Source organism: Cheilinus undulatus, linkage group 22, assembly GCF_018320785.1.
Source record: "Cheilinus undulatus linkage group 22, ASM1832078v1, whole genome shotgun sequence".
NCBI lineage: Eukaryota > Metazoa > Chordata > Actinopteri > Labriformes > Labridae > Cheilinus > Cheilinus undulatus.
Window position 1 is genome coordinate 23,606,021 of NC_054886.1, and position 72,089 is coordinate 23,678,109.

At 39.7% G+C, this 72,089-nt stretch overlaps 1 protein-coding gene across 1 annotated transcript; it reads left to right on the top strand.

Annotated features, from left to right (window-relative positions):
* Positions 1–8,064: 8,064 nt before the first annotated feature.
* On the top strand, positions 8,065–58,001 carry tesk1b (testis associated actin remodelling kinase 1b). The gene is made up of 11 exons (XM_041779676.1): positions 8,065–8,284; positions 8,930–9,570; positions 37,228–37,349; positions 39,542–39,590; positions 40,223–40,369; positions 42,459–42,541; positions 49,831–49,921; positions 52,505–52,588; positions 55,078–55,164; positions 55,915–56,011; positions 56,107–58,001. Exons 2-11 carry the CDS (start codon positions 9,370–9,372, stop codon positions 57,228–57,230), a joined length of 2,085 nt encoding a protein of 694 aa, XP_041635610.1. The 5' UTR covers positions 8,065–8,284; positions 8,930–9,369; the 3' UTR covers positions 57,231–58,001.
* Positions 58,002–72,089: the final 14,088 nt, after the last annotated feature.

Sequence of the window (72,089 nt, forward strand, 5' to 3'; positions counted from 1 at the left end):
TTGTCATATCTGTAATCAGTAAGAATCATTTGAATCTCAACACATGACGCTGCATCAGTAAATATGCTACATGTAAATTTATTAAAAGCATAGCCTCGTTTAACACTATTGAAATACACTTATGCTTTAATAAGATTAAGTGCAGTTTGAAGTTTCTGTTTTCATGTTGAACTGTTTAGGCCTCTTTTCCAATAATAAAACATATACGGTTGTCTTTAAATGTGTGTTAAAGTTCATATTTATTAATGTGACCCCCTCTCCACGCCTCTATCTGTCCACTTAGCATCAGTCTTTTATCCTGTGTGGGAGATGGGGGGAGGTTGTTGAGTGTGGTGGGACATGTGGCCTCTAAACTCCCCCCTCCCTACCTCACCTTTCTGCTCCTCCTTTGGGGACAGACATGCAGGCACATGAAACAGCTGCTGTGCTCCAAAAAACCAATTACAGAGGCCCAGACCCCCTGCCTGGCTGCCTTTAAGGTCCCGGGCAGGGGGAGCATGTGATCATTAGCACCCACATGAGTCCTAACGAGGGGCCACAACCAGTGAAGGAGGTTCAAGATATAGATTTACACAGACCACGGCTGGATGTGTGTGGAAGCTGAATTTTAATGCCAGAGAGGCTTGTATTGATGTTTTATTTACATGGTGCTCCGTATTAATGATGAGATGTGAGGGTTCAGGTGTGAGGTACAGTCAATGTTATTTATGTTTCAGGGGTCTCATATCGGTTAGTTTCATAGATTCTTTTTAGAATGAAAAAGAAAAAAAATCAGATAAAGAAGTAAAGACAGCAGAAAAATAATGAAGTTAACTAGGTACCTTGTTTTAATTACCTTCCAAAAAAGTTGGGACATTGTGTAAATGTGAATAAAAACAGAAAACGGTGATTTTAACATATTTAATTAACCAATATTGGATTGAATACAACATAGAGACGAATTATTTAATGTTTTTTTTTAATATGCAAACTCTGAATTTGCTGTCTGCAACATATTTCAAAGAAGTTGGGACAAAAACATGTTTATCTCTCTGCTACAATACATTCTCTCCTGTTAGCATGTGGCAGCTTAAAACCCTAATTGCTGAATTACCCTGTCCCATTCTTACTTGATGTATACTTTAGTTGTTCACTTATGCAGGTTTTTTTCTTTTTTTTTTTTTTTTTTTGAAATGGTGTCTCTAAATGGTGTCTTCACATGTGTGCAAGTAACCCATGTCATGGGCACTAATACATCCTGACACCACCATAACAATGTGAATGGGCCTTTTCCTCTTTAGCCAACAGAATTTGATGGCCATTATTTAAAAATAGCAACTGGAAATGAGGGCTTGTCAGACCACAGCACACTTTTCCACTTTAGGTCTCCATAGGCATGGAGGCTTTGTCACTGTAAGACTTGTGTCTGAGGACCTGAGGTCCCAGGGCAGGGTGTATGGGTTAAGGAGGACAGAGAAGTACTGAGGGGCAAGGGTATGGATACTGTACTTAAAGTGAACTTATTTTGAAGCTAGTGAAGGTGGATGAGAGTAAGGGTGATGTGCCCGGGCATCATATGGGTGTAAACCCTGGTAGTAGAGTTCTGGACTTACTGTAGCCTGTCCAGGGCTTTGCTGGGTTGAGACTGCATTACAGTAGTCCTGACTGGAGGGAATAAGTGCGTGGGTTAGGGCTTTGGCCACAGAGTCTGAGAGAGATAGTCTATGAATGGAAATATTTTGTGGTGGAAAAAGTTGGATTTGCTCATTTGATATGGGATTGGAAAGCCAGAGTGGAGTCTAGGATGATGCTCAGGTAACAGACCTCTGATGGGCTGATGTTTGTAACCTGTCTGGCCGAGGGAAAACCTGGAAATTCTTCTGGAGGAGCTGGGAAACCTTGCTGTGGAGAGAGTCTGGGTCGACTGGCTTCTGCTGCTGCCACCACGATCCGTTTCCTAAATAAGTGGAAGGAATGAGTTTGTGAGTTTATCAGATGTGAGTTTCAACATCTGATGTGTTGTTTATGTTCCATAGTGAATAAAATATGGGTTTATGAGATTTGAAAATTGTTTTGTTCTGTTTGTATTTACATTTTACACAGTGCCCCAACTTTTTTGGAATTTGAGCTGTGTGTAGAGATTGGCTAGTTCTAGAATCCGACTTATTTTTTCTCTCTCAAAATCCTGTGATAGTATTTGTAAAGCAAAAATGAACAACTTAAAGGCAAACGCAAACAATCAAAGATGTCCACATTCCTTAGGGATTCTATCTTCAGCCCTTGTTTTGCCTTCTAGTTAAGAGGATTTCATTTATCTTCCTGTTTGTTCTTCACACAGATAGCTCAGTCATTTGTACGATAGGTTGATAAGAAGAACAGAACGTCATCATTAGGAAAACCTTGCCCCACCACTAACCCTGAGATCAGAAAGGTCAGCGGGGTCAACATAATCTGCTGTCACACACATAAACACACACACATGCATGAATGCTCACGCATAATCCCCACACACATGCTCACTGAAGCCAAACGTAGACTCCAAACAAACATAACAGCAGTCAGCGTGATAAATAAGTGATCGGCTGCACTAAATAATAAATAGTCTGTATTATTATCAGCAACAATGGTGTGACTTTTTCCTTTTCAGGACAGAAATAATAAATCATAAATAATTCAGGGATCGTCTGCAGATCTGTTCAGACATAAAGCAAAGCGAGGAGAAACGCACACCTCCAGCAGCAGAATGTGTTAACGGTGTGTTAGTATGCAGCGGGGAAGTGTGAGATTGCTGTATGACACACTTTTTATGGCACCCAGCACCTTCGGGTGTCCCACGCATAATGTTCACTATCAGGTGTGAAAAGCTTTAATATCCATGTCCATGCGCCAGAACCAGACTTTAAATCTCTCCATAGAAACCATACATTTATCCTTCATTTATCTCCTGTCACTGGAGCTGCTGTGGCCTATTTTATTCTGGTCCAATGACTGTGTCCTATTAATGAGATATTCTACATTACATTGCATTTTCTTTCAGGCTTCATTGTGTCTGGCATGCTATTGAAAACATCATTGTATCCTGATAAAATAGTCAAATAAGAGCCTTTATTAGTACTGCAGCACTCAAAGTTTATACTCATACAAGAATTACAGGCACTTTTTAATAATTTATCCATTTTCACTGAAGATTTTGGCCTGATTCCAGAAAACACATCTGATGTTGTTCTTTAAATGCTTTAATAATGGCTGCTGTAATGTGTCCCATTGGGATAATTTGTGATGTTTTTACCGGAAAGTGTCTACTTAGCAGGTTTGAAGACAGTCAGGTGGGGAGTTAGGGGAACTTATTATGATTTAGTGTCTGCTTTTAGCCTTTATTCTGACTATACTTAGATATAAACCATTATGTTTGCCCTTCCAGGGTGTTTTCACATTATAAATACCCTATAAAGTGAAATCCAAAATTTGTGTCCTAACACAGTAGATATGTTGGAATAAGGTTGCTGTAAACATGTGAAAACATTGAGATATGTGTGACTGAATTTTGGATTTAGACCAGTGATCATCAACTGGCAGCCCAGGGGTCACATTAGGCCCCCCGTATTTTCATATGCACCCCCAGAACACAATCAAATTCAGAAAATGAGCACAGGAAAAAATATATTGTATTATTGTAATTGGGTGTCTTTTTTAATAAACTCCCCACAAAAATTAAAGTAACTCCAACTCCAAAAACAGTTCATATTGAAACAGTTTCATCAGGAAATACGCTGCATGTTAAACACATATTTATCAGTCCATTTGTAATAAAAATTACTGTTTTCTTTGCAACTTTTGGCTTCAGGCATTTTGGTGAGGCAATTTTTCTATTTGTTTTTCACACATTGCTGTGAGCGTCACACCCAGTGATGGACAACATGACAGCCGCTGTAATATTCAGCTAAAATATCTCAATTGCCCCCTTTGTGGCAACAACTAATCTAACTCTTTGAGCCTAAAAATTATGCACATTTGAAAGAAACTTCAATACTTTAAAAATATATGTTAATTACACCATTATTTTTTTTTTTTGGTTTTAAGTTTGGCCCCCACGTGCCTGTCCAGGAAAAAGCTGGCCCTTGTTCAAATGTGGTTGATGACCCCTGATTGAGACTGTTCCAGAGTTTTTCACCTCTTTTCTGGCTGGGTTTAATTCGGGCAGGGCAAATATAGGGGCCCATCACATCACCAGCTGCTCTGGGGAATTACCCCACCCTCCTGATACTACAATGATATAAAATTCATCTCAGTGCAGTCTGTTGTTAGACAGTGTCACTGCATTCATGGAAAATTAGCCAGCTACATGCTGTGTTTTTGTTCATTGTGAGGGAAATTTTCCAAATCTTTCAGCCAAGGTGGCTTATGGGTCAATAAACATAACATAACAGAGAGATTTGTGCCAGAAAACAGTAAATTTAACCCCCATCTTCTGTCTCTGCTCTGGCATACAGCCAGGCAGCTGTGCTCTGGCCAGATTTCACCATAAGGTCAGGGGGCAGGCTAATTGCTGGAGTGCGTGTCTGTTTTTCACTAGAACCAGATGCAGCAGGAACAAACATCTTTCCTTCTGCAGGTGTGTTTTAATCTCATTATTCACTTGTCTTTAGTCCTGGATGATTAAAAGAAGTAGGATTTGGCTTTGTCTCTCTCAAAGCAGCAACAGTTCAATTCCTCACCTCTGTTAGCATTGCGATACAAAAGTGCAGCGAAGTATCCAATGATAGACGCATTTATTTTCCTGCTAAGTCTGTCACGATAAAAGCATCCAATGCTAATCATCATTGAAGACTTTTATTTTGCTAAACAGCAGCAGGAGATGGAGTGTTTTCAGCAGTCTCATAAAAGGGACATAACTTGGAAAATGAGATGGGCGTGGCTACAGCTAATTCAACTGACACACCCACACCATCATACAGCAGCTATTACTGCCTCAATTTTCATGATTTTGAAGCTTGATTTGATCAAATTAGAGATGATTTTCATGCTTGAAATTTGGCGTGGTGGTTCATAACACAGCGGCATACAACAAACATAAAATGCAAATTTTTTTCATCACTTTACAGGGTCTTTAACTGTTTTCCACTGGTCTGTTTTTACACTAGTAACATCGTTCCATGCCTGAGCACACTGTGCATGTGTGCGCAGTCTTATACAGAAGGAGGTGGTATTCATGTATTTTGTTGGAAAATCTGCTAAGAAGAATAAAGAAGATGAGACAGCTATGGCAGCCACTCAAGTTGATATTTAAATATATCCCTTGCAGACAGTAAAGTCCATCCTGCAGGCTGCTATGGATGTTTCTTAGTCATTTTCAAGATGGCAACAATGACCCTCTCCCTACTTATACAACTACCATGCAGCTCAGAAAAGAATTGGACCTGTGCTGCCTTTAACAAGGTCCTCCTCACCCAGGACCTTGTTAAAGGCAGCACAGGTCCTGGGTGATGAGGACCCAGTCATCAGGCCAGGTTGCATTCACATCTCACCTGGACTGTGCCCAAGTTCATATGAATCAGGCCCAAGACCACATCTGCAAGTGTTCTCAGGCCTGATGCTTGAGTTCAGTACACTTATATTCACACTGACCACATGGAACCAGATTTGAGGGTCAAGTGTATCCCAGTCCAGGCCTGGATCCCTACTGTTAAAGCCCAAAACACTGCCACTGTCTGACACAGTTCCAAACAACTGCCCCTATTTTTCCATTCTAGGAGGAAATAGGAAACTGGCTTTCAGAGGCTGGCCTGAGTGGTGTTTTTTTTTTTTTTTTTTTTTTTTTTTAAATAAAGGACTGGTCTAGGAAGAAAGAAGCATGGGTTATGATATGCAGTGATTAATATTGTATAGATATACATATACTGAAATTGTATCATCTTAAATGACTTCATTAGTTGATTCTTTTTGCCCCCCTTTGTTCCAAGGTTCTATAACCCCCCCAGTAGGCCCATAGCAACCTCCCAGGGGGTCAGAGCACCATATTTTTTAAAACACTGAGGTAATACACTGATTCCTATAGTTTTGCCTTGATAAACCAACTCAGATATCTTTATATGCAGATGACATTCATTAATAGCTCCAAAAGGTCAAACTTTCAAACATATAAGAAAAAAATCAACAGATTTTCATTCAAAGAAGTCTGTGTTGTCCTTTTAATAGGCTTTTAATCAGCTTTTGACTGCTAAGATTTATTCTGTTATCCCTTTAGAACATCTAGACCCCCGGCCGAGCTTGGATTACCCAATGGAAACTCCAGAAACCGCCCCCAAAGCCTCTGGATGACTTCAGGCCATTTTACTCAGATAATCTAAGTATTTGTAGCCATAAAGAACAAAGTCAGTGGGGATTGATTCTCAATTGAGCTTTTTAAGGGTTTCTACTAAATTAATCATTACATTTCAGCGATTGTGTGGTTCACATTTCCAGTTGTGTTTGAAGAAGCTTATTGATCAGTCTACTGGCAGGAAGCTGCTGAGAAACTTGTAGATCAGCGGTCATCAAGAACATTCGCACAAGGGCCAGATTTAGTCCTGACAGACCCTCTGGGTGCCGGACTTTCAAATACACAAAAATCAAATAAATATTTTGGGTTTAATCAAAATATAACTGTAGTATTTGTATTTTTTTTTTCCAAAATGCAGGACATTTTTAGGAATCACCAGTGAGATCTATGCCTATATACTATAATGCTGCAGGCCACAAGGAGCCTGACAGCAAAACTGCCTGGACCCCTGAAAATCCAAGAGACTGGGCCCTCTACAATTGTGATTTGGCACTAGTATTAATTCATTTTTGACACCTTTAACCCCTTTTTGCCTCTTTAACCAAAATTTTTCAAGATTTTAACCCCTTTTGAAACCAATTTTCTTGCATGTTTTACCCCTTTGTGCCACTTTTATCAATTTTTGCCACTTTTGAACTTTTTTGTTGCATTTTTTTAGCTATCTCTGCAACTTTAAAACCAATTTTTGCCACTTTTAACATATTTTTGCTGCTTTTTGCCTCTATAACACATTTTTGCCATTTTTAACCCACATAAACCACTTTTCCTGCATGTTTATCCCTTTTGTGCTACTCTTTTATCCATTTTGCCACTTTTCTTCTATTTTTTTGCCTCTTTTTAACCCCTTTTCATTACTTTTATGCACCATTTTTTGTCATTTGTAACCAATTGTTGATACTCTTTGCCCATTTTTTCTCTTTTACCAATTTTTGCCACATTTTAACCTCTTTTCACCACTTTTTTTGCCACTTTTTTGTCCCTTTTTGCCACTCCAAAACCCATTTTGCCACTTATCACCTGTTTTGCTACTCTCTAACCCCATTTTACTACTTTATCTGGTCATTTTTGCAACTTCTGCCAACCTTAACCCTTTTTTAAAATATCTACTAATTAATGACATTAAATTTCAGCAAAAACAGATCAATGTTGGCCCCCGGACCGCCAGTTGATGATTAGTGTTGCAGATAAAATGTTACACAGACAAACTTTGCCACTTCAGTGGAAATTAGAGGTCCTAAGATACCTGGTGTGTATGTTGTAAGCCAAAATCCATGGCTACAGAGAGCTACATGTAGCAAATAGTAATCCATTGAATAATGGTACAGCCCATGATATGATTGGTTCAAAACATTCAGTGCTTCTCTTGTTGTTAAGAAAATCTGAGCTAGAATAGTAAAATCTAAATCACTGATGTGTCAGCCCAAAATGTTGTTGCTTGAAATGATCCAACTAGAATATATAATAACAAAAATTACAATATATTATTAAAATGTCTTTTTTAAGTGCTTAATGTACTTCTTTTTTTTACTTCGTAAAACTTCTCTCTTCTTGACTTCAGTCCAAACTTTTATTTCTCAGTGTACAGTCTACCTCCACAGAGGTCACGTGATTTCTTATTCCAGATTCTGTAGCATATCCAGACAAATAGGTGAGAACTGGGCCAGCTCAAGCGCCCCCACAGGTGCATTTTTCTTGCATTGATCACGTGTGGACCCGCCCCGCCTCATCGCCTCCAATAAAGCACAGCAAAAGTCACCGCTCCTCTTCCTTCATGCTCAGCGAGGAAGACGCAGAGTACGTAAAGCGAAACCGCATGAGCTCGGCTGTGTGTCTCCCTGAGTGTGGTTGGCACACAGATGATTAATTAGTCAAATAAAAGCTCGCGGTAACAGGACGCCGCGGCTGATCCGGGGGAGGGGGGGGGCTCGCGGCTCAGCAGAGGACTCCGGCGCATGTGGAGGTTGTGGGGATTTTAGGGAAGGCCAGGTAAGTGAGGCACGCGCCCCCTCGGTGCGTCAGCGTTTTTCACTTTGGATAATTACCGATTTATTCTGCGTGTGTAAGCGCGCGCTAGCGTGTCTGTATTGAGAGTCGAGTCCGTGACAGACGAGCCCACAAACTCCGCTCAGTTTGGCATCCATAATTCACGAGCCGCAGTCCGGCTGTGTGGAGATCCGCGACACGCAGGTTCACGCGGTTCCTGCAGAGCATCAAGGGACTCGTGCATGCTGACTATGGATCTTCTAATGTGCTCGAGCCTATTGCATGCATGCATTATTATACCTGGGTGATTGGATCAGTTTGAAGCGCGTGTGTGTGTGCAAAGTGCAGGCAGAGACTATAAAAGGCGATAAATGACTGCATCGGCTGTTCTCACGATAAGGAGTCATGAAAGTCTATTTAACCTAAAGGGGCATGATTGTGCCTTCACCTCGTCTTAACGCAGTTAAAACATGAATGAAGCATTTTTGAAAGGCTGTGCGTCATCAGGAGAATGTTTGCAGCCTTAAATCAGCTGTCTAACCTGTCAGATTCCGCCAATAATCAACACTGAGGCGTTGAGTTAGATCTGTCACTCTCTTCTTCATGATTTAGTGAATTAACGCCCCTCTCTTCACTCTCCCTCTTCAGTTTTAACAGGCCGCAGCGTCACCGAGGCGGCTCGTGCGCACTGCAAACCCGGGATTCAATTGGTGGAAGCAGGAGGGGAGCCCCGGCCTCTTTCCACTGCAGGAGGAGGAAACAGACAGAGGAGAGCAGCAGGAGCCTGCGCAGTGTTACACGGCATGAGAGACTTCACCCAAACTGCGCACTGACTCTGCAGGATGCAGCGCTGCTGCAGCTGCGTAGTTTGGTAGACACAGACGTGCACGAGCTGGTTCCGGACTACAGGAATTAGGCCCCTAACCGGGCTCGGACTACAGCTGCGACATTTCCATTGAGAGTTTGACCACCCCCTCTACTAATCGCTGTGACCCTGCAGCGAATCATGGGAAATGTAAACACTTAGGTTAGGCTGGATTTGAAACTACGATACACCTCCTCCTTCTCCTCCTCCCGGGAAGTCCGAGATGGAGATGGGGATGGAGACGGAGAGGGTCGAGCCGGAGCAGGAGGGAGAACTAGAGCCGCCCATGCACAGCGTCCACGGTACCAACCGGATCAGACCGTCCTCTTACCGGGCCCTGAGGAGCGCCGTTTCCAGCCTGGCCCGGTTAGACGACTTCAACTGTGAGAAGATCGGAGCAGGCTTCTTCTCTGAAGTCTTCAAGGTGAGCTAGAGAGTGTGTGTGGTGTAAACAGAGTGATGAATGACAGGCATCCTTCAGGTTGTCATGGTTACCCCAAAGTTTGTGCCTTCATATTTTTGCCTGAAATGACACAATCTGTAATGTTAAATGGTAGCAAAAGTAGCTAAACTTAAAGAAACTACACTTATTTCAGGGAAAGGTGTGTAGGAAAGGAATTTACCCTTTAAATTAATGATGTTTAAAATGCACAAGAATAATTGCAAAATTAGAAATGTTGCACAAGTTTATGTGCAGCTTAGACTGTGTGCACCCTCTGTAAGGTGTTGGACTTCTTTTTTGTTGCTGTGGCATTAGAACAGATGTAGCTGGGGTTTTTTTTTTTTTTGTTGTTGTGTTGCACAAAAGCATTGGCAGCATTTTGGTACCAAAAGTTTGCATGTGCCTCCTGCATTATAGACAATACTAAGGAGTTGGCCTTCTGTAGTTTCATGATTAAAATGAAGGGAAAAAAACATTGCACTTGGTGTCTAGGATGGCTATTTTCTAAAATACTGTGCATTTTCTTGTTTTTAATTGCCAAAAAAATGCATTTCAACTCCTGTACACTGTCTAAACTAGACAAAACAATGTCATTGTTTAAGTTCTAAAGCAATTCAGTGTTTTTGTGCAATGCTAGTAAAAGCACAAAAGCAAGTAAAAGTCCAATAACATCATAGCAACATGCAATTCAAACTATTTGAGAGATTTCCTGCAAATTTTGGTAATCAAAAACAGCCTTTTTTTTCTGTGTGGCCACCCAGGTTTCAACTTGTTTTACTGTGTTATCAATCTTTTCACTTTAGTTAGTATTGCAAGGAAACATTGGCAACACATTTACACTGTAACATCACATTGGTTGTGAAATTTAGGCTGTGTGCAGGAGTTTGCCTGCAGTTTTTGGCACAGTTATGGATGTCTAACTTCAGTTGCCATGGTATGAAAACAGGCATCAATATAACTCAAAACTCACTGGCAGTATGTTTCTTAAATATCTATAATGATTGAATGCTGCTGATACCAAAGTAATGAAAATTGAAGTGGGAAAATCTTGTTTTTATGACCAAAAACTGCAGGTAAACTCCTGCACACTGCCTGAATTGCCTGAATAAAAATATCTGCTAATATTTAGTGCCATTCAACTTGGTGTGCAGGAGCATGCCTGCAATTTTTGGTGATTAAAGATAAGAGCATTTTCTAGTTAAGTTGTGCAAACTTCTGTTCTTGTCACCATGTTATTGAAACAGCTGTTAGCATCCTTTGATTCTTTTATTATTGCACAAAATATTGCCAATTTATTGAAGCATTCTGAAACATTGCCAGTGTTTTGCATTTTAAAAACTGCTGGTATTTGCTTGCAGCTCTACATACAATATTAGATGTCTGAAATGGGGCTATAACATTGCTTTATTTTTAAAGATGTTGCATAAAAAACTGGCAATATTCTATAAATGTTTTGTGCAATTTAGAGCATAGGAGTTTACCCACAATTCTTGGAAATCAGAAACAAATTGGGCGTAAAGGACTTGTGTTTTTGTTGCTGTGGGATCAAAACCAGTATTTGACTTTTGGCATTGCACAGAAGCATTATCAGTGTTGCATTAACAAAACATTGCCAACATTTTTGTGCAATATTAAATGCAGAGGACCAGAATTTGCCTGAAATTTTGGTACTCAAAAACAATGAATTCCTAAGTATTGCATGCCTGGGACTCCTATTTTTATAGCAGTGGTGTCAAAACTGGTGGCTTTCATTTGTTTTGCCAAAACAGTGCTGATATCTTTGAGCAATTCAGAGATTAACCAGTGGTTTGCCTGCAACTTTTTACATATTTGATGACTACTGCTTTTATTTAGCTCCTGTTGTATTGAAACCAATATTAATTTCATTTAATTATTAATAGTATTGCAAAAAAACACTGGCTACCTTGTTTTTGTTCAATTTAGAAAGCATGTGCTGAGGTTTGCCAATAACTCTTGGCAATAAAAAACAAAATGCTGCTTGGTATTGAGTGTCTAGAATTTCTATTTTTGTTGCTGTTGTATGGAAACTGGCATCACAGAAGTTTGATTTTTACAAGTATCATATCTAAAATTTTGCTACCATGACAACCTTGTTGTTGACTTCCTGTTAACTCACTTGATCTCTTACTCACTATGAAAGAAGTGGTTTGCATGGTAACCAGTACACCTCAAACCAAACACCAAGCTAAAAAAAGTATCTAAATAATTGCAAGAGGAAGTTGTCAAAGGTGGAAACCTACACCTTGCTGTCCCATCTTTTTTGCACGTGTTTGCACTGACCCATATGCTGTGTATGGTGGACATCCAGAGTGTTTGTGTGTTTTGGTGTGTAAGAGGATCCGGTCAGGACAGGTAGATCTGGCACACGTGTCTGTAAGACTACACTCCCTTTGTCACGCTGCTGTTCACTTCCATGGAGACTAATTCTGAGGATCGCCTCATCAATGACCCGCGCTGAGCTGTCACACACAGAACAGAGCGATGGTGTGAGAGATAAAACGACACAAAGAGCAGCTGGACAGAGCATCACTATCATGAGTGAAGCAGTATGAGAAAACAACCGTTTTTATTTTGAAATCATGCATATTTAATTAGTCTGGTTTGTGTTTGGGATGTGTCACAAGGACGAAAGATCGTAGCACGCTTCTTCTTGTTTGAATAATGGAGCACTCAGAAAGTACAAGTGATGACTTTCAAAACCAGAAGTGTCCCTTATTCATACTTTGAAATACACCAGAGACAAAAGCCTCAGATCCTCAAGTTTTTAGAGGTCTGAGTTGCAAACAACTGGATGTTTACATCTCTATGAGGCCTTTACAGATGATCATCATAAATACAACAGCAAGCATGAAATGAATGGGTCTTGGGTCTTGCTGCAGACCACTACTGTGAGATGCCACCTCCGTCAGAACAGTAGGGATGTAATTTGCTTGTACATTTTAGAAGGTTTTTTTTTCACCTTTTATTTATGGTCTTGCTGTTACTTTCATGAAATAACCCCATTGCAAATATTGAATTTCATTAATAAAACAGAAAAAGATCAGATGTCTAATCCAGGATTAGATTATGTATACGAATGCTGGCCTCATCAGCTTAAGCTACTATAACTTAGCTAGCTACATATTTAGCGTTAATACGTAAGCCTATGTAGTTATGTTAGCTTTAGCTAAAGCTAACCAAGCTAAAGTGAGTCATCCTTTGCATAACTACATCTGAAATGGGTGTAGATTTAGCAGATAGCATAATCTTATGTAGCTTTGTCAGCTTCAGCCATATGTAACCTACGCAGTTTATTTCATTGTGTTTCATTGATATCTTTAGATTTTGCTACTTTAACTATGCAGCTACTGTAGCTTTATTAGCTTTAGCCTTAGATACACTGTATTGGAGTGTTTTTATGGAGGATAAGACTTTTTTCTTTCAAGCAGTTGGCTTTATCAAACGTTTACTAATGGAAGTTTTTCAGATTTTAACTTTTGGTAACCCTTAGCTTAACACCTACATTAACTGTAAGTTCAATCCAATTTTATTGTGAAAGTTTTAGTGTTTTTTTTCTGTCCTGACAGTTGCTGCGTCTCACAGTAGTGGTCTGCAAGAGTGGATGTCTAAGTCGGGTCTGTGGCCAGACTATCTTGAAGCTAGCAATGAGTTAGCAAAGCCAAACATTTCAAATTCAGCTTTCAGCACCTTTTTAATTTTATCTTGTAACATTTTTATTGTACTGTACTACACTTTAAAAAGCATTTTATGCCCAAGACTTTGATGCCTATAGCTAGAGCCAAGCTGGCTGAATTGTGAAGTAAAGTCTGTGTGGCTAGCTAGCTAATAATAGCTACTAGCTTAGATCAAATTTGACTTGTAAGAAAAAATATTGGATTTAAATGGATGCTTGTGACAACACAGTCATAACAAATTTGCTCACTATCAAACTGTTATTCAGGTTATGGTATTTTTTTTCACTCTGATTGTAACCAAGAAGACGGTATACAAATTAGCTCCTAGCTAATATAAGCTGAAACAATACCTACTTCAGTAATTAACATACTGTTCGATATCAGGTGTTTCACTGATGTGATTCTTTAAACTTGTCCTTGGTGAAGAAATAGAGATACAGTTTAGGAGGCCTCAAAATCTCTAAAAACGGTTTAAAATTGTTCAAGACATAACCGACGTCTGATGCTAGTTACGTCAGCTAACGCTAGCTTTCCTTCCATGGCAAATCAACAAAGGGCTCTAAAAAGAAATAGCTTAAATGAGATGTGTTTAACATTCCTATTGGACTTAGTAGATCATTATCGGCTTTGTAAGTTAATGTGAATGCTAGTAGGCTAACATTATAAAACAGTAACATCATTATTATTACATTATGCTAACATTGCTAGCAATATAAAAGTAGGTTTTCTACTAATATAGATTATAGTTACTTAACATCACTAGAAAATCACACATTTTATGTAATGTTTCCTTACCTTCATAAGCATTCTAATTGATTGTTGATGGGTTAAATTGCTTGTGTGGTCAGTTGAATCAAAAGGAGATATTTATTATAATTAACTTTAGATTTATGAAACTCAAGGGGTCGATCGACTCCTCTTGGTTTGAATGTTATTAATTTAAAAAAGACATTATCAGTCTCTGAAAATGTCTCTGCTCAGAGGGGTTTATGGAAGGATTGTTGCTGTTTTCCATTTTAATAGTGGCATAAGTGTGTAGATGTCCCATCAAATTTCATTTTTAACTGAAGACAGTCACAACTAACCACTGCATTCTCCCAGAAATGCAGAACTAGGAAGACTTCCTACTTCCATTATCTTTCATTAAACTCCCAGATCCATACAAGGGTGATGAGCCAACCCTAAGGAATAAATAAGAGGAAACTTTATGACAGAAAGGATCTTGAATTGCTGCCCTCATTGTGTCATTATCTTAGGGGTGGTAAAGTAAATATGCTGTATAATCACACTCCACTTGTAAAGGTAACTGTTGGCAGTGTTACCTAATTTCATGGAACTGATTATATAAAGAAGTGCATGTGCACATTTAGATTTAAAAGGTTTTAGATTAAGCGACATGGATGCCTCTAATTATCTTGACGATCACTTCAGCCCCAAACAAAGCTGCCTGTGTTCTTCAGGCTTCGTTTTTCAAGTGTAGTCAACGGTGGACTTTATTTTCCAAAAGGTCCCTTTACAGTCTCTTTGAATATATGATCACAGGAAATCCTTCAGAAACTTTAACACTTACAAACTTCTAAAATATCTTACATTTGGGAACTTTGAGAAATTTCTCTTGACAACTTCAGAATTTTTAGAAGCACTTTATTTTAGTAATTAGGCCTAATAAGTTGTAATTTTACCAAGTTATAACAGGTAATATGGTAATATAAAAAGTATTTACCTAGTAATAGTGTATACATTTTAAAGTAGTTCCTCATGATATTGTGGCAATTCTCTAGTAATTAGGTGTATTTTTTTCAGTTAATTTCATAGGAATAAGATATTTAATTTCTATAGAAGTTGGTTGATACTTCCCATGTAAGTGCTTTATTTTAGCCCACTAAATTAAAGTGAGTCTTTCTTGGATAAGGAAGTTAGAGTTTGGGGTTTAGGGTAATGATCTTTGCTCCAATCTCCAGACGTCAGAATTGAATACTGTCATGACTGTTGTGTCAAAGTCAGTCATACTGCTATATTTAGGCCTTTTGGGAAAATGTAGCCCTATGGTCAAGTCAACCATATCACAGTGGTACCTTTTATTGTAATATGAGCATTGCAAAAGTCTGAATTTATCACAGTAAATAAAAAAATGTATATATTTCATGGAGAAATACATTTTTCCTGTTTGGTGGGGGCCAGTTGTAATGATCACCTAATTACCAGAGAACTGCCATAATATCATAAGGAATTATACTATGGAGACTAAATATATTATTGCTAGGTAAATACTTAATTTTATCGTATTTCTGAGTTATTTGCCAACTTACTACCAGCTTACTGCCATCCTATTCTTGAGAAATGACTAGATAATTACCACGTATTACTATAAAATTACATGGTAACTAGGGAACACTAAAATAAAGTGCTACTGATTTGTTTTTTTTTCCTTTTAGGGCTTTAGGGATGTTTTAGAAACCTTGGGAAATTTTTTCTGAAAACTTTCAGAGTTTCCTTGTTTATTCTCGTGAAGATAAAATAAGATTGCAGCTTCAAGCATTCTCCCAGACTTGTCTAAATTTGACCGCTATTTTTGTAAATCTACTGGGATCAGCTCCAAAATTGAATGGGTTCTTCCTTTGTTCATGCAACAAATTCCCAACAACTTTCATGTGATCAGAGACATTTGTCTTTCTAAAATCTTGCCAACAAACTAAAGTGAACAACATAACATCTTTGGAAGAAACGATCAGTGACATGGTCAATAAAAAATGAAGGTAAAATTTAAGTTAACGCAGCTAAACTGACCACTTAAGGTTAATGTGAACTAACAGTTGAACTAAAAATGTCACTTTTTTCCTATGAAGCAGAAAGAACAGCATGATGATCATGTAGATGAGCTAAATGATCTAATCTGCTCTCCTATAAAGGCACTGACTGTAAGACGACTTGCTGTATTTTGACCTCTGACACACGTGGTGTTTTATAGTTCCATGTGGCATGTGCCAAGTGTTTGACATTATTGATAGAGGAGCCTTTGCTCCAATCTCCAGGGGTCAAAACTGAATACTTGCATGACTGTTGTGTCAGAGAGTCAGTCATATCACCATGTTTAGGCCTTTTGGGAAAATGCAGCCCTATGATCAAGTCAACCATATCACAGGGGTACCTTTTATTGTAATATGAGCATTGCAAAAGTCTGAATTTATCACAGTAAAAGAAAAAATTACGTTTCATGAAGAAATACATTTTTCCTGTTTTGTGGAGGCCAGGTATCATGCTTTTACGGATATTCAGCCAGATGATGATCAAGCTATCCTTAAGGCTACTCTAGATGATTTTAACACATCTCAAAAAATAGGGAGGGCAACAAAAGTCTAGAAAAGTAAATGGTACTAATTCAAAACAGATGAGAAGCATTTGTAACCAATTAAGTTAATTCGCAAGACTGACTGGGTATAAAAGGAGAGTTTAAGAGAGGCAGTATCTCTCAGAAGTAAAGATGGGCAGAGGTTCACCAATCTGTAAAAATATGTGTCTGTAAATTCTGGCAGAATTTCAGAGAAATGTTCCTTTAATGTGAAGGTGCAAAGACTTTGAACATCCCACCATCTACTGTACATCATATCAAAAGATTTAGAGAATCTGCATCATTGTCTGTACACAGCTCGCTGTGCCATTCACAAATGTAAGTTAAAGCTCTGTCATGCAAAGAGGAAGCCATATAAGAACAAGATCCAGAAGTGCAACAGTCTTCTGTGGGCCAAAGCTAATTTAAAACAGACTGGCGCAACATGGAAAACTGTTCTGTGGTCAGATAAATCAATTCTGTTTGGTAACCATGGATGCCATGTCCTGCAGACTAAAGAGGAGAGAGAGACCATCCAGCTTGTTATCCTGACAGTTTGAAAGCCTTCATCTCTGATGGTATGGAGTTGCATTAATGTCTATGGCACTGGCAGCTTACACATCTGGAAAGGCACCATCAATGCTGAAAAGTAGATAGAGGTTTTAGAGCATCATGTGCTCCCGTCCAGACCACGTCTCTTTCAGGAGAAACCTTTCGTATTTCTGTAAGATGATGCTATACCACATACTCAATCCATCACAACAGCACGGCTTTACAATAGAAGAGTCTGGGTGCGGAGCTGGCCTTAATCATTTCCCATGATAAAGTACAAATTAGGCTTGTTTTCTACAAACTTTGTGAAGCTAAATTATTAAAGAAAGAAAGTCAGCTTTGTTTTCCTCAGGAAAGAGTTGAACGGGTTTAGATCTCAAGAAATTGACTGAAGTGACTTGATGGAAAAAGAGTAAAATAAAATGTTTAAATGTATTTTGGCTTTGCCCTTCCACACAACATGGACTCTGATGTACAGTTTTACACCTTTGTGACCCACTCATAACAGCTCAGTGACCAACTTTTGGGTCCCGACTAGTGGAGAACCACTGCTCTAGGGCCTTGGGTCTCACCTGTTGGACCCAAAAGTGGGTTGCGAAGCCACTTTCAGCAGGTCGTGGATGTGTCCCTGGAAAGTGATGTGATGTGCTCTTATTTGCATCACATCTTTTGTTCTATCTCAAGTCCAAACTGCCCATTTTAGTTGAAATATGATTGGGTCTTGGTTTACTGGTAAGGAGATGGTCATGGGTCCTGATGCTAGACCAGTTTAGAACCACTGCTCTGGCGTGTTGTCATAGCTACCCTCAGACTAACTGGAGCCAGTTACAACAAAACTTTATCTTAAGTGTAGACATGCAAGCAGAGGTATTTTGAGAAGCAGAGGAATGATCGATGAAAGGCATAAAAGCACAGTTGTAGTTTATATGCACTCTTTAATATTTTTTAATTCAGCGCACTTACAACCTAATCACACATTGTACTATTTTCCATTATCATGCAGGGTTAATTTGTCCCTAAATTACTGCATTTTTCCTGGTTTACTTTTCCTTAATTTTCACCTATATCACAGAATAGATATGTCAGTTTCTGCCAACATCCTGCAGTCCTAGTCCATCATATCACTCACTCAGTTCCTCTGTTGTGACTCTACTCTCCGTTCTTTGTCTCATATAGAAAGAAGAGCACTCATTCCTCTGAAGCCACTCCCTCCGCTGTGCCCTTTGAATGGCCAATGAGCATGCAAATGTCACTGTGTTTACTGCCACTTTGTCAAGTTGGCACTCAGGTTTGGATTGGTTTGCCCTTTGATGGTGCCATATAAATGCAAAATTGTTACCGTGGCTATCAGTCCTATTTAAAAAGTTTGCTGACATGACTGACTGAGTGATTGTTCCTGGATCCTGGATTAGTTCAGAGGAAAAGGCCTGAACGTTCTACAGGAACGCCGACTCCGATGTTTATGTATTGCATTCAGCAGTCAATGAAGTATACGTGGGGCGTTTACTTGCGTTGGAGCTCTGAAATTAATGTCTTGCACTTAGATACAAAGGCTCTGGCCTCCCGCCATATTTGTGTGTGTGGTGCTGCTGTTATTGAGCTTCTGCTCCCCATGCAGATCAATGGAGGCTCGCGGCAGGCAGACAGGCAGCCATTCACCTCTCCTGTGTGCAATTGTGCAACCTGAAAAAAATAAAAGAGCAAGACAAAAAGAGGGTGAAAGGAAGGGAGCACGCGTGTCAAGACAAATCCTTCAGGTGCTGTTTTTCATCCTCCTTTTAATTTGCTTCAAAGGGAGGCCCATGGTGTGTGCACTTGGCCTTGTGCAAGACTCCTGCTTTTTAATGTTTTTCTATTTGCCTTTACCTAAAGGCTCTAAAGCGATAAAACCACTCAATCACAAATAACAGTTAACTACAGGAAGCAATTATTTATTTATCCTGTGTTTTTCCCAGGGATGCCTGTTTGTTTAAAAGTAGATTAAGTTCTTGTTGGATTATCATTTTACTGGGTCATTTTTCCAGCTTTTTCATCTCTGATAATAGATCTGTAGGCTATGTTTGCAAACACAGATAACACTGCCTCTTAAAGGAGAAGGAAAACACAGAACTGTGCTCTTACATTTGGTTCTCAGTCAGCCTTTTCTGTCATTTACATGAGACATGAAAATACTGTAACAGCCTTTTCAAAAGTTATACAATATCCTTCATCACTTCAGTGCTGCACTTTCAAGTAGAAGTCAGCAACATAGGCATTTCAACAGCAGATAGCCTGTTGTTCTTTTTGAAAATAAGTTTTTAGTAGTTTAAAACAAAATATGAAGAGAAAGATAAGAAGTAGACACCACACACTGTTTCTGTGCTACTGAAGCTAAAGCCAGCTGAAAGTTAGCCAAGACAAGGGTATCAGATTCAACCGATTAGAACTATTAAAGGCTTAATAGTAGTGGTGTCCCAAATCACACACTATTTTTCACTTACTGCAATGATGGTTAAACAGCCTCTGTTTTGAGAGGGGTCTGGCTGCAGATCTCAGACACCCACTCTTTTGTAGACCACTACTGTTGAATGCTGTCTCCGCCAAAATGGAAATACTTGCCAAAACTGTCAAAGTAAAATTGGATTTAACTTCCAGTTAGCATTGAGGTAAGGGTTAGGATATTAAAGGTTAAGTCAAAAACTGGATTATTAAGCGTTTAATAAATCTGAGTAAACGGTCTGCTTACAAGGAAAAAGCTGTCCTTCCATTTAACCATGTAATGCAGCTAACATGATAAAGGCTTAAGCTAACAAAGGTATGTTATCTACGTTGGCTACATTAGCTCTTTAAGCTATGTAGGAAACTTGCTGAAGAGTATACGCCTTTAATTTTACGAATCACAAAACCCCACATTTTTTCACGTAACATAGCTCTGCTAATGTAGCAAAGGCTAAAGCTAACAAAGCTACATTAGTTACATAAGCTGCATAGGTGACATTGCTGAAGTCTGTACACCTTTTACAGTTTTGTAAATCTCTCTCTCTTTTTTTAACAATATTATTTTTGGGCTTTTTCATGCCTTTATTTGATAGAGAAAGGACAGTGGATAGATGCGAAAACAGGGAGGAGAGTGGGGAGAGACATGCAGTGAAGGGCCACGGGCTGGATTCGAACCCGGGCCGCCCGCGTACATGGGTGGCGCCTTGAACCACTTGACCATCTGCGCTCCCCCTTTTTAAAATATATTTTATTTTCATTTTCCAAGCAACAAAAATTACATAAACGATGACAAAAATATACAGTTATCATAAAGACAATCCAAACAAGAAGAGAAACAAAAAAAAACACACACACACACACACAAAGAAAACCAGAACCATTTACCATTACACTAAAGTAAATAATTATACAACACAGAAGTACAACAGACCCACGTGGAAAACAAACAACCTCAACTTCCTGCTTTCATGTCCTTTCTCATAACTTAAATTACTATAATCCAGCAAATTAAATATACTTGTTCGATATATCAGGCATTGCTATTTATTCAACCTACTGAAAAATAAATAAATAAATACTTCGTTCAATTCATACACAAACAACAAGAAGTACCAGAATGCTATACTAGTAAGACACAGACTAATTATTTATTAAATATATAATTTTACGAACTCAGCACTTGTATTATTTTTCCCCATATGTTTTCAAATTGAGTCACTGTGTTTTTTTCAATGGCAATATTTTTTTCCATATTCAAATAATAAGACAATTCATTTTTCCAGTGGAAAATCTCACGTTTTATTCATGTAAAATAGCTAAACAGCTTCCACAGCTAAAGCTAACAAAGCCACAGTGTAGCTTATGCTACATTTGCCGAATCTAACTTTGTTACTTTAACTACATCAACTATGTAGCTGTTAGCATTATCTGTGTTTGCAAAAGCTTAAGGTAGCAGCTACATTGGCCTACATAACATTGACTACATAGCTTGCATGGCTGTGCTACTTTAGCTTATGCTAATGAAGCTATATCAAGCTACCATTTGCTTAACTACTTCTTAACCAGGCCTATATATATATGTTAAACTAAAGGTCTGAGGCCTAATCTGGGATTGTTTTCTTCATGAAATCTTGCTTAGTCTGTAATGTTTGCAATGTTATTTTATAAATATAACTGCCAGACTTTGTTTATTAATAAAGGTTAATTTGAAAAAAAATCTTCTTGAAAGGTAAACATGTAGTTCCCAGCAAATTATGTCACTTCCTTTAAAAAACAGGATAAAAACACTCCCGGAATACGGAGTGGATATCTCTAGCCTCTTGCAGACACCCTTAGTACACCTATTTAACGTCAACCAAGTAACAAAGTTCAGGTCACAGCTCTCGTTCTATTTCAGTCAGAGGAACTAAAACTTTATTTTGATAAATCAGGGGTTTATGTGTTTTGACTGCTTGGTCACACCCTGGCCAGAATCTTTGGCTTAAACCAAACAGCCAGTTAAGAGCTGCTTCAGTTTTATAGCTTCACATTCTGGATAATTTTAGGGCTGATACAAATATGCTAATTGATGCAAAAAGTGGGAGGTGAATCTGAAATTTGAACACTTGTTCATGAGTCATAAAGTGAGAAAAAGCTTGTCATCATGATAATCAGCCTGACAAGATAGTAGTGATGGAGGTAGACGTGTGTGTGGTCGCGTTAAAGAACACACAGGAGATATGATGATGAGAAGCTTTAGGAGAGTAATTGGATAAAGAGAGGATTAAAACAGACTGGTGTCTCCTTAAGACAAATACTGTCAACCTGAATGAGGGGTTCATATGTGTGTGTGGCAGCTGGTTGTGACAGAGCGGGAATGTGAGGGAGAGTGTTTCAAACATGGCTGTGGTGCATCTGTGTCTGCGTACGTGGTTTTTATGTCATTTTAAACACCGTTAAAGTCAAGATTTTTTTGTCCATTTCTTGCTGTAAAATATTGTGGGTATACACTTACTGACCACTTTATTAGGTACGCCTCTTGAATTGCTCAGTAGCACAAATGTCTGATCAGCTAGTCACAAAGCAATAACCAGAAATTTTAGGGAAAACAGTAAGTCAAGATGATCTACTGAATTTGACACTGAGCTTCAAAATGGGGAAGAAAGGTGGATTAAAGTGACTTTTCCTGTGCCGTAGTTGTTGTTGTCAGAAGGGCTGTATTTCAAAAGCTGCAGATCAACTAGGATTTTACAAGGGATTTGCATGATTAGCTGGATAAATAAATCCAGATCCATTTTGTTGGTTAAAATACTTATACACAATTTTATCAGTTCAGGCCCCCAAACCCAGTCAAATATGCCAATATACAGTATATCTAAATAATAATGTATATCTAAACCACAACATAGCCACCAGCACTTCGTGACTACTGCCAGGTTTTACTCACATTTAACTGAGGCACTTAGGGAAGATATTCAGCTCTAGAATGTGGACATTAACTGGCAAAAGAGACCTGTGGGGCCAAATTTGCTAACGCTAACCAACCAACTTCCTGTGTCACTGTGTGATTTTGTTTTAAAGTACAGAGTGAAGTCTGCTTACAGAATGTATTTATTCAACTTTTGACTAGTCAGCTAAATTTGCATTAATCAAATGGGAAATTATACGCCTAAGAACATTGCTAATTTGCATTAACAACCATTGTTAGGGCTTACAGAGAAAGAGAAATCATCCCATATAACACTGTTCTCTGGGACAAAATGCCCTGTTAAATCTCAAGTGGCTACACTCACTATGTAGTTAACTCACTACATAAGCCGCTGAAGCCAATGGAGCTAAAGCGAGCCACTGTTTGCTTAACTACTTCTAAAACAGGTCTAACTTTTATTGTAACATAAGCTAATGTAGCTAATGTAGTCTTGTTTGCTTTAGCTCAAGCTACATAGCCATGCAGCTACATTTGCTATATAGCTTACGTAGCTGTGCTAGCTATGTAAGGTAATAGCTAACATAGCTTAAATGGCTTTCACCTTACTTATATTAATTGTGCAACTACTTTGACTACATAGCTAATGTAGCTTTGTTAGCTTTAGCTTAAGCTACATAGCCATGCAGCTAGCTGTGCTAGCTATGTAAGGTATATAGCTAACAGCCTAGTTGGCTTTCGCCTTAGCTAAATTAGCTGTGTAACTACTTGAGCTACATAGCTAATGTAGCTTTGTTAGCTTTAGTCTAGAGGGCAAGTTTTTTCCTATAACTTTTTATTTTGAAAGGTTTGGCACATATTTCTGCTCAGACAGAGGCGGCGTCTCACATTAGTGGTCTGCATGGCAGGGCATCTGAGAGCTGCAGTTTGCCACAGACTTTCTTGAAAGGTTTTGACAATTTTTTTGAACAATAATTATTTGGCAGCAAAAGAGTCTTTGTCTACGGCTGCCTTTTTTTATTTTTACACTGGTAGCACCCATTTTGCACAGCAAAACCAGTGTTCAGGACTCTGCCTCCTGAGCACAAATCACCCTTGGCATCTGCAGTTTCTTGTTGCTTCGCTCTCGCTTTTTTAAGTTGTAAGCAGTCCAACTTTCGTACCAGCACCCAGTGACATCTCCATCAGTGGCCAAACAAAGTCAAAAAGGGGCAGGACTTATGATACCAGCTTTGTCAACAACAATGGCAGAGGCTGATTTTTAAATAGAGGTTTTTCTAATTATTTTCTTAAATAAAGTAAAATATTAAGCACACAGAGCTACTTTAAAATGACCTAGATGAAAGCAGAAGTCTACTTTTATAATCCAGTTCATGCTTGTAAGGAGCGCTCCAAAAATGATGTTGTGAGCACTATTAGCATTAGAGCCCTGTCTATGGACACAGGCCCTGACAGAGTTGGTTGCATTATTTCTGGGTTAAGCCGATGATTGCCTTTAGGATCTTTAGTAAGGAAAAAAAAATCCTCTATTAAACCATATCAGGTTTATTTTAGCCCTGACTCGTCCTGAAGTTATTCGAGATAAAGAGATCAGTGTTCAGACTCTCCTTCAGGACGTGTTGAGATGTGACCAGCTGTTAGAAAATTCCCGCTGTTGTAACATCAACTCTGGAAAGATAGAGAGACAACAAAGAAGTAAAAAAACACACAAACCACAATCCATCATCAGCTGTCATCTGTATGCTTGTGATCAGTTTCAGTGTTTAAGATCGGGCGCCTCTGTCTCCATGTGTCTTTGTTGCTATTAGATGGCGTTGTTGGTATGGGCGAGCCAGCACAGACTTGAACATAAGCGGCTCAGCGTAGCACTTTTCCTTCATTATTCCTCTGTTCCAGTCAGGGCGTGCTCTGCTGCCTCTCTCTACACAAAATATTTCCCTGTGTTTACGTTCTGCACAGACACTCCAACACAGAAAACGAGTGATGTGTTGATGTGCCTGTCTTCTCTTGAACCACTGTGTTTATTGCTTAAAATATTTCAGCTTGACCAGGGATTAAAATAGAGAAGTGTTGGGTAAGAGTTGCACAATTATCTGTTTTCAGAACACCAGTAGTTTCCAACACAAGTTGTTATAAACTTATCTCCAGTGACTTTGTGTTTACATCAGTACACAATGAGCGCTTCCTTCCAGTCACATGCTTGCAGGGTTGTTTTAAGGTTAACCTGGGGGAAAGCCGCTCTCCTGTTGGAGGGAAAGAAACTACTGTTTCTGCATGTGGACATCTTAGTAATGCAGAAATAGTGCATTATTTGTGGTGCACCTGTTGTTTCTATGGTAATATCTGTCTTTAGGTAAAATGAGGCAATGAAATGTGTGAAATGTCTTGGAAACTTTTGGTGATGTACCTTTAGAAAGTTTAGGAATTTTCTCAGGAGACTTTCAAAAAATTTTTTTGAATAGTCCAGATATTTTCTGTCCAGATTTTTAGAAAAATTTTTGTATTTTTTAAATTAAAATGTATTTTATTTTTAATTAGAATTTAATTTAATACTATTTTATTTTTTTTATTGTGATTTTACCTGAAAGTTATTTTATTTTTTATTTAAGAATTTTATTTTTTAAATCAATTTTGTGAATTAAAATTTTAAACAATTTTCAAATAATTTTTTGAAATTTTCTGAAACTGTAATATTTCATCTTTTTGTGCTATCTTTCTCTTTTTTCGGGTCCAGTTAAGTCAGTAAATTTCTCCACCAGGGGCTCTCTATCAGATCCTCCTGTTTCTGTTGTTTACTTCTTACTTCAAATTGATGACTCCTTAAAAAGCTGCACTGCATAAGATGTATTTGCTAAACTGTAAAACACCATTTTCTTTACTTTTACATTTTTACATAATGAGGGAGAAAAGCAGTTAAAAAGCCTCCTTGGTTTGCCCTGAGAGAGAAAGAAAGAAAGCATTCAAGGATTACGTCAACCACAAGGGACAGTTTTAAATGCTTTTTTTCCCCTCATTATATGTAGTTCATCCATGAAACAAAAAAGATGGTTTACGGTTTTGTAAATGCACCTTATTTAAGTAGATTTTGTCGGAAAGTAGACAACGGAGGTGGGCAGCACATCTGTGCTTAATGTGGAAATGTCTAGTAGGGCCACAACATTAGGGAGTCTTCCTTCTTGAGGGATGGAGCTGTGTGCTGGGGGGCTTGGGTGACAGAATGTGTCCATCACAAGTAAAGGACAAAAAAATGAATGAGAAGAACGGAACAGTCACCTCTAGTAGCAGTTCCTGCTTCTTTAAGCTCAGTTCAGACCAAAGATTCACTACACAAGTGGTGAGTCCGGGTTTGTCAGATGCTGGGAGGATGTTACCTGCCTGACTGCGTTGTGCCAACTGAAGACATTTTGCTTTCCTTCCAACTTTGTGGCAACAGTTTAGGGAAGGCCCTTTTCTATTCTATTCTGTGCCCCAGTGCACAAAGCAAGGACTATAAAGACATGGTTAGATGAGTTTAATGTGGAAAAACTTGACTGACCTGCACAGAGCCCTGACCTCAACCCCTTTAAGCTATGAATCTTAGAGTCTTTTGTTTTTATTTTAGGTTACTGTAAACTCATGATTCAGAGAGAGGAACAAGATTTGAATATATGTAAAGTAACGCCATAGGGCATTTCCTTTACAGGAATTTTGTCTCTTACTTTACAAATTCCAAAAAACACTAAAGGAAAAAGATTTCATGGGAACTGCCCTCATTCAAAGATGCATTTCCTATTAAAAATGATCCAAAATATTCTACAGTGCTGGTGTTGAGGTTTAAAAAAGTTATGGGTTTGCACATCAGTGTAGGCTCCATTTTCAACGACTGAACTGAAGTACAGTCCGTCATTATACCCTCATCACTGGTCATGACCCACTTAAGCTCATTCAGAGCCACAAAATGATCATTGGATTCACTAATCGGGTTTTTTTTTCTGCCATTAGCTGAACTCTGATCTGACATCTGCACTTTCTTTTGGTAAATTTGAAGTCTTTGGAAGTTTACCCTTAACTTATCATGTTAAATATCACAAGACCAGATGGTAAGTGAAAGCACAAAGAAATGTCAGTTAAATAATGTGTAATGTAAAATAAGTGACTGCATAATATCATTAGTATAAAGACACTTATGTCTGGAAGGTCCAGTCACTGGTTAATCAGTATTCCTGGCTACCATTACACCATGAAGACAAAGGAACAAGCAACTCAAAGAAAAGGTTATTCAAAAGTATAAGTCTGCGTACAAAAAGTGGAAGAAAGTTCTTTGGTCTGAATCCAAAGTGGTGCTTTTTGGCCATCAGACACCACCAACACACCACTCCCCCCTGTGAAGCATGGTGGTGGCAGCATCATGCTGTGGGGATGCTTTTCAGCAGCCAGGCCTGAAAGGCTTGTTAAGGTAGAGGGTAAATAAATTTGGCAAAATATATGAAAATCCTGGAGGACAATCTTATTCATTCTGGAAAAGAGCTATAGCTTGGGAGAAAATAATTTTCCACCAAGACAATGACCCAAAGTATACAAGGAAAGCTACACAGAAATGGTTTAAAGACAACATTCCAACCTCATTCCAATAGAGAATTTGAGGCTGGACTTGAAAAGGGCTGTTCACGCCCAATCCCTGTGCAACCTGAGCTTGAGCAGTTTTGCAAAGAAGAATGGAGTAAAACTGCAGCCTAGTTGTGCAGGTCTTATTGGAACCTATCCATAGAATGTAGCCAATGGTGCATCTACTAAACAATGACTTGAAGAGGGAGAATATATGCCAGTGTGTTTTTTATATGAAATATATTTATTTAGTTTCATTATTTAGGGTTTTTTGATGTAACACAGCTCATATGTCAACATTTTCTTTAACATTTAACCATGAAACCAGATCAGAGTACAGCAGATCACTTTCTCTGCCCTGTAAAAACATTTTTGATTCAGCAGCCGGTTGTACTAGATCCAACATAGAATTGATTGGGCACTGCCCCTTTCATCTTGAATTCTATATAGTTTATTTCTTTTGAACTTCAGGTTTTTGTCTTTCAGAAAAAAACTCCAAAACAAAAGAGATGATTAGGGATCAGTAAGTCTCCAACATAAAGGAGCACTTCTTATCTGAACTCAAGTGACCCTTCATGTTTAGGCCTGTGCATGTTGTGTTGGAGGAGGGGGGGCGTGATCAACCCTTTGCTGCTGTTGTGCAACAGAGCGAGCAGGCCGCCCAGTGTCGGCCCGTCTGCTACCTGGACTGCTCACCTCCTGGATCAGGTTGGGTTTCAGAATCTGCTGGTGCTGGGTGGGGGTTGGGGGGACCTCCCTGCTTGCTCACTGATGGACCCGGCCTGGCTGAGCTGCACACAAATTCTCACATTCTCTCTCTAAGGCACTCACACTTCTTTTTCTCGCTTTAACAGCGAGCAGAGCCTGAGGCGGCGGCTTTAGCCTGGGCTGCTTTGTTGGAGAGGCTAATTTTCTCCACACATGCAGCGAGCGAAGTTCAGCCCCTCAGGGACTTTTACTCGCAGTCGATTCACACTTCAGCACATAGAGCTCGCCTTTCAAATCAGTGGAAGCTTTTCTTGAACTGCTGATTCAAAACTAAATTTGTCTTCAGTCTGGTGCAAAAATGCTGCACAAGTTACACATTTAAGGATAATGATATCTATAATTTCTATCTGCCTCATAAGATACTTCATTAAATACAGGGTTCAGGACTCAAATATGGTTTATAGACCTGTTTTCAGTGGGTCACAAATGTGTCACTGGAAAAAAAAAGTTGCAATGAATCTATGACATATTAATGCTCTAAGAAGAAAGGCATCCATGCTTTCTGTTTAGTTGCATTTTTACCATGAAAACAAGCAATTTTAAGAGATCTTGCCTTATTTCCTTGTTATTTTGATAGCACACTCCTGGTTTCCAATATTAATGAGTGAATTTCTCAAAATCTCTAGAAAACAACCAAATACACACGTAAGCATGGGGAAATTGGGTCAAATTAAATGAAAGCTTGGCTACAAGTCCTTTCGAGACTTTGTAATGATGCCATTAATAACCCACTATTCCATGTAGTTGATGTCAGTGTATCTGCAAATATACGAGTGATGCCTCCTGGTGCCCATTGCATAGAAACACACTTCCTCACAGATGGATGGAGACCTGATTAAAAACTAACTGTAGCCATGGGCAGATTTTCATCATTTAGTAGCTTGAAATATGTTTGGAGAATTAGCAGAGAGAGAAAAAAAACTTAAAAGGATATTTCAGTGTTCTTTTAAGTTGGGTTGTATAAGGAACTGTGTGATAATGGTGGCTGAAGCCTCCAGTGATTTTAGTGTGCACTGCCCCTTTAAGCATGATGTGCTCAGCTATACAGCAGACAGGTACAGTTTCTCAGTGTAATTTAACAATTTTAAAATAAAAAGCAACAGCTATAAACTTTCTTCTAGTAAGCAGTTCCTCTGACCAAGCTTGTTGACCCACACTGCTGTTCACATACACTGAGGCGGAAGAGCACGTAGCCGGTAGCCAAAACTCACATTGCAAAATAGTATCAAATACAGAGGCTCTCCAAGGAAAAAATAAAATGCTTCAAAAATTGCTTCACTTGAGACTCAACAGTTGTTTGGCCCATTTTTACCTAAAACTCGTGTAATTATGTGAAGAAACCGTACCCGTCTGCTATAGCCTAGCTTCTCCAAGTGTGTCCTGTTAGAAGGGATAACGAAATCCCTGGAGGACAATGCCACTACCATCACCTCGTACCTCATACAACCCAACTCAAAAATACCAAAATGTCTCTTTTAATTGTCAAGAAATAAATGAAGAAGTTACCCTGATAGGAAAAGTAGCATATTATGAGACATATTTGATTAACAAACACATAATCAAGCAAGGCTTACTCATTTAGCCTTTGTATGTTAGCTAACTTTTTTCAGCCTATTTTTTGTCTAACTTTTCACCTAAAGTAATATATTTCCAACTGCTAAGGCGGTCTGATGAATGTTAAATAATGCTGTATTTTGTATCAAGTTTAAAAATATAGGACTTGTTGTAGCCTGTTAGCTTTCTAGCATCTAGTTAGCTTAGCTTGTACACTGTCATACGGCTCAGAGAGCCTGCACACCCAAACAACTTTCAGATACACTGAGTCTGAAGAGCATGCACTGTAATGTAGTGCCAACCGGAGGCTTTTAGGTGAAAAATAAAATGCTTCAAAAATGTTCATATAGTGTACAATTGAGCCAACATTATTTTTGGCCACTTTTTTCCTTTTATATCACTAAATTATTCTGAGCTTCTCCAAACATGTCCTGTTTAAAGGGGTTAACGCTCACTGAAATCACTTGGGGGCAACGGCATTACCAATGCTAAGTACCTTATACAACCCAACTTCAAAATACCAAAATTTCCCTTTAACATGAATGTCAAGAATAAGTTAACGTTTGCCTGACAGGAACGTAGCATATTTAAAAAGTGTTTCATCAAAAAACACATCTGAACAGCTGAACAAGCTAGGCTAGCTCATTTAGCCATTCTAAAGTTTGTTTGTTAGCTAAGATAATTTAAAAATCTAATCTTGCCTTTAAACTTTTCAATTAAATATTTAAACATATTTTTAACTGCTATGGTGATCTGATGACTGTTAAATAATGCTGTAATTCATGCCCAGTTAATAAACATAGCACTCGTTGTAGCCTGTTGGCTAGTTAGCAGCTCATTAGCTTGGCTAGCACACTTAATATGGTCTCAACAGAATCCACGGTGGAAGTTTAATTTTTCCAGCGTACTCAAGATACATTCCAGATAAAAATATTACAAAGAGGAGGAGTTTCACAGGTACATGGGATATCGCAGATTCCCACAGGAGTGAATGGACTTATAGCTGACATGCCTCAATAACCATGAGCTAAGGGTTAGACATGCTTGTTTTGGCACTTTGTTCAGTCACATTCTGTTCCATAAGGCCCAAGCAGTACCTTTTTAAATAAAAAATGAATGGTTGATTTTTTTTTTCTTTTTTTTAGATATTTTGCTCATGATTTCTCAGTAATGAGTCATTGACTGTTCTGAGACTGTTGAACCACAGCGTTCTATCGTATTTGTAGACGTACAGCTGCAAGATTTGATCTAGTTCCACTAGGGCTTAATGATTTGCAAAAATAGTCTGATTTTTTTTCCCCCCAATATTGTGATTGCGATTTAATATGCAATTCTTATTAGGTTCCTGAACTCGTGCATTTTTCAACAAGTTCAAGCAATAAAACATGCTAAATCGAAACCTACAATCAGTCAGGAACACTTATCATACATTTACCCATTTTCTTGCAAAATGGATATACATTTTAGCTTGACGGGGAAAGCTCTGCTCAAAAGATGATCCCTGGGTTAGTCAAGCAGCTGCTTTGACTTTTCAGGGGGTGCATTGCTAGAAACCCCAATATGAATAGTACACAAAAATAACAATGTGCATTGAAAACAAAGAAATTATTTTAGAAGCAAATAATCCACAGTAGCATGAATCTGAAATGAGGGTGCAACAAGCTTTAAGCTATAAAGGAGGCAGCTGGGGTGGGGAAAGTGAAGCTGGGTATAAGCTGACTGCAGATGGGGGTATGAAAAAATGTCAAGCTTCATCAATATTAGATGGAATAAACTAGTTATTTCTGCTCATATTGCAAATTTGATATCCATTGCTTTATTGAAGGGGATTATAATTTTTATGTCACTCATTTACTAAAACAAAAACATACATAAAACATGAAAAGAGGATTCTTGTAAACCATTAAAAACATTGACACTTGAATTATTGCATAATATGCAAAAAAATCTCTGCTGCTGCAAAAAGTGAATGTATTAAACTGCTATTTTGAGTGTATCTAGAAGCCCTCAGTTATGTAAGTGTGGGTTCAGCTGATAGCATTAGCTGATGGTCAGCTATGAAGTGACCTTGTAATCCACAAGGGAAAAAGATGCCTCAAGTGTTGATCAAATGTCCAGAGACAATGTCATACAGCTGTACCTGTATGAGCAGAGTCACTTGTGTGGTTAGGCTTCTACTAAGCAATGCTGCAACGTATGATTCACAGTCACAATTTCACCGAACATGGCTGACACCTGAAAAATATTTTTCTGCATTCTTTTGGCCGCTAAGTGAAGACATAATTATTACATACACAAGCATGCGCAAACACAGAGCGGTGTGTACAATTTAGACAGAAAGGTCATGGCCTCGAGTTTCTCAAGGAATTCTGGGCATCAGAACATTGTGAAAAGGAATCTTAAAATTTTACATGATGGGTATTTGTGTCAACACCTGCTACTGTAAACCTTTCAAAGTATTGCTTGAAGGTTGTCAGGTATACAACATTCAAGCCAGAATATGCCAAAATATATCTGTATTCTTTGCAGTAGATTAAAATGTCCATGAAATAAGTTTTACTGGGTTTTCTGTTGTGCTTTTTGTGACTATTCAGGGAAGTGGCTGGGAAGCCTTATATCTGTCTCAACCAAAGGTCTGAGAAGTCTCCCTTGCCCTTGTGTGCATTCTCCATCTGCAGCTCCAGACACATCCTCCTCTCTCTTTCTCCCTCTGTGCATCAGTCGTCCCGGTCGGTCCCTGGGTAATGACAGACATCGTTGCACATGTTGGCTGCATGGAGCGAGCAGTGAAAAGATGCCTGTGACCTTTCCTCTGCTGACAGCAGCACTTTACAAGGCCGAGTGTTTGAAGGGGAGATTTAGGGTGTGTCTGGGAACGTGTATGCGAGCCCAAGTCTGTCTTAGGCATGTGTGTGGTGTAAGTGCACCATATCGTGGGGTTTGCTTAACATAGGCGAGGACATCTGCATTCCAGTAGCAACTCCATGGAGATGACCAGTAAAGTGGCTGGCATAAAGCATTTGGACAAGAAAAAACCCACGCATGTCTCATGGTAGCTTTGCAGGGAGCAGCTTCTCAAATGGCTAAAACACACACACACCTGAGAAAATGCTGCCCTGTGAGTCAGACACGCTCTCATCATGCTGTAATGGTGATGATGAGTGAGAGGTTGTTTATTTGTGAGGCCGTCGGGACAAAAACAGTCCGTTCAAGCAGCGTTGCAGTTCCAGCCACTGCTGCCTCAGCATTTGGCCCACGTTTGCACTGTAACCTGGCTGTATGAGTCAGAGAGGGAGTGTGTGTTAACGTGTGTGTTTACGATTGTGTGTGTGATGCTGTATAGGATGCCAGACGAGTGTGTAAGAGTTTCTTCAAATAAGTGAAAAAGCAGATGTTTGTAAGGGGGGTAGCAGACAAGTGCAAATCCACAGTCCTGTTTGCAGACAAAATCTGTCCCTTACTGACCATATACACATGGCTGCCTGTTTCCTCATTTCCACTCTAGGTTAGCAGCCAAAATGATTCTATAATGTCATACTGCCGTCTTTCAGGTTTGCAGATCATCTAAGCAATCTAAAAAATCACTGTCATTTTACCACCTTGTGATCGATGGCTAATCATAACATTGGAAAGGAATACAATATTGCCTGAATGCTAACATTCTCTGGGGTTAGATGGAATCTAAAAAGTAATCATGTTTAATCATTAATATAAAACAGTGAGTTAGCTAGGAAGCAGCTGAATGCAAGCAATATTCTTTGATAGTTTTACACAGCAAGTTTTATTGGAAAAGAAAGAATGGCTTGTGGTAATGCTAGCTAAGCAGTGGCTAAATACTGGCACAAGAGGTAGTCTGGTATAAACAAATATTTAAGTATAATTACATTTGGAATTTAAATGGGACATTAGCTAGAAAGTAGTTGAATGCATCATAATTCAATGGAAAAGACTTGGACTAAAAAGCACTCTGCGACACAGACCGCTGAATAATCTCTGTTGAGTGGTCGTCAGAGTAACTCTGTGACTGTTGAGTGGTCATCAGAGTAACTCTGACTGTTGAGTGGTCGTCAGAGTAACTCTGACTGTTGAGTGGTCATCTGAGTAACTCTGTGACTGTTGAGTGGTCATCAGAGTAACTCTGACTGTTGAGTGGTCATCAGTGTAACTCTGTGACTGCTGCTGAGCTGTTGCCAGTTCTTAGATCAGTATTCAGATATCTTTTTTATTTGGGAAATCAATAATAAGGCAAACCCCTTGAGGCTCCTGCGTGAGTGTGACACTAGACACTGTGTGAATATGTTGAATCAAAACAGGAGAGAGCGGTGTGTGTATATATGTTTGAATAATGTGGGAATTGTCTTTTACAAGCCTTCTTCAACCTAAATCATTCTATGTGCTGTGAATGGAAACTGATATAAATCCTGGACTCTCTTTAACTAGAATTTCACTCTGCATGAGGAAGCAGCCACTGCACTTGAATGTGTGTGATTTACATGTCTATGTCCGTGCGTGTGTGCGTGTAGCACTCTGCCGAAGGCTCAAGTGGCTCTATGGAAAGAGGATTTAGAGCAGCAGAAATTGACTCCCATTGACTGGTTGTTAAGTTGAAGAGGGCAGCCTTTGCCTTGCCTGTGTTTGAGCGTGTGTGGTTGCATTAGCATTACTCTCTGCACTCTACACTGCCCTGTAATAGGCTTTGTGGTTTTTCTCTCATCGCCTCTCTGATCCGGAGTTCAACTCACTACAGATCCATGCTAGCATGTCACGCTGACTTCAGCTCAGACTCTGACCACTTGCACACAAAGACACGTTTACTGACCCTTACGCTGTCTTTTTCACTGAGGACTCACGTCAGGAAGAGGGACACAACATGAAACTCTCACATGAAAGTTCAACTTTAGCCTATTATTAGCTTTGAGGGACATTTGGTTTGCAGTCAGGCATTAAACGCCTGATTACTGCAGCCAAAATGCAAATAAAACCTTGTTCCAGGCTACTAAAATCAACCAAGGCTTTCCTTCTCTTTCACCATGACCTTGGTTTCTTGTTTTTAATTGGACTGTCTGAATAGCATCTAAATGTATTTCTATATAATTAGCACAGACTAGAATAAAGTTTATAATCAACTACAAGCAAAACTGATTAGAATAAGACCAGCCACAACTCTTGCTGTGCTTAATGCTACTAAGAAAATATTTGCATGCTAATAAGCAAGGACTTAGCTTAAGTTAGCCTTGAGCTGAATGGGAGTTTACCTTTTGTTATGAGGGTTCAATGTACCCCAGCTCCACTGTAAAGTCTTGGTTAAAGATTTTTTGTTGTTGCTTTTGTATAGTCAATTAAAGTGTTAGCTATACAGTTTAAGTAATACATTATTAATTACCTTTTTTCATATAAGTTATCTGCTACTGAAAGAAATCTGCCCCATCACCTTTCGCTTTTGTGGCCACAAAAAATGAAGCCTTATTAAGCATCTGCACTGTTTCTGTTTCTCTCCTACCTGTTGACATATAGCCAAGAACCAGTGGAAGGGAAATACAACTGTGTCAGTTCTTGCAAATCACTAGCTTAACAGGCTAGCAAGATTGCAGAGAGGATGGAATTACCCCCTTTATGTTGAAATTTTGAACTAAAGGAACTAGAACGCTACCGAGCAGTAAACTCCATAGAGAACAGCAAAACGTGAACCATGGCGACTGTAGACATGTCCGTACATGACTTTTGTCGTTTTTGGAAAGAAAACAACTCAGTGCTCTTCTTTGTTATTCTTTTACCAAAGAAATGTCGTCAAGTTATGATAAAACTAGCACTGGAAATATCCACACTAATCTTGTCGACCTTAATTGCACCAGCTTCTTGTCTCTGCACACTTACGTCACGACCCAGCCGCGCCGGGAAGTACTGCCTCTTACTCCTGATTGGCCCTGTCACTTTCTAACTGGGCCCAAACTGTTCATAAGGGAGCTTTGCAAGATGGGTTCACCAGTGACAAAACAAAAATGGGCGAATCCATCTGCTTTGCAAGGATAGGGATGCAGAGGAAGCTGGATCCCTAAAGAGGAAAGACTGTGCACCCACTGCAGCCAACAGGAGGTGGAAACAGAGTTGCACTTTCTAACTGCTTGTCCCTTATGCAGGGCATTTGTTGTGCCGTTTCAATCAGTGACAAGTGGAATGAGTTGTAAAAGGTTTTAATATTGTGGTAACGCAAAACTACTCTAACACATTAGTTTTCAATGCTGCGCTCCATTTACCTTGGAAGCTGAATGTCGGAGCAGGAGATGGCATCACACTTGGGTTGAATGCGTTCCATTTGCTACATCATCTTAATTCGGGGTACTGAAGTTGCTCCTACTTTTTGAGTCAGAATTCCAAGTTCAGGCTGGTTACATTTACTTGGAATTCCTGAGTTCCGAGATAAATGAAACCCTGCTTTAGTCGGTAACTTAACAAGTTTCTTTGCTTAGTTAAGTTCTGAATGACCAGGTGCCGGTTTAGCTCAGTGGATGGAGCAGGTGCCCATATACCGAGGCAGGAGTCCTTAACATACTGATGGTGGGATCCATTCTTGGTCTCGGCACTGTTTGGTGCATGTCTTCCTCCACTCTTTCTCTCTGTATATCCTGTCTCTTTTCAGCTGTCCAGTCACATAAAAGGCAAAAAGCCCCCAAAACAGGAACGCGAAAGACATGGCCAAGATGATCTGAAGATCAAACTGGGCATCAGAATTGGGAAGGAAGGATATTTGAAGCTGTTGAAGAGGTGTACCTTATAAACTGATCAGTGTGTGCATTTAAGAATGCCATCTCATGCTGTCAAAATGAGAACAGATTAATTCTCTAATCATGTAGGATAACAGCCTTAACCTATTTAACACCTACACTTCTTCCACAGTATCTAATGCTGGTGATGACACATAGAGAAAACTCTCTGCTGTCACACATACAACATTCTCACACGCTCTAACAGACTCGGAAACACCTCTGACTTCCTCTCTCAGCACAGTCTGCCTCAGTGTTTTGTGCTCATCTGCTGCTAGTGAGGGTTTCTTTTGGAAGTCAAAACGACTCACCAACTAAATATGCACTAACATGCAGCCTGGAGGAGGGGGGTGGGTGGGGGGACTTGTCACATCTCCATGGTTACCATACCAGATGGAGCCATGGCCATGACAGCCGTCGGGCACAGACGAAGCCAAAACAATTAAAGAAATTCGACTGACCTGCTTAGGTTTCATGGATGGTTTCCAAAAGTGTTTAAGTGTTTATTTTACTCAATGGTATGACATAGTTTCATTTAATACTTTAGATGGTGTTAACTGGCGTGTTTTGTTGTTTTAATGATTGTTACAACACCATGACTGCTGTTATGTGACTGTGCTGTGATTTAAGTTAAAAGCTAGTTGTAAAACAGATGGAAATTATTACAGATACCTGTTTATAACCTATAAAAGCAATAAAGACTGTCAGCAACAAAATGCTGCATGGTAGGTGTCAGACCTGTGGATGCTGCAGAAATTAACTTTAGATTAAAGTACGGAAAATCAAGGACTTGGTACGAATTGGAGTCTAGCTGATTTGAGTTGGCCTGGTACCACATTTGGAAATGCCCTATATGTGGCTTGTTTTTATTTATTATTGACATCATTAATGTTCTGCTGAGCTTATTTCCCATTTCTCTCAAATCAATTAGAAGCCTACAGTTTTGAATTTACGTTATTTTCAATGGTGGGCCAGAATATAACTTTCTGGATGTTTTTGTTTTTTTCAAACCAGGTGCAGCATCGTGTGACAGGCCAGGTGATGGCTCTGAAGATGAACATCCTGGCGAGTAACAGAGCAAACATGCTGAAAGAAGTCCAGCTCATGAACAGACTGTCTCACCCAAACATACTCAGGTAACTCAAACATTGGATACTTAACTGGTTTTCATCATAGACTTTATATATACATGGATATACCTGGCCTTCAAGTAGGACTTCATAGAGGAATGAGAGACAAGACAACAAAGTTTCTGAACTAGATTCACTGGTCGTAGCTCCTTTTGGTCCTTTACGAGGCAAAAAACTGGAGTCAGTGGGCTCCATCATTCCTGAAACAGTCATCAAAAATATCACAACTCATGCACTCAAAATTTTCTGAAAGTATCGACTCCCTAAATGTCCTCCATTGGTTAATGAAGCAGGAATGTGCTCTGCAATGTGCCTGTATGACTCAGAGAAGGTGTGTATAAATGTGTATTGAAGCTGTATAGGATGCTAGACGAGCAGGAAAGAGTTTCTTCAAATAAGTGAGGAAGCAGATGTTTGTACAGAGGTGCAAATCCACAGTTCTGTTTGCATGCGAAATCTGTCCATAACTGACCATATACACATGGCTGCCATCTTCCTCTAATTTCATACTCTAATCCTGAGGTGTATTCATTTTATCGTGTCATACTGCTGTCTTTCAGGTTAGCAAATCATGTGAGAAATCTAAAATGAATGCTTACATTCTCTGTGGTTGGATAGTAGAAGTTATGTCTAATCATTTATATTTACCAGCTAAAACTTAGCTAGGAAGCAGTTGAAGGCTAACCGTATGTTCAGATAGTTTTATACAGCACCATTTTAGCTGAATAGATACAGTGGCTTGCAATAATGTTAGCTAAGAAGTTGTTTAATGCTAGCATAAGCTGCAGTCTGATAGAAACAAACATTCTGATATGTTTAGGCTACATTTAGAAACTAACAGTGGGTCCCAAATTGCATCCTTCTGTACTAAATATTTGGAGTAGGCTAAACGTAGATGTCCAAGTGCGTTCAAACCGAGGAGAATACTGTCAGTATACTACTGTCACACCTAAAAATATTAAGAGAATTGAGTGGAACAATAGACACTTCATACCCTCAGTGAACAAATATTGGTGACTTACTGCTAGCATGTTAGCACGCTAACTAACATTAGCATCAGCACTAGCTAGCCAACTTGTAACTAGCAATGACAGCAGATATCAATCAAGAAAAGGGCATGGAAGAGAAAACAAGATCATTCAATTCAAGTAAATAACATTAACATATAATATTAGTTGAATGTTTTTAATAGAGAGTGAAACTAGCCATCAAATTGCAGTTATTGGGTTCTGTTAGGCATCTGCTGTTAAAAAAAAAGTAGAAGAAGAAAACAGGTGGTTAAATTGTTGTCACATACGAACAATAGTGACCTGTTGTGATTAAGTGCCTTAAACTGCAATTAAGTGGGATGTAATACAGTGGAACAGAAGTATGCCGTTTGGGACACGGTATAAAAATAACATTAGCTGGCAGTTAGCTGCAACATGATTCAATGGGAAAGTATTGGATAAAAATTGGCTTAATGTTAAAATAAGCTGTGGCTTATGGTTTCCAAGGAGTTGACAGTTTATTTAAACGGGTGTAAACTCTCTGATAATAAAGTAAGCTGGGATGTGATTTTCCGCTAACATTACTCTCTGATAGTTTAACATAACAGGATTGAAAATTTTAAGGTTCCTAACTTGCAGTAATGTAGGTGAAGAGGCATAGACTGTAGAAAATACTGAACAAAGCTTGAGTTAAGTTAGCCATTTGGTTACTTAAGGGGGCCTTTAAAGCCAATCAGCTGTCGCCATATTGAAAACACTGGCTCAAGCTAACTTTTGGCTAACTTAGAAACAAACAAAAAGCTGGAGCTGAGGCAAGGCTTTAGCTACCTGACAAATGGCTACTGCACAGTTGCCCATTAGTCAACCCCCTTGATGTGAATAACTCTGATCCTTTATAAAATCAGAACAGATGAGCTATAAAAAGATTCACAATGCTGTTAGAATGTTTAACTCTGCTGTAAGAATGTGCTTTTTTAGTGGGTGTGACTGGGATTTCCAGGGCTTTTGCATCCAGCCTCTGGTGGACACTCCAGGAACTTCTGCATTAGCCCTGTGCCACTTGGATAGCACACCTGGGCCTTGTCTTTATCATAAATTTTTAGTATTCAATTTCAGCATTGGCTCTTATTTGGCTCACTCATGTGAAAAACTTGGACTTATGATGACTTGTTATCCCTCTATGAAGTGATTTGTGTGCTCTGCTTGCAGGTTTATTGGAGTGTGTGTCCATGAGGGGCAGCTGCACGCACTCACAGAGGTAAGAGGCCAATTAACCAGCTCTGAAATAGGAGTATAGCCGACATTTTTACAACCACACTTAATGTAGTCACTGATAGCATTGCATCAAGGACGGCAACGCATACAACTCAGCTCTTCATTTATATAAACAATCTTTTAAACCAAGCCACAGCATTGGGTGTTGAATAAATAAAGATGGATTTTTATAGTCTGCACAATCCCACAAAATATCTACACAGTGGATTTCTTCAAGCTGATTTTAGCCACAGTTTACTCAATGCAATTAGGCAGCCCTCTTGTGTAGTATGAAGATATAAAGGTTTATTCATAAATTTAAGCCCCATTTTCTTGTGTTTGCTGTACATTGTTTATCCGTGTTATCTTAAATAAAGTGGAAAAAGTCAAAACTGTTAAAACTGATTTGATCAATGAACAGGGCAACAAACAGAGAAAATACAACAACCACAAAGCCAATTGTCACACTGTTTTTTACACATTGTATTACTGCACAGCATGAGTGAGACATTCAGGTCCCAGTGTCCCAGAACAATCAGTGAAGCAGCTTTCAAATCAACACCAAACCAATTTCAAAGTGTGCTTCTGTGTCTGTGTGTAATTAACTCCATCCTGTTATTCACTTTGATGTCTCAGTACATAAACGGCGGTAACCTGGAGCAGCTGTTGGGAAGTGACATGTATCTGTCGTGGAGCGTGCGGCTCAATCTGGCTCTGGACATCGCCCGAGGTCTGCAGTACCTGCACAGCAAGGGCATCTTCCACAGGGACCTCACCTCCAAGGTAAAACACACTTCAGTGCACAAGACAGCATGCACACGGCACTGAAGAGTGCAGACTGAAATACTTCAGGGATTTGCCTGCATAATAAATACAGTATCTTTATATATGCATGAAATTAAGGCATACAAAGATGAAAACACAGTTGCACTGAATTGGACCTTTTATATCAAACATAAGACACACTGCTTCTCCCTTGAATGGAGAATTTGAAACCAAAAAAAGCTCGAACACGCATGTTGGTGATGCACAGCTGTGTTTGACACACCAAGGTAATGTCTTTACTGTCTATGAAGCAGGGAGATACTCAGCCTGTCCTGTTATAATTGAAGGACCAAGTTAACTTGGACTGTAGATTCTACAACCCCTGAATGAGAAAAAGCTTGGCCAAATATATTCAGTATGTAAGGTCTGCAAAATGTATGTAATATCACTTTGACATAAGTACTTAGTTCAAGAATCTTTTGCAGCAATTACAGCCTCAATTCTTTTCTAGTATGACTCAACAAGCTTTGCACATCTGGATTGGGGGATTTTTCTCTGAAATCCTCTGAAGCTCAGTCAGGTTGGATGCGGACCGTTGGTGGACCGCCATTTCCAGCTCTCTCCAGAACTGTCCAACAGGGTTCCAGTCAGGGTTCTGGCTTGGCAACTCTTGGACATTTACTGAGTTGACCCTATGTCGTCTTGTGTGAACCTTCGGTCTGGTCTGAGGTCCTGAGTGCTGCTGAACAGGTTTTCATTGATGATTTCTCTGTCCAATCAGCTTTCCCTCAACCCTGACCAGTCTCCCAGTCCCTGCTGCTTAAAAGCACCCCCACAGCATGATGCTGCCCCCACCATGCTTCACTGCAGACGTGGTATTGGGCGGGTGATGTGCTGCGCCTGGTTTCTTCCAAATGTAACGTTTAGAACTGAGACCAAACAGTTCGATCTTGGTTTCATCAGACCAGAGTATCATGTTCTCACGGTTGAAGAGTCCTTCAGGTGCTTTTTTGCAAACACCAAGAGGGCTTTCATGTGTTTCACACTAAGGAGAGGCTTCCGTCTAGCCACTCTGCCATAAAATCCAGATCAGTGGAGGGCCGCAGTGATGGTTGTCCTTCTGGAACTTTGTCCCATCTCCCATCGGATTCTTGGGCATCTCTCTTACTAAGGCCCTTCTCCACTAGTTGCTCAGTTTGGTAAGGGAACCAGCTCTTGGAAGAGTTGTTGTCATGCCAACCCTCTTCCATTTGAGAATTATGGAGGCCACAGTGCTCTTGGGAACCCTCAGTGCAGCAGAACTTTTTTTAGCCTTCCCCAGAACTGTGCCTTGCAACAATCCGGTCTCTGAGCTCTGCCCTTTATATCTAATCAGTTCATCTTTGAGTCAGAGTAGACATTTGTGTAAAGTCTAAAAAAAAAAACCCTTAAAGCCCCCCTTGAAATATCCCGTTAACAAGCATGGTATTAACATGAGGCCCTCTTACCATGACCTTTGACCTATGACCCCTAAAGTTCAACCAGTTCATCCTTTAGTCAGAGTGGACATATTAGCAAAGTTTGAAGAAAATCCTTCAAAGCTTTCTGAAGATGTCCTTTTTACTAGAATTAACTGGAAAGCAAGGGGCTGGATAAGAGGCACTATGACTGTAACCTCTGACCTATGACATCTAAAATCTACTGAATTAAGTCTCCTGCCAGAGTGAAAATTTGTGAAAAGTTTGAGGAAAGTCCATCAAACTGTTCCTGAGATTTCACATTCACAAGAATGGCCTGGGTGGACAGACGATTAGAAAACATAATGCCTCTGGCCTCCATTATCGCTACCTCAGAGGCATAAAAGAAGTCAATGGTGTCAATATAAGCCATAAATATATAAGCCATATTTTGTTAGACATTAAAGCCTGACTCTTTAGTAGATTATTACTCCAGGGCTAAAATCTTATCTATGATCAAGAAGAAGTTTTTTATGGCATGTGAAAGCTGCACAATAAACTCTTACATCACTGTTGACATTGAGGCGACCATATAGAAGGAATGTTCTCACACAAACACACCTAATGGCAGTGAACGTGATGTGTGTGACCGTTGACCCTCCTGTGTGCAGAACTGCCTGGTGCGCTGGGACGGCTGCGTGTGCTCGGGTGTGGTGGGAGACTTCGGCCTGGCGGAGAAAATTCCTGATTACAGGTCAGTTTGTAACAGTCTATTCATCAAACTTTATATCAACACAGAGCACGACAAAAGTCGCGCTCAATAAATCACATTCCTGCACTTCTCTTTCCTGTCGTATCTGAAGTGTCCACAAACATCTCCACTGCAGCCTCAATCGAGAAGCTTGCATGAGGCAGACATGACTCACCAAACCCCAGTCAAGTTTTTCCAACGTTTCACACACTTTGGGGAACTTTTATTAATATCTGTTCAAAATAAGTAGGAGATTTGGCGGCCATGTTTGCCCACAAACTCACCGCTCTGTGGTTGTGGTCTCGTTGTGTTTGCAGCTGTGCGTGTGATACGCAGTGACATTTATGTGGCACTTTTTATTCACAGTCATCAATTCCCTACAGGCGTGAACAGGCCATAAACGAGCAGGAAAGATCCAGTGACATGTTTTATTTTCTACAGCTGGTTCTCCAGGAGTGACATCATATCTGGACAAATTCTTCTGCAATAGGGCAGTAGGGAAAGAGCTCCAAGGTAACATAGGAAAAAGTTTCAGAAAGAAATGTATAACCCAAGTAAAAGTTGACTGTAAAACAAATCTATGTTTAAATGTAAAGTTGTTTAAATCATGAATTTGAAGTAAGCCATGGTCAAGGACAGACATGGGAGTCAGTGAATGTCTGTCTTCTGGAAGGATGGAGACCAAAATGCAGTTCCATCATGTTAGAGCTCACCAGTACTGCTGTCAAGTTTCGTAACTCCTGAAATTTGACGTTTTATCTCAAGTCAAGTCTGGCTGCAGACTTCCGCTGTCAGACCCCTTGTGAAATCTACCATTAGACAACATATAAAGGTATAATGGGCCAGAACTTTGTTTTTAATCAAGATTAGATGTAATCAGGTACACAACACTCTTAGAGTTGAGGTTAGGGTTAGGTTAAGGGTTAAGGTAGGGTTAGTTCAGCCAGGAGAGGCCTAAATACAAGCAAACAGTTATCTATTGTACAAATTTTGATCAAGAGAAATGTGCAATGTCTTTGGCAATTAGACTCTATCATGATGACTTTATGTACTTTAAGGGGTAGTGGGGCTAAGGCAGGAATATGACATCCCCAATGGAGACTTAGACCCTGGTGGTGGTATTGATGAGGGAGCAGGACCAGATTGAGGACTTGACTTCTGAGCCACCACTGAGGTGGCTTAAAAAAGGAGACTAAGGCAAGGTTATAATAGTTTTTGATTTTTCATTAGTTTCTATTTTTATTTTGTTTTTACTTTCTGTGTTCGATTTCAGTTTAGTTTTTATTAGTTTTGACTGCTGGTTTGTTAGTTTAGTTTAGTTTTTATTTTGCAAAAATGTTTAGTTTTAGTTTAGTTTTTATTAGTTTTAGGTTAGTTTTAGTTTTTCATGGGTAGATGTCAGAGCTAAGTGAGCGTCATACATTTTTAAAAACATTTTATTTACGTAATGATGATGTTTGAATACAACTCCAGACATAAAACTACCACTGTGTAAAGTCTTAACCAATCAGATCAGGCAATTAAACACTCCACAGGCTTGTGTGTAGGTGCCAGTCAGTCTGGTTGAGTCAAAGACTAAAACTAAGGATATTTTGTTGCCATTTCTATTTTATTTTAAATACCTCCACCAAGGAGGTTATGTGATCAGCAGGGTTTGTTAGTTAATTAGTTAGTTAGTTTGTTTATTAGCAACATAACTCAAAAAGTTATGGACAGATTTTGATGAAATTTTAAGGAAATGTCAGAAATGGCATAAGGAAGAACTGATTAGATTTTGGGAGTGATCCGGTTCACCATCTGGATCCAGGAATTCTTTTAAAGCATCCTGTACTATTTGGAGATAGGGCTAGTGGCGGGGGTATGTGCTCTCAGAGTGCTTTTCTACTTAGTTTTGTAAACGCACTATACAGTTTTAGTTAGTTTTCTTTTTTTTTTTTGGTTAAGCTTAGTTCTTATTAAGTTTCAGTTAACTAAAATGATTTTTGAATTTTGGTTTTGATTATTTGGTTAGTTTTAGTTAACTATAATAACCTTGGACTGAGGTATGCAGGATGAGATGAGCAGAATACCTGTGAGGATCTGGACTAGGGCTGAACGATTTTGGAAAATAATTTAATTGCCCCCCCCCCCCGCAAATTATTGCGATTTGTTATAGAATCATTCCTTAATTCTCTTTTATTCCTAAACAAGGGTTGAACAATTCTTTGAAAATATTTAATTCTGATGATTTTTGACTCGTATTACAAATTGGATTTGAATTGTTGCATTGAAATGTTTTTGCCATTCTCATATTTAACAAAAAAAATTACAAAAATGAAGGTAGGGTTTTTTTGTAGACTATTCTAAAAAAAAAGGACACTTGAATGATTGCATGATATGTCCTGCATAACATCTCTGCTGCAAAAAAAGTTTAAATCAGCTATTTTGACACAAATTTCAGGTCAAAGAAATATTGCTCCTTCAGTGATTTGGAAATTGCAGTAGGCCATGTTGCAGTTTAATCTAATTTTCGATTAATTGCCCAGCCCTAATCTGGAATAGATGCTGAGGAACTGAATGGAGGTAGCTGGGGTGGAGAAGGGTTGCAGCGTCTGCACTTAAACAACAGGCTGGCTGTGGAAGAGAGGATTTAAAATATGATTGGTGCATGGTGATTGGTCACAGAGGTTGTGGCAGAATTTGATTAGCTCAGTACTCAAGAGGGTAAATGCCCATAATCAGCTGATCGCCAGGGAGGAAGGAGAGAAAGCATGGAAGAAGGGAGAGATAGGAAAACATGGTGACTGATGAATAAGAAACGGTCTTTCTGCTTGAGCTTCCGCTGAGCTCCATTTGTATATGCACAGGCAATGAGTATGATGTAGAAGAGTATTGGGGGGCGGGGATGAGGGTGGCTTTGACAGTGGAGAGGTGGCTCATTACTGCCATCAACTTTGGTATAATTGTATAAATTTCAAGTCAGGAGCCTGACATTGGAGAACTACAGCCAGGCATTTCTATAAAATCAAATTACTGGTGCACAAATAATTGTCCAACAAAGTTTCTGATTATAATAGAATTGCCAGCCAAGTGCTATTGCCTTAAAGCAAAGCAGCATGTCTGGAGTTTGTATGTTCTCCCCGTGCATGCACTGGTTCGCTCCAGCTACTCCAGCTTTCTCCTGCAGTCCAGAGACAGACTCATTAGGCTGATTGGTGATGCTTAATTTCCCATAGCTGTGGGTGTGAAAATGTCGGCCCAGTCCAGGGTGTGCCTTAGCTTCTTGTCTAATGACAGCTGGGATTGCCTCCATCCCCTAGTGACCACTAACGGGATGAGCAGTGTAGAAAATGGATAGATAAATGGATGAATTCCCAGCCAATAAGTATTCAGTCCATCAGTATGGGAATCAAATTAAACCAAAGCGCAGCACCTTTGGCTGAAGTGTCTGTGCTAAATTGTCTTTCTCCTTCATGGTAAAATTGTCAAACTTTGAAGTAACCTAAAGATGAGGTCAGATTTTAAGGTTTTTTGTCTGTTATAATGGTTCATATGCACATATAAAGCACTTTATTTGACTGAATTAACATTTGAAGCAGCCTCTACCTCTGAGATGTTTCAGACCACACTGGTGTAGCAGAGCACTCATTTAAATAGGAGATCTAAAAGGCAAGATCCCAAAGTTGGTCTCTTTGCATTTCATTTGATTCCCAAATCAAGACACTGATAAGAACTGCTTGACATTGTAAATATGGACTTGAATTTTGTTGTAAAAATGCAAATTGTTGCAATTTTAAATATGTGATAAATGACAATTGACTATTGAAATTCTACAAGTAACCACAGTTTGACACAAAAGTCTTTCTGAGATGGCAAGGCTGCCTTGCTCACCTAGTCTGCCCTTCTTCTACTGTGATTGCTTTTCCCCTGCCTCTGTTAGTCTGGCTTTCTTTTGTGTTTATGTAAGTGCGTGTCACTGTCAGGAGGGAACTTAAACTTGACTTTGTCTTGGCTTTCAGAAAGTGGTAAAAAAATTAAGAACATGAGGAAATGCAGGGTTCATCAGCTTGAAGTTGATATTTGAATATTTGCCTGTGGGTCTGTCATCTTGTATTTATGTATCTTTGCATACTTGGTGTTATCAAATATGTGTTTGCTCATGCTTCTGTTTAATAGCAGCTGTTGAACCACGTTTCCGCTGCATTCAAGGGCATGTTTGCTTTTATATTGTAGCCAAACACTGTCGTATCCTGTAACAGAGAAAGTGATATTGACATCCCTTCTTTAGCCTGTGTTTGTGTTGGAGAGACACTGCTGTGGTTGTGGCACGGAGGAAAGGAGGGGAGAGAAGGAGGGAAGGAGAGGACATGAGGGAGGTTCAGGAAAAGAGCTCCAAATAAGGTCAAACTATTCCACTCATCCTCCTGCGTTTAGTCTGACAGGATCCCACTCGTCCTTCATCTCTTTTTGTGTCACTTTTCTGTGTATTTTCTCCCAACATTCCTTCTGCACGCGCTCAGTTTACTCGTCTTGTCATTTCACTTCTCCAAATTGTGTCTACGTTCATCCGTCTCTGCTCCCTCTTTTTCTCCCTCTGCAGTCTCTTCCTCTGCTGTATTTCTGCAGCATCATTGCCACAGTAGCAGATGGAAATAGCACAGGGAGGAAGTATCTGCCAGCAGGGTGTATGTTAGTGTATCAGTGTGTGTTTTTTGTGTGTGTCCTTGCACATTTGAATGTTCCTTCCTTTTTTAAAAGTTGCACAATATCTGCACATAACTGAAAAACACACAGTGGTTTCTTAAACACAGAGGAAGCGTGCACAAACATAAACCCTCTTGATTAGGTCGTGCATTCATGAAATGGAGCGTGGTGCCTGTTTTCTTCAGTCTTTGTGCGGCCATTTGTTAATCTGTCATCACCGTCTCGCACAAATTGCCTACATGGAAAATATATTTTGCATGCATTACTGAGTGAAGTGACTTCAGTGAAGTCTGGAAAATTATGATTTTATTCCCTTTATGCAAACATGTTTGGTCATTTGACACATCTGTTGACCCAAAGCCTTTCCAGTGTTTGAACACAACAGCTCTCCTTCTTCATAGAGGTCTAATCTGCAGAATCTGGTGTCAAATAAAACTATTGGTAAAAAACAAACAAAATAAAGGTCTAGGGCAGGGGTTTCTAAACTTATTCAGCCCATGACCCCCAATATAGCAGTGTGAGAGAATGGGGACCCCCAACTTCCCTGGATGTGGTTAAAGCATAGAATGTTGCACAAAGTATTGTGTACAGATTTACATTTTAGGTTGTTTTTGCACATTTTACTTGGATCTAAGAAAAAACATTACTTGTTTTTAATTTAAAATAACTAATTTATCAACACTTGTACAATAATCAGCAAAATTTGCCACTTTTAATCATATTAAATTTTTCTTTGTTACTTTAGAAACCATCCCACAACCCCCACTTTGGGAACCGCTGGTCTAGGGCACTGGTAGCCAAGTGTTTGTGTGCCTCATGAACAGAAGTTGTTTTGCTTAAAGCAGGTGGCCAGCCTGACTTTGAATCAGACTTGTGGCTCTTTTCTCGCATCTTATTCCCAACTCTCTCTTTCCACAACTCCCAACTCTGTCCTCTGTCCGGGGTCATTCTATACATGATTTACAGTGCCTACAAAAAGTATTCCAGCCCCTTGGATATTTTACCACTTTATTGATTTTATGAACCAATCATGGTCAATATGATTTGACTTTTTTGATTCAAAAAATACCAAAAAACTCTTAAATGGCAAAGTGAAAACAGACTTCTACAAAGTCATGTCAAATAAAAAATAATGTAATTCTTCTGGTCATTGTCTTGCTGGAAAATAACTCCTCTACCTAATGGTAGTTCTCTTTTGGACTAAGTAAGATTGTCCTCCAGGATTTTCCTATATTTTTTCCACATTCATTTTACGCTCTACCTTTCCAAGCCTTCCAGGGCCGGCAGCTGAGAAGCATCCCCACAGCATGATGCTGCCACCGCCATGCTTCACAGTGGAGACGGTGTGTTTGTGACACTGTGTAGTGTTTTGTGTCTTTTCTGATGGGTGCAAAAAGCATCCTGTTGGTTTCATTAGACCAAAAAACTTTCTTCCACTTGACAACAGAGTCTCTCACATGACTTTTGGCGAACTCTAGTCAGATTTGATGAGTTTTTATCATCTCTTTGCCACTCTCCCATAAAGCTTTGACTGGTGAAAAACCCGGCCAACCGCTGTATGCAGAGTCTCTCACATGATGAAGCTTGTGACTCCTTCAGAGTAGTGATAGGTGTCTTGGTGGTCTATCTTACTACTCTCCCTCTTGCACAGTCACTCAGTTTGTGAGGATGGCCTGATCTCAGCAGATTTACACGTGACATATTCATTCCATTTTTTACCGATGGATTTAACTGAGCTCCAGGGGAGTTTGGTATCCCTCCCCTGACCTTTGCTCTGAGTTGCTTGGAGTATTCTTTTGTCTTCAAGTTGTAACAGTAGCCAGGAATACTGATTAACAAGTGACTGGATCTTCCAGACACATTTTATTACCCCGGCTCAGTTATACAATGAACCTGGTTGTTTGTAGGGGGATTTATTGAGGTAAAACTTCAAAAGTAAAAAATAAAAAGCAGGGAGCAGTAGTCAACACACAGCACACTCATGCCTGGTATGAAAACCAGGAGGGGACACATGCCAATGCTGTTACAAACCAAACATTTATCCAGTCTGAAATTGGCATTGCACTATTAAAACGAGTAAATATTTGACATTCCTACCTTAAAAATATCTGAAACCATTAGATGATTGGCAAAACACTTAGATATATGCATGTACAGAGGACGTTGGCCTTAACACCGGTTGCCAGAGTTCATATCAGGCCTGTGGCTCCTTTCCCACATGTTATTCCCTACTCTCTACATCCCCACTTTTTGACCCTATCCACTGTCTTATTTAAAAAAACAAATATCTAAAAATATCTTTAAAATGCATACAGGGTCTAAAAATGTGAATTCTGGCTGACAACAAGGCTCTAGCCACCTGTAGCTACTATGAAAGATGACTCTTTGTATTTGAATGCATGATACTGCAATAACACGTGTCCTCCTTAAGTTAAGAAAGTTGTAACTCCCTTTATATTTTAATATAATGGAGGTCCTTGTATGGGAAGGTTTAATGAACAAACTTTCATGTAGTCAAAGAGATCTGAGGTTTTTTTCTATTTTTTAGCATGAAACTAACCATCTCTCCTTACCCTTATCTCCTCTCTTCCCTCCATCTCCCCCTGCAGTGAGGAAGAAAACCAGGAACCCCTGGCTGTGGTTGGCTCCCCCTACTGGATGGCCCCGGAGGTCCTGAGAGGAGAAGTTTATAATGAGAAGGTAGTGACAGATCGTCTTCCTCATTAGCTGTCAGCTGCTAAGAGTTCAAGGTCCAGCATCTGTGTGTGTGTGTGTGTGATGAAAGCAAATAAAGTGAGAGCCTGGGCAGTGAAGTGAAGCAATAAATATTTAATAACTTAGTTATTATGTGGAAGGCAAACAGGAATGTCGTTATGTAAGAGGTAAAATTGTTGGCCTTCGTGACGGGTGTTTTTCTGAGCAGCTGAGTGGAAATCATGATGGCCTGTTTGGGTTTCATTTTAGTGATGATGGTGATGATTGTATTATTTTTGGTGATGCCGACTCCCTGGAACCAAAAGAAACTACAAATTAGAAGAAACCAGATCCAGCTTGTACAATGTCCAGTTCCAAAAAAGCTGGGATGTTGTATAAAGTATGGATAAAAACAGAATATAGTCATTTGCAGCAGCTTTTTCAACATATTCAACTGAATTGAGCACAAAGATATTTAATGTTCAAACTGATAGAAGTTTGTTTTTAAGGAAATGCGCACACTTTGAATCTGATGCCTGCATCATGTTCTAATAAAGTACGAATAGGGGCATGTTTACCACCACTCTTTATGTGCCCAGGGACTAAAGACACTCACTGCTGAAGAAAGTAAAAGTGGAATTCTTTGCTGTTCTTAACTGATGTACATCTGTAGTTGCTCAGCAGTGCAGGGTTTCCATTCCATACATTTTCAATGGGAAACAGGTCTGGACTGCACACAGCCCAGTCAAGTACCTGCACTCTTTGACTGTGAAGCCATGCTGTTGTAACTCAAAGAGAATGTGACTTGATATTGTCTAACTGAAATGTGTAGGGACATCCATGAAAAAGATGTTTATACCGAAGCATATGTTGCTTTAAAACTTGTACATCTTGATATTAATGGTGCCTTAACAGCTGTGAAAGTTACCCATGCTATGGACACTAATACACCCCAACACCATCACAGATGCTGGATGTTTTTGATCCTTTATAAAAATCTGTTTGTTTATTTTCCTCTTTAGCAAAAGGACTTGATAACCATTATTCCCAAAACAATCTGAAATGTGGACTCATCAGACCACAGCACACTTTTCCACTTTAGGTCAGTCCATCTCAGATGAGTTTGTGCCCAGAGAAGTTGACAGCACTTCTGGATGTTGCATGGTAGAGTCTGAAATCACATTTAAAGATGCTTTGGTGCACTGTTAACTGACAGTGGTTTTCCAAAGTGTTCCTGAGCTAATGCTGTAAAATCAGCCACATAATTATGCTGGTTCTGATGCAGCCATTCAATGTTGGTTTTTAGACTTTGCTGACAAGTGTAGAGATTTCTTCAGATTCTCACATGGAGGAACATTGTCCATTTGCAGATGAAGTTTTTCACAAAGTGGAGAATCTCTAGTTATAATTGATTTCAAATGGCTTGGAGTGCTCCATTTTCTACCCAATCTTGGAATTATCACTTATCGCCAATTAACCTACTCGCCTTTGGAATTTTCAAGGTGTTTTTGAGCATTTCACAACTTTCCTAGTCTTTTCTGGCCCCTGTCCTAACTTTTTGGGAATATGTTGAATGCCTCAAATTCAGAATCTGAGTAGTTTTTTCCAAAAAGAAACAAATATATAAAGTTCGAGCTTAGACAAAAATATCCTTTCTTTGTGTTGTATTCAATTTAGGGATGCACGATATTATCAGTATGGTATCGGCAGATATGAAAATTTCTGCCCAGATTTACAGCTGTTATTTTGACTGTGTATTTCAGCATGTATCTACTGCAAATTTTGTCCATATATATATTAATAAATTAGGAGTTTTAGGCTGAACCAACAGACCTATGTTGGTTGAGGTCCTTTTCTTTGTGTATCCTCATTCTTCAAACTTTAATTTTTTTTTATTTTTTTTTAAGGACTTAAGTTTGTTTCCTTGGTCAGGGAAAGGACTAAAATGTCTTGTCAAAGCATATTTAAATATCGGTTTCCATATTGGTATCAGCTAAAATGAATCTGTAAATATCGGCATAATGGATATTGGCAAAAACCCAATATCGTGCATCCGTAATTCAGTTGAGCACAGGTTATAAAGGGTTTACAAAATACTGTTATTTTTATTCACATTCTAGTGCTTCAACTTTTTTGTAATTGGGATTTGAAGTCTAGATTGCTCAGTATTAACACAATATACATTCATAAAGCATGCATAAAAGGATATCCATGTTTATCTTATGATGATTATTTATTATTTTGACATTCCTTGCTTTTTTAAAGTACAAGCTAAACTAAAGAGCAAAAAAAGCACTTCCAGCTGGCTTTTTTAAAGACTGTAACCAAATGAGAATGTACACACTTTTAAATAGTTTGCATTTTGATCTGTTGATGTGAATAATTAAGTCTGTTGTTGAGGGAATTGATTAAAAATGAAATCATGTTCTATCTGTTGTTAATTGAAGATAAAAATCTCTGTCTCTAGGCTGTAAAAATGTGATCTATTGTAAAAACACAACTTATATATGGATGACTGCTGTGTCCTCCTTTTATTGAACTTTTCCTTTTTGTGTCTCTCTCTCATCAACACATCTTTTCTCTCTGCAGGTGGATGTGTTTGCATACGGGATTATCCTGTGTGAGATTATAGCGAGGATACAGGCCGACCCTGACATCCTGCCACGCACTGAGGTACCAGTGACAAGTTTTCATCACATACTCATCTCATGCATGTCTCTTCTAACAAAGCCCTTGTTATACAACTACCTGCATAACATGTTTTATAATTCAACTATTAACCATACTGTAAAGTCATTCTGACAAGTTCCTAATTTATTTCTGGCCTAAAGTGGGTCAATATTTCTCAAGAATCTCCAACACATGACTGTTGTGCAAGCAGAGATGTCAAAATAACTTTATGCAACTCTTTCATCATAACTGAAGATTTACAAAAACATTTATAGTGTTGGGTATCTAATGTTTGGATGTTGTGGTTACTATCGTTTATTAAAAAAAAAAAAAACAGGAACTGTGCCGTTTTATCTCAGTACACGATTGCATATCTCAAAAAAAGTGCAAAAAGGCTCGATAGTACGGAAGCCATAAGTGGACGCACATTCAAACATTTTATCTTGCACAGTTAAGATAGCATTGCTGGTTTTCCTGTGATAACATTCTACAGATCCTAAGTAGAGCTCTTTAGCTGGATCTTTGAGAAGGGTCCGGCTGTAGGCCGAAGATCTCAGATGTCCCCTCACTTAGACCACTACTGTGAGATGCCACATCTTTCAGAACATTAGGGACATAATTTGCCAGTATGTTTACATTTTTTTTTTTAATTCAACTAAATTCATAAAGTCTGGCAACTGCTTTCATGAGATTATAACATTGCACACATTATAGATTAAGCCGGTCAGAGATCAAATCTGTGATTGAATTATGTATAGACCCATGGTAAAATTAGTTACTCAAACGGTGGCTAGCTGTAGTGTCATTAGCCTCAGCTAAAGCTAACATAGTTTTGCTTGCCAACTGGTTAAAATTACTACATAAGACAAAGTAGCTATGTTAGCTTTAGCTGAACTAACAAAGATAAAGCAAGCCACTGTTTGCCTAACTACTTCTACAATGGGCCTAGCTTTAGCAAGCATTGCATAAGCTGCTTTAGCTAACATAACTTTGCTTGCTTTAGCTATGTTAGTTATGTAGCTACGTTACCTATGAAGCTAACCTAGCCCCATCAGCTTTAGATTTAACAACGTTAGGATCGATGGTGTATTACCTATGCCGCTTACATAGCTAACCTAGCTTTGTTAGCTTTAGGTTTATACACCACCTGTGTCAGAACAGAAATACACACAAATATTTTGAAAATAAAACCAGATTAAACCTCCTGTTAGGGTTAGAGTAAGGGTTAGGATACCAAAACTTTAAAGTCAAGAAACTGACCTGCAACACCTAATTACAATGTATAAAGCTGAGTAAATAGTCTGCTCTCAGGACAAAAGCATGTCCTCCATGAAAACATTTTAATGTAACTAACCGTAATGGCTAAAGCTAACGAAGCTACATGAGCAAAGGTTATGTAATTACGTTGGTAGAACTAAATCTAACAAAGCTACATAACTAGCATAGCTTAAGAGCTACAGCAAACAGCGCTACATTAGCTGTGTTAGATTGTGCTAGTTTTGCCAAATCTAAACTTATTTTAGAAGTAGTTATGCAAATGGTGGCTCCCTTTAGTTCCATGGGCCTAGTGGTCTGCAAGATTCAGCCTCTAAGATCTAATTGTTCATCCTTGATTCAAAGTGGACAATTCTTAAAAGTTCACAGAAAATCAAATGATCTTGCAGTACCATGTTTATGAGAATTGCATAAAGGGATGGACAGTCCAGACATAGTGTCTCTAGCCCTGGTTATAGCTGACATAAATGTATCAAAATCCACCTTTTAATCATCTACATAATTGTGTTGAAACAGGTATTTAGTTTGATGCATTAAACCGTAAAACCATGGGATATCCAAGTGGTGGGATGGGCAGTTAAAGGCTGAATCTTTTACCTATTTTTATGGGATTCCTCTTGTCCCTCAATTTAACACATACAATTAAATGCTTCCAAAAATATATCAAGAACTATCTCAATAAATGTTAAACACATACACATTTAAGCATTTAAGCTGTGCACTGGCATATGAAATTTGTCAGCACCAACATTATACAGTTAGTGTGCACTAAAATGAGCCTTAGATATTATTACATGATGCACAACAAATATAAGCATGAGAAAGTAGGTCACTGTATCATTATTTAACACATCTCGAATGTAATTGAGGTTTTAACATGTGCATTTCTCCCCCTTGTGGCCATTTCATAGTACAGCAGTCTCTTGTTAGTGGGTCACTTCAACATTCAAATGATGACAGAGGTAGTGATAACTTTAAAAGGGCTCTGCAAATAGAATAACTCTCTTAACATCCTAATAAAGACTCTTGTTTGTGTGCTTTAAATTCTTCTAAAGGAACCCACCACTGTTCTTTCACTGCCCCAGAAATTATTTTCATACTTGGACTTTAAATCTATATAGATGATTAAATCATCAATACATATCAAAATGCAAAATCATCTCAAAGAAATGATTTCTTAATCTCAGTCTTTGACCTTAAATTGCGTTTCTTCTCAGGACTTCGGTCTGGATGTGGAGGCCTTTCAGCCAATGGTTGGAGACTGTCCGTCAGACTTCCTGGGGCTCGCAATCTCCTGCTGTAATGTAAGAAACACACTAATATCACTCACATACAGTCTTTCTGTCTTTACTGCCTTCTCTGTTTACAGTTTTCTTCTTCACTGCAGGGTCATATGAGCACATTAGCCTAATTTCAGGTAAAGAAAGTCAGAGGAAGTTCTCAGGTTATGCCTCATACTGAGGTGCTGAGCACAAAATGTAGCTGCAAGGCTACATTTTATGCCTCATGCTGAGGTGCTGAGCACAAAATGTAGCTGCAAGGCTTTTGACCCTGTCCAGAAGATTTGTGCACATAACCGCCTTTTTTTTTTTTGCAAACCTTCACTTGTTACCAGTGACTTTTAAGGTTGATACAGCTACTTTGAGGGGTGTTCTGTTCGATGTGAGGCAGACTGAGAATAATACTGATGATGACCTACAAAAGTAAACCAGACCACTACCTATAAGGTAAAAAATCCCCCTGTCCTCTACCTTAGTTGGTTCAACAGCCATTCTCTCAATCCCCTCTCCTCTTTTCTTCTCCATAATAACTACAGTATAATCAACTGCTGCTCCAACATAATACACTCAAGTTCAGCTGCCATGGCTTTCGGTACACAAACAAGCAGGAAATGTGGTGGCAGGACCAGGGACTGGCATAAAGATTGCTCTGCCAAGTAGTGGAAAAATGGAATTGAATCCTCCTCTTTATTCCCAGGGCAGTTGTCAGCACTGTCTTCTGTTTCCATCATGTTCAATCTGATTAATCTTTCCTTTGTTTCTGTCTCCTTTCAGATGAATTCAAAGCTCCGTCCATCTTTCTACCAAATCGTAGTGGGGCTGGAGAGGAAGCAGGCTGACAGGAAACAGAAGGATGAACTGATTATCAAAGGTAAGTCATCAAACAGTCCAGAAATGACAAACACGTCAAGTCCTGTAAAGAAAACTGAGCAGCTTTTCCTGTTTTATTTAAATGTATTTGTCCAGCGATTGGAACCCTACGGAGACGATCGCTCATCCTTCCATCTGACCCTCGCCTCTCCCGCAGCAAATCCGACATGCTCCATCCTCCAGACGCGCCCCCATCAGCTGCTTCTGCAACTCCAGCTCGGGTCAATCCCTTCTCTCGGCGAGAGGACCTCAAGGGTGGTAAGATCAAGCTGTTCGACACTCCCAGCAAGTCTGTCATCTCCCTTACTTTCACCTTGCCGCCTCCACCGGACTGTGACGACTCTGCTACGTCAGACACTGATGTTAGCGAGCAACCTCGGAGGCACAGGCGTTGCCACTCACTTCCCTGCACGCCTCCCCCTTACCTCACTTCCGCGCCGAACACTGTGCTGACGGAGGAGGAGTCGCAGTTGGAGATGGACACTGTGGATGCGGAGGTAAATGGAGTGAGCGAGGAAGAGAGACTGTTAGAGGAAGAGAAGGAGGTTTCTGAAGGGAGTGGGACGAACCTTGGGGGTGATTCAGGTCTTCCTTTGTCACTTGAACCCCTGTCGCTGGACCAAGAGAAGGACGATGATGGTGATGAGGAGGAGGAGGAGCCAATGGACTGCACTAGCTCCCCTGATGCACAAGACAGCACTTCATCTCCTTACACCAAACTTTCTCCCACTCCTTCCCACTCCTCCACTCCCATCCAACCCTCCAACCTGCCATTCTCAAACGGCTGGGGCTCTGCTATTTCTGATGGACCCCCATGCCTGCCCCCCCTTTCCAACTTGGACAACAACAACGTAGTCGTAAGTCGACCTTTGGGATGGAGCGCTACAAATTCATCAAGCGCTCCAACCAACAACAACGGCTACCACTCCCCTCCCAGCGACCCGGCTGGCTCATCCCCCTTCGGCTCAGGCAGCGGACACTCTCTGGACCAGGAGGAGGTGATTTCATGTCCTGGTTGCTGCCTCGCCGGTCTTCGCTTCCCTTCGATGTGTCTCAGAGCACCGCCACGTAGAAACCCCTACAAGAACTTAAACGGGGACCATGCAGCATCACGTGGACTGCTCTGTCCAGGACCCAAAGGACTTCCTCCTTCTCCTACCCCCACAGCAACCACCACCAGCTTAGAGCCGGGACTCGCTTTGCCAGGGGCACAAACGTAGACTCCTAAAATGTGGAAGCTTTGCACCAAAAGCTCCTCAGTGGAAATTAAGCGGGTCTTCTTGGAATTTGCACAGATTTTAAAGCAGCAATACCTCGCTTATTTTACCAAATGTGGTTTTTGGTGCAGATAAGACTCTTGGCTTCCACTTAAATACTCGCCAGGTTGACTCTCAATAAATACTGTGGGACAAGACACTGGTATCTTGTTGCATTTCGCCCTCTGCTGGGCTGAGGGTGTAACATCTTCAGATGTCAGCTGTGCCTGCATTGATCTGACTGAAAGGCAGCATCTATAAATGATCAGCATGTAAACACTCCAGTTTGAGGCCTGTGTGTATATTTTGAGATGTAAAGATTCTTACGACTGATGACACTGATGAATATGATGCTGAAAAAAGGGGAATGTTAAGCTTAGTATTATTACTGCTGCAATGATTTTTCCATGTTTTGGTGCTGTTTCTGAATGAACAGGCAGTTTTGCTTTAATGTCTTTAATTATCAAGAGGTGTATGGTGCACTGACAGGATGTGTGTGTGTGTGTGAGTGTATGTTTGTGTTTGAAAGGAAGGATAAGAGTGTGTGTGCTGTACACCGTTCTTTTGTGGCTGTATGATCTCTGTTGGCCTGGTTAAGCACTTCAGCTGTATTACTGTTGTTAATAAAGAAAATATTGATGTCATTACTTTTGGGAATGAATGGTCAAAGACCTGCTTAAGAGATGTACAGATTCTTATTATTTAAGATGACATTGAATAAAAAGATAGAATGCAGTGTTTCCTGATTCTGATCTGTTTTTTTTTAACTAACCATGCATGCACAGTTTTCAAAATAAAATGTACAAACCTGATAAAAAAACTTGGGACATTGTGTAGAAAGTGATTTTAAAAAATCAATTTGGAAATCTGTTTATATCTACAGTATACTTAATTCACTACAGCCCAGTTCAGGATATTTAATAGTCAAACTGATAACCTTTTAAATTTCAAACAATCTGAATTTGATGCCTGGAACATATTCCAAAGAAGTTGGGACAAGAGCATGTTTTCCATGTTTTACATCACCTTTCCTTCTGAAGACACAAATGGTATTAAAAGTATTCAAATTTCATTCTTTCTAAATCTTTATGTGCATCTTCAGTCGCTCAACTGTATTGCATGAAGGCCATCTGGATGGGAGCATATCTTTCTCTTGAACCTTTATGTACCTCTTACTAGTAACTGTGCCTTCACAGATGTGCAAGTGACCCATGCCATTGTCAGCAATACACCCCACACAATCACAGCAGCTAGCTTATGAACTTTGCGTTGACAGCAGTCTGGTGGTCCTTTCCCCTTTAAGCCTGAAGGACTCGACGGTCATTAATTTCCAAATACAATTTAAAATGTGGACTCACCAGACCACAGCGCATTTTTCACTTCAGGTCGGTCCGTCTATGATGGGTTCAGGCCAAAAGAAGTTGGGCTTCTGGATGTTTTTGATGTATGGCTTTGCATGGTAGAGTCTTAACTGATACAGTCAAGTTTAAGGCATGTATGGCGCTAGGGATTTATCTGGGATCTGATGTGCCACTAACTGGGCCTGAAGGGGGGGCAACAACATATCTGTGCTTGTGTGTGTTATTCGGCAGCCAAGGTCAAGCTCAATGGCATCTCTTCTATCCGGCGTATAGCTGAAGAAAGACCTTGCCAATGAAAACTTGAAGATGGAGGTGAGGACTACCATAAAACATTCTGTATTTATTAAAAAAAATTATATCACAGTGAAAAAAATGATTTAGCAAAATACTCATGATCAGAAGGTTAATTAACATGCTTTCTTGCCTTTTCAGGTTGAAAACGTTGCAAGGTTCCTTTGATGCTTGGACCCAAATCAGCCATCCCTCCTCTTTGTCTGAAACAGGGAGAGGATCCAGGAGTACCTCCGTGAGCTGTCTGAGGCAAAGCTGACCAAGCAGAACTACCTCAAGAGCTTGAAAAGGTTGGTAGCATTTGTTTTTGTTTCTTCTTTTTAATTACATATGATGTCAATGCTTTTGGGGACAATAAATAACTGTAAATACTTGTACTTCCTCCAACAGATTCCTGGTGTACCACACAGTCCGAACCAACCTCAGGCACGACGACAAGCAGCTCCATGGTGACTGTAAGCTTTATATTGGCTTCACTGGGTCACTGCAGAAATCCTGCTTCAAGCAGGTGAGCAAGGAGATTACCATAAAGAGATAAGTTTAATTGTTTGCACCCATTTCACTGGATTACACCACATATATGTGAGCAATGTGGCAAGTAATGCTCTGATTTGTTAATACATTTTATCTTTATAGACATGGCATGTTGACTGAGAATCTTCAGCTGACACCTCACGACTGGTTGGCTGTGCTTAGGGCTGCCAAGAAGTACTTCTTGGGGGTCATCGGGAAGGTGTGAGTGCAGCTCTGTCTTGTACTACCTCCAGGCAGTTGTGATCTTGAAACACCTCCAACGACTGGGCATGGTGGAGCACATGACTGTGGGTATTACTGAGCTCTTTTGGTGTTCATTGTTAAAGTTTCACCTGACATTGTTGCCATTCCCCTTACTAATCAATGGGACATCCTTGTTGTGTGCAGGTGCAGGAGTGGATTGTCCAGAAGAAAGACCCATAGGGCAACGCCATCATTGGAGTGAAAAAACACAAGGCTTCTGCACAACAGGTAGCACTTTTTGTCTAAAGTGGTAATTAAAGGATAACTTGTACTTATTTCACTGTTTAAATATATAATTTTACATTTAAAAAGTTTTATTTAAAAAAAAACAAACATTAAAAATGATTTTAAAAAATATAATAATCTTAAATGTTGTATTGTAAAAAATACACATAAATTTTAAATCTAACCTTTGATTCCTAGAGTTGTTTTTATAAAGTTAGAGTTCTGATTTCATCTGGCCTGCAGCAGTCTCACAAGTATCTGCACAGCCTTCCTTCTTTGGGTAGAATCACTGTATCTGCTGAAAGACTCAGCTTTAGTCAGCAACCCCCGCTCAGTGTGTGACTGTTAACTGCTGGCCATTTCTCTTGTTTTGCTAAATGACTGGCCAATGACCATATTCAATTGAAAATGAAATCATTGATATCCCCCACTTCAGTGCACTCCTATGTCAGATCAAAACTCTGGCCAGAAACACAGCAAAACAGTTCTTTACTAACTAATTTCAATTCTTACATGCAATGAATCCAGTTTTTTTTCTGTCTTTCCCTCTTCCTTACTTGGGGAGAATCACCCTATATGCTGAAAGACTCAGCTTTATAATACTCTGAGGATACTGCTGTCCAGTAGAAAACATGCAAAGATCATTTTTACAAATGTTAATTTAGTACAGAAGAAATAACTAGGGTCAAAGCTCAATTATGTCTTCTTCTGTTTCCAGGAGGTCCAACAGGCACTACCTGCTGTGCCCTGTCTGCCTTAAGACCCAGGACAGCCTGTCTGTACATCTTCACAGGGTCTGCATGAAGCAGAGCACACCAGAAGCCATTGAGGCAGAGATGGAGAAGGCGAAGCGCTGTGTCCATGAACTTCTGGTGTCTGGCAGGATGTTTACTTACGCACTCCTTCACCAGATCATGGATGATGCTGATCCACTCAGCAGGTTGGTGGAAGAGCTTTTCAGTCTTTTTTTTTAAACATCACCTCTTGTTTACTCTCTGAAATTTATTGACTTTTTAAATTGTATTGAATTCAGTTGACTAACTGATGTGTTTTTTAATCGAAAGACTGATTGAGGAGCTGCAGCGTCGGCACATGGCAGTGATGGATGTCCCTCCGCCACTGCCAAACACCAACGTGGCAGCAATGCCTTCGACCAGCGGGACGGCACAGCAGCCTGAGACCACTGACACTGAGCAGTCTGTCAGTGCCTCTCAGGAGTGGAGAGACCTTTCAGTGGTGAGAGCCTCAGTTTCACAGCTTCAATAATGATGTCTGTTTTTGATTGTGTCATGAATCACAAATACGCACGATTAAAACATTTTTCCCACATTGTAGTGACCAGGATGTGCTGTGGAAGAACCAGGCAAGGAAGCTGATGGCAGAGAAGGGCCTCTACCATAAGCACTGCCATCCACTGCTGAAGAACTCTGGTATGTACCTGGAGAAAGACCTCGCTAATGAGAACTTTAAGCAGGAGGTAAGGACTACCATAAAACATTCTGTATTTATCAAAAAAAATTATATCACAGTGGGAAAAAAAATGGTTAAGCAAAATACTCATGATCAGAGGGTTAATTAACATGCTTTCTTTCCTTTTCAGGTTGAAAATGTTGCCAGGTTCCTTTTTTATGTGGACCCCACTCAACCATCCCTCCTCTTTGTCAGAGACAGGGAGAGGATACAGGAATACCTTCGCGAGCTGTCTGAGGCAAAGCTGACCAAGCAGACCCAGCAGAATTACCTCAAGAGCTTGAAAAGGTAAGTAGCATTTGTTTTTGTTTCTTCTTTTTAATCACATATGATGTCAACGCTTTTGGGGATGATAAATAACTGTAAATACTTGTACTTCCTCCAACAGATTCCTGGTGTACCACACAGTCCGAACCAACCTCAGGCAGGACGACAAGCAGCTCCATGGCGACTGCAAGCATTATATTGAGGGGTGTCTGTGCCTCTGCCTGAGAAGCTGCTGTTCCTGTCCGTGGCACGAATATCTAGATGGATGTCCAAGCAGCTTATGACAAACTCCCTGAAACCCAACCGGTGACTCTGGAAGGGGATGTGCCGAACAAGACAGAGCGCCAAGCGGTCGCTGTGGAGTTCCAGCGGCAGCTGTATGAGCGGTGGCTGAAGGCACAGGTGAAACTGCGCGTGCAGAGTGTTCTCTGTAAGTTTTTTTTTTCAATATTTAATAACATTTTTTCAATGCTATGTACATGATTAAAAGTTGGCAATTATAGCCTTCTTAACTAACAAAAACCCATCTTCTTGACAGTATACTTCTGCCGATGTTGCCCGACGGAGAACAGGGTCAGCGCCTGGATCGAGAAGCAGGGATGGAAGAGCAACCTCCCCATCCCTGCCAAGATCATCGAAGACTGGAAGCCCTCTGGATCTGAGGACAGGTTCATGGACTCCAGGCAGATCCAGAAACCCGCCACTTCGCAGAAGTGGAGAGGACTTCTGGTCGATGACATGGAAGGCAAGGGCAAGGGGGTCATCACGACCCACATTTTTCAGACTGGCAAGGTGGTCTTTAAATACCATGGGCGGGTAAGCACAGCCAAGGAGGGCTGGGAAATTCACAACACCAGTGAGGAGGAGACTGGATAAATGTTGTTCTATAAAAACAAAAAAAGGACAGCTGATGTGCATTGGTGCACACTCTACTTTCTGCCAGTGCCACCCTCAACAGCAGACTGTTGGCAGATGTAATAATTATTCTGCCACAGCAGCCAACCTGAGGCCAAAGTAGTACACTTTGGACATTCGCGAGGAAAAAGATGTTATTCTTTTTTCTCGATAGCAGTGACGCAGATGTCAATGAAGAACTCCTGTTCAACTATGGAGTGTACAAAAATTTTTTGGTGGAGAAGGCTTGGACCTTCCTTGGCTTTCCTAGATTCCCTGCTCCCTTAAGATATTTTGTTCTTGTTCGATTGCAGGGAAATGGACCACACAAACCCCCTCCTCCTTTCCAACACAGACACCTTGTGTGTATGACGTAAATACTTGTAAATATGTGTGCATTAAATTTGGTGTGCTTTAACTTAACTGTCTCTATCTGTATGGTCTTGTTTGAAACACACATTTAAGTCAAGTTTTAAATGACAGCTGTAACATGGTGCTGTCTGAAATGTACTCTCACACTCTGTCCGTATCTGGTCAGCTGTCTGTTTATCTCTAATACACATGCAAATTGCCCCCATCCCCCAAAGGGCTGCTGCATAAGACCTGGGGAGAGGTCACCTCCAACAAATGATAAGATTAATTTCAAAGTTTAAAAAATGTAACTTATTTTAACTTGAGTGTAAAATGCTTTACTTGGAAGTAACTGCACAGCCTTCCTTATTTGGGGAAAATTAATGACATTCTATGGGTACTGCAAGCACTTCATTGAGTTCACTGGTCTCTGCAGAAATCCTGCTCCAAGCAAGTGAGCAAAGGGATCACCAAAAATTATTTTCGAGTAACACTTCCATGTACATGATGCAAAGCTGTCAATTATATTCTTCTTGACTCACAAAAACCTATCTTCTTGACAGCATATTTCTGCCCAGCTAAATGCTCTTGTTTGAAAAACAGGTATAATTTAAGTCAAATTTTGAATGACAGCTGTAGCATGGGCTGTCTGAAACATACTGTCACACTGTCCCTATCTGAGCAGCTATCAGTGTATCTCTAATACACATGCAGAAGAACACCATCCCCAACAGGCTGCTGCATGAGAGCAGGATTCATGTTTGGTCTCTAGCACCACCCAATGCTCACTGCCGAGATGACACACAGGCAGAAATTTAAAAAGAAAAAAACAAGCACTTGAAAGCTTATCATGTTTGTAGAAGACAAAAGGAAAAAATGAAAATCATAACTCATTTCCCCTCCAATATGTACTTCTATTAATAGCTGTCTCATGTCCATGGAAAGGCGCTGCTCTGGGATATTTCCCCACTCAGCTCACGTGTTGTGCACACAAGCACATAAACACTGTGTACAAGTATGCCGCACATATGATGCATGGAATTTTAAACATGCAAAATGATTGCATTTCATGTTGAATTTAGAGGCCTGAATGACAGCCAAGAGGCATGTTGCAGATTCCTAGCGTTCAGCAAATATGCTGGATAAACAAAAAAATGTGAGTATCACACATTATCATGTGGCTTATGATCCAGTATTGCACTCTGTATCATTTGTGACTGTATTTAACCATTTAATTGCCAGCTATGCTGTCTGTCAGCACAGGAGATGCATGCTTCAGCATGGGTGCTAAATGCTTCGGCACATGTGCTGAAAAGTCAACCATCTCTTTGTCTGGGCCTTTTCACCCTTGGTGATACAACTGCAGACCACCAATGGTTGTCAGGACCTTTGGACATCCACAACATGACCAGGGGCTCATGCCAATCCTACTACCCACCTGGACAGTACCTAGACAGTGCTTACTTGCCACATCCACCCTTATTCCACCCCTAAAGGTGTGGACTTTATCTTTCCACAGGCTTTTTTCCTATGCCCCTGGTAGTATGCAAGGACACTGATGGCAGGATGGGCGTGAATTCTTCTTTCCACTTGATGGTACCCCCAGCCAGCGTACTCACCACTTCGTCACCTTACTTCGGCCTCAGTTTTTCCCCAAAAGAGCCTTAAAGTTTTGCACAGCACTGTATTTGTAGATGTAGCAGTGTACAAGTAAACAGGGGTTGTTAAATATGGTTTAATAACCATCACAGAATGAATTTGAAAACTGTGCTGCTTGAAGGATTGAAGGTCAGTGGCATTCAGTATTATTTGTCAGCCTTGGCCCTCACAGTGATTTCTCCAGATCATTTGATATTATGTAGCCTACTGTAGATAGTGAAATCTCTAAATTCCTTGCAACTGCATATTGAGTGACATTGTTCATAAAATTTTGGACTATTTCAATTATTAAAAAAAGTTAAAAAATTAACATTAAGATACTGATTAGTAAGTATTGCCACTGTCAGCATGCTAGCACGTTGGTGTACATTTTTCACAAAGAATATTGTCACACTGACAAATGGTAAGCTTAACAAGCAGGCAAATAAGGAAACTTTACAACTACTAAATATCAAATGCTAGCTTTGTCATTCAGAGCATGCTAGCATGCTAACATAAACATTTTGGTATTATTAAACATGTGATGCTACAAAATAGATTAGCCAAACAAGGCAAAACAAAGATTTTGAAGAAGGTGAATGATACAACTTTTGCATGCTAGGATATTGATATTAAGATTTAGCATTGTCATTTTGGGCATGCTAGCATGTTAACACAAATGTTTTAAGTATGAATATGATGCTACAACACAGATTAGCAAAACAAGGATTTTGAAGAAGGTCAATGTAACAACTGTTGCGTGCAAGGATATTAAGATTTAGCATTGTCATTCTGAGCATGCTAGAGTGTTAGTAATTATTATCCAACAGGTTATGCTATGACATATATTAGCTAAATGAGTGAACCTGACACATTTTAAGCATCAAAATGTTAGCATTGTTTTTGTGATCACATTCCTTTTAGTGCAGATATGTAAACTTTTTTCTAGATGTGTTCATTAGCTAAAACCAGAACATTCACATCCACATATTTGCGAATTTTGTTGATGTTTTTAGTTTTAGACAGAAATGGTGTATTTTTGTTCAATTAGCAAACTACTTTTAATGGAAAAGCTTTATATTTAATAGCACTGTAGAGACTGGTACATTTAGTTAGAAAAATGGCTGAAATAGGAAATATTTTGAGTTTAGTTTTAAGTGCTTGATCGCTTTTTTAAACGCTGTATCCCAGTTTAACATATTGTAACTGGCAGGGTAAAATAAATTACATAAGAGGGTTGAAAATGCTCAAGTAACAATGTCATTCCTCTCAAAGAGCTCAGTTCTGAGCAATATTTTCGTAAAACTTTATCTTCTGTTCGGTTTGCCCAGAAGAGAACAAACCAACAGTAAAACATCATCCTTTAGATCATGGACCAATTATCCCTGTTTCTATCTGTCTCAGCCATAAAATCTTGCCCTTTAAGTAGATTACTGCCTTTCCTCTCTTTTACAAAAACATTGGCCTTCAATTAAATCCTTATCTCTCCACCCCTTCCACGTTCCTGTCTGCTCCACTGTGTCCTTCTCCTCTGCAGATTACTCCATCTCTCCACAGGTGCATTAGCCCTGCTTTAATACGGAGCTGCTCACCTCTTGCACAGGATGTAGTTAAGACTACCTCAGTGTTACTTCTTTGATCCAGAGGTCACAAAGTAGCAATGAAGACGCTGGAGGTGTCTAAAAGTCCAATGAAGGCGTGTGTAGGGTTTTGTATTATGGCTTCCCTGCTCATAAAAGGTGAGTATTGAACTTAAAACCACTATTTAACACTACTTGATGTTTTGTGGCGGTTTCTTGTGTTTCAGTAAGCCATTCTGTCCTGTGTAAGCAGCTCTTCTTGTGAGGGTTAACAATGTTTTGACAATTAGACTTAAAGCGTCAGTGAGCATCTGTGTGTTCGTGCTATTTCTGTGTTCGGGTTTCGTGCAACTCTCCAGGGTCGTCTGGGTTAGTCTGCTATACTACGGTGGAATCACTGGATTTAGGCTGCCTCCTGCGGTGGGATTGTCCACATGCCAGTCCTAATACCACCTACACTGTGCAGACAAAGACTCAAGAGTAAGTCCTACTGCCTGTGTGAGTGTGTTAGATATTCCTTTATATTGCTCTATTCTAAATATAGTGTCAATATCAATCAATTTGAATAAAGGCCTTTAATATTACCTGAATATTCTCTCTCTTTTTTGGGGAATTTTACTAAACTTAAATTTCAAGAGCTTGTTGTTCTCTTTATTTAAAGCTTTCTATTTAATTTTTTGATTGAGGAACTTTTCTGTGAGGTAAAAGCTGATTAACCAGGAAAATATGAAGTATACCAAATAGGAAAATATAAGCATTGCTGGGTCACTTTGACAAATCTCACCCTTAGTATATTTAAAACAGTTAAAACAATTCAGTGTAGCTTAACCTCCTGAGACCCTGCATGTACTTAAAGACATTACATTTTGGCTTTTGTAAACATACATTTACAAAATAGTGATCATTTCTGCTATTTGAATTTTTTAAATAACTGTCCAGAATTCCCATTAAAGTTTAAGTAATTTTCTCTAAATGTTGGGAGAATTTGCTATGAAATTTAGGATTTTTTTAAGGAAATTGTAGGGTATTCATTTGGATAATTTGGAGAGTTTGGACATTTTTGAGTATTTGCTTTGTAGTTTTTTGGAAAATTTCATGGAAATTGGCCCAACTTTGTTTAGATGTTTGGGGGAATTTCCATCCATGCAAACTCTGTTTGGGGTAATTAGTATGGGAATAATCAGGCATTTCACAAAATTTGGATAATGGATATATAAAAATTTGGGGATTTTGAGAGTGGGGTATCTTTGAGATGTTTAAGAATGTCGTAGAAATTTCAGGGAATTTGTTTGAAAGATGGTAGGGAAAATTTTCAGTCATTTTCATTGCATTTTAAAGAATGCATTTGCACATTTTTGTTTCACTGAAACATTTGTGGAATATATTACAAAATAAATTACAGAAATTTTAGGTAATTCGTGCAGAATTTGGAAAGGAAATTTCCGAGAAATTCAGAACATTGAGTGGAAATTGTATTTCCATTTGGCCTTAACAAATCCTTGTGGTCCATCTTCAAAATAACAAATAAATGACTCCACCGTCCCTCTCTCAATGACTGATACCCAGTCTGATTGACCAAAGACCCAAACAACTGACCAACTGGATGACAAACCCTAAACATCTGCTCTAGAACTGATCCAGGTCTGTATTTTCTGCAGAAATGGGACTTTCAGGAGATTTATGGACATTGTTTAGGTAAAAACTACTTCCTGTTCAATGAAAAGACTGAGCTTTTAAACTTATCAGGTCCTACTGACCCCAAATAAGAGGGAGAAACTAAAAATGCACTGCAAACAAAAGCTCAGGCTGTATGTATATGTATAGCTGTACTTAAAGAAAGCATGCAGTGATGGACACATGAAATCAACTGTGGTATCTAATTTTATCTTTTTTTTTTTTTTTTAAGATTTATTTTTGGGCCTTTTCGTGCCTTTATTAGATAGAGGAGGAGGACATTGGATAGACTTGGAAACAGGGAATAGAGTGGGGAGAGACATGCGGTAAAGGGCCACAGGCCAGACTCGAACCCAGGCCACCTGCGTACATGGTGCGAACCTTAAACCACTCGACCATCTGCAGCCCCCTAATTTGATCATTTTTAATATTGTGCATTCTAAAATGAGAAATTCTGCATGTGTTATTTTAACATGGGTATGCAAGGTTCAGTTTGATGCTTCTGCTTTTTTATATCATTTACTTTGCCAGTGTCTACATCAATACCCTGTAACTCTCTGTTAAAAACTCAAAGGAGCTTTTTATCAAATGTTTTCTCACAGACACATGAACTGATTGTGTACTCTTGTGTACTCTCTTCTTGCAGGGAACCCTGGCAGGACGTTTCATGGTGTGTTTGGGTCTCAACCCACAGCTGTGATGTCTCTCAGGCCTTCTCAAACTTTGAGCTGTACAACATGATCCGTCTGGGTGTCCACCTGAACCCCAGCTCCACCGTTTGGATCGAGCCACGCAAGTTTGACTACAGTGACTTCAGTAAGTACGTGTTTGCAGTTTCAGAGGTACATAAATCCTTTAAAAAAAAACTATAGTAGGCATTGCAGGTGACGGTCAGAAAGAATTCATTTGACCAAGAAACAGCTGGCTCTTTGTTGGTTTGAAACTGTTGCTTTACGGGTACAATAAAGAGCTTTAGTTTTTAGTTAATCATAGTACAGTTGAAACTGAGTTTTTGGCTGGTTCCTCTTCCTCCTTCCTTCCTCTCCAGACTATAGCCCTCCATCTGTCTCAGTCTCCTTGAAAGATGAGCAGCTGTTGGTGAAGGTGCAGTTCCCTTGTGCTGCCAACAGGAGGTGCTCTGTGGAGAGGTGCTGTCCCATCACTCAGCTGATAGACCCCTGGACCACAGTGACTGTGTACAACAACCTCAATCAGTCCCAATACCAGGTCTGATGGACATTATCCTTGAGTTTTGATTTCCACCAATGCACTTTAGTACAAACACATATTTCCATTAGGAACATTTATTACTTTCTACATATTTGGTTAAGGCTCATCCCTTTTTTCTTGCAGAGCCGCACCGTTTGGACCCAGGAAGTTGTGTCCTATGTTGAGTTTTCTGGCTTGGCTCCAGGTCAGAACTACTGTGCTGTTGCCAACTTCTCCTTTCCGACATTCTCCATGGCTGCTTCGCCAAAATCTGTTCCTCAATGCATTGAGACCGTTTCCAGAGCAGGTGAGAGAAACAAAAAGCCTCAGTAGATTATCTGAAGAAAACCTACATTTACTTTACAGCAGCAGACATGTTTCAGATCATTGTCTTGCTGCATAACCCAAGTGTGTGGAGCTTCAGGTCACAAACTGATGGCCAAACATTCTCCTTCAGGATCTCCAACAGAATTCATAGTTCCATCAATTACGGCGAGTCGTCTAAGTCTTGAAGTAGCAGAGCAGCCTCAGACCATCACTTCCACAACCATGTTGGACTGTACTAATTTATTTCTGGAATGCTGTGTTAGTTTTACTCCAGATGTATCAGGATCGTTGGAGTTTCCAAAAAGTTCAACTTTTGTCTCATCAGTCTACAGAATATTTTCCCAACAGTCTTGGGGATCATCAGCATGTTTTTAGTCAAATGTGAGATGAGCCTATGTGTTCTTTTTGGTCAGCTGTGGTTTTGGCCTTGGAACTCTCCCATGGCTGCCATCTTTGTTGAATGAACACTGACCTTAACTGAGTCAAGTGAGGTCTGCAGGTCTTTAAATGTTGTTCTGCATTCTTTTGTGACTTCCTGGGTGAGTCGTCGATGCACTCTTGGTGTAATTTCAGTTGGCCAGCTACTCCTAGGAAAGTTCACCACTATTCTAAGTTTTCTTCATTTGTGGATAATGGCTCTCACTGTGGTTGGCTGGAGTCTCAAAGCCTTAGAAGTGGCTTTGTAACCCTTTGACTTTGTCATCTTTTCTTGAATTTCTTTAGATGGCGCCATGATGTGTTGCTTTTTGAGACCTTTTAGCCTACTTCTCTTTTAGGAATTTGAGAGGTTCCGTTTCTAATTTCTCACCTCCTTATCTACTTTTGACAGTGGAAACATAAATAGTTGCTGAACAGGGTCAGACTGATCCAAAGTGCAGCTCTGCATCACCTCTTAGTGCTATGGTATATTTTGAGGCCCAGTGTTTGTCAGAGCTTTCTATCTATATGTGTTCTTTCTCCTTAGGTCTGTTGCCTGTGGTTTGCCTGGTTAGCCTTGGAATTGGACTCACTTGTCTGGTTCTTGTACCTATACTCTCTGGGTTTTTACGAAGACCAAAACAAGATGAACCAACGACTGAAAATCAACCCAAGACTCAGGTGTTGTTTAGAAAGTCCTTCAAACACATTTAGCTAATTCATCCTTGACAAAACACTGAACCAATATTTTTCTCTTTTAGGCAGCTGTTCTGGATCAAGTCACTTTAGTCCCGTCTTTCCAGGAGACTGTTGACCCTTGTGACATTCACATTGGTTTTATAGAGGACCAAATCTCCACTGAGTCCTCCTCCAGTCAAGACCAGACCACAACCCTGAAAAACTCCAATGATCCCAAACATCGTGACTCCAATAATGGTGCTGTGTACTGCGATAGTGGTGGGATGGTGCTGGAGCGAGGCCCAGACTCTGGAATTGGCATCCTGCATTTGTCTCAGTCTTCTGAAGAAACATTTGGGACAAATGGAGATTGATACTTAAAAAAATGGGACACATTTTATCATGATGTCTGTCCTGTAATGGCTGGTGTCTTCAGGGTAAGGAATTACCATATCATAGTGCCCTAATGTGAACTTCTACTGAAGTCTGGAGAAAATCTCTGAAAGAGCACCAAGGCTCTGTGAAAGAGCAACTTTAAGCTCAACTCTGCTTTATCTATATCACACAATAAAGACAGAAAAAAGGGGAAGAGAAATACCAACAATATTGGCATTTTTGATACTTTACAAACAGTAACAGACACTTTACTCATAGACTGATTGTAGACAGTACTCTAAAAATACTTGAATATTTTATAATCCACCAATAAGGAAGCAGTAAGTAACACTACTGTGAACAAGCAGAGACCCTGAGCAGAACCAGTCCAGTCCATTCAAAAGGTGGGGTTGATGTCAGGGCCCAGTCAAGTTCTTTCACACTATAAAATGCTGTGGATATACTAAATGATCTCCCAGTTAAAGTGTTGTGAACTGGTAGGCTTTTCAGAAAGTTGCAGAGCGGCCTGTGACAAACAGTTGCAAGTTTAAGCTTGTGTGATTGAAAATCTTCAGTCTGAGCCGGACTTTAAAAGCGCTTTGAGCAGTCACAAGACTAAGGCACCATCCACATTTAGGAGTACACGCAAAAGGTTTTTGTCGTATCGGCGTTTTGTCCACACGGAAATGGTGTTTTGGGAGGCCGGAAACGCTGCTTTTTAAGACCGGGTCCCACAGTGAACAAGTCCATATTCACCTACCATTTTGTCTCCATGTGAACAGCCAACCACATCTTTTTTGAAATGATGACATCACACATAGCTTTGCCCACTTAAGCTGCATGTGTGGGTCAAACCAAAAGAACGATGGCGGATTACAGGGTTGTGTTTGTGCTTTATACACATGCTACATAATCTTCTCTCTTTTTGGTGCATTTCCATGGCAGCGTTACAGCGCCACTTACAGGCTTTGTATATATACTACAGCATTTTCAGTGTTTACATGCTTACGTGGACATTTCCCAAAACAATCCCATCTTTATGGAAACCGTTTTCAAAATGAAATGGAATTATATCTTTTTCATCTCTATGTGGAAAAGGCCTAAAAAAGCCTCTATACAAGATCAAGCCTATGTCCATGTTAGCAAGGCATAACACACAGGAAGTAATGATTCATTTGACCAATCACTGATCTGCAGTGTTTAGATCCACACCTTACAGTCTGTTAGGTATGCTAGGTGCCATAGCAAAAGGGTAACAACTATAGGGTGGATCGGTTTATTTTGTACCT

Bases quoted from the DNA above. Each gene is read 5' to 3' on its own strand.
- tesk1b (XM_041779676.1), top strand. From the start codon at position 9,370: ATGGAGATGGGGATGGAGACGGAGAGGGTCGAGCCGGAGCAGGAGGGA. The intron at 9,571-37,227 runs GTGAGCTAGAGA...TTTTCAAACCAG, and splicing joins TCTTCTCTGAAGTCTTCAAG to GTGCAGCATCGTGTGACAGG. The intron at 52,589-55,077 runs GTACCAGTGACA...GTTTCTTCTCAG, and splicing joins ACATCCTGCCACGCACTGAG to GACTTCGGTCTGGATGTGGA.